Source organism: Cryptomeria japonica, chromosome 3 (genome assembly GCF_030272615.1).
Source record: "Cryptomeria japonica chromosome 3, Sugi_1.0, whole genome shotgun sequence".
Lineage (NCBI taxonomy): Eukaryota > Viridiplantae > Streptophyta > Pinopsida > Cupressales > Cupressaceae > Cryptomeria > Cryptomeria japonica.
Window position 1 is genome coordinate 186,989,493 of NC_081407.1, and position 72,089 is coordinate 187,061,581.

Consider the following 72,089-nt stretch of genomic DNA (forward strand, 5'->3'; position numbering starts at 1 on the left):
TAATACATGCACCAGCTCAAGAACTGCAACCAATCACAACACCATGGCCTTTCTATCAATGGGGCCTTGACCTTGTGGGTAAAATCCATCCATCTTCATCCAATGGCCATAAATTCATTATTACCGCCACCGAATATTTCACCAAGTGGATCGAAGCTGTTCCACTTACCCAAGTCACCGGCAAGCAGATCGGCTCATTCATCCTCAATTACATCATCTGTCGGTATGGTGTGCCCATGTCCATTGTCACAGATAACGGTCTTCCTTTCAAAAATCAGGATGTTCGTGAGCTTTGTGAGAAATTTCATATCCAACACCGCTTTTCCACTCCCTATTACCCACAAGGCAATGGTCAGGCCGAAGCATCCAATAAAAACATATTGAGGATCCTAAAGAAGACAGTCAATGATGCCGGTCGTGATTGGCATGTTCAATTGAATCCAGCGCTATGGGCATATCAAACTAGCATTCGAACCCCTACAGGTGCAACTCCTTATTCATTGGTCTATGGTGCAGAAGCTATCTTGCCTATTGAGGTCGAGATACCATCATTAAGGGTTTCCTTGCACAATCTCATTGATGATGACGCATACAGAGTCTCATGCCTTCAGGACTTGGAGCTACTTGATGAGAAGCGACAAGCTGCATACAACCATCTCAAAGCCTATCAGCAGCGCATGAGTAGAAGCTACAATCACCGAGTTAGACCTCGTACATTTGAGGTAGGTGATCTTGTTCTTCGAGAGAATCCTCGCAACCAACCAAACAGAGAACATCAAGGCAAGTTTGAATCAAACTGGTTGGGCCCATATGTTGTCACTGCTGTATTCGGGTCCGGGGCATATCAGTTGGCCACATCAGATGGAGAACCACTCGCAGACCCAATCAATAGCATGCACCTCAAACGGTTTTATACCTAAGGTGTACAGAGCATCAGGCTCCCCTGCCTATCAGAAAATACCAAAAAACATTCAGAAAAATGTCCTGAAGAAAATATAAAAACATTCAAAAAAGTAAAGAAAAATCATGCATCCAAACGGTGAACAACCACTCCGGTGGCACCTTGGGTAAGAACGATGGTGAAAACCTGGCAAACAGGCGCCACTCGTAAAGGCTATGGCTCCAGTATCTTTCAGGCTCGTTGCGATCACATTCATGCACACACACATCCATCCATCCAAACTATGGCTTGTTATTTGATCTGCAATTAAAAAAGTACTCCACGCGTCTAGCATCCCACCTTTTCATAGTCAGGTCTACAAACTGGGGGCAATACCCTTACCCTCGTGATGGAAGTGGATTCTACATTGTCTTATGTATAATTACGCTCTTCATTTAGGCAATCATCAGAAAATATCAAAAACATTCAAAAATGACTCTCAAAAATATCAAAAACATTCAAAAATGACTCTCGAACATATCAAAAACATTCAAAAATGATTCACAAAATCCAAAAAACATCGGAAAACCCATCGAAAATCACCCAAAAACATGGCAACACCTTGTACATACTCATCCATGCAGATACCAAAACAAACATTGCGACAAACTACTCACACAATGACCATTTACCAAACAACCACACAATCCACATCAACAATCCAAAACTGTCTTTAAAACAAGGATGCATCCTTCCTTACCAAAACAAAGACAAGATGATGTTTTCTTTGACAAGAAAATTCTGTTAGGCTGTCAAATACTTGGTTGATTTGTGAGTAATTCATTTGTTTATCTGTATCGGGATCTTTTCAACATTGTTTTGTATCGTTTGTGCATTATTTCCGATGAAGTTCTGGGGCATGTACTAATGGTGTCTACATGGGAAGTTCACTAGGCTATGTGATCTTATGCCAAATGCAATCATAGATCACTACGGCTTGCTGACTACAGCGTATACCTCGACCATATGAGCATGAACCATTACCAAGGATCCATATTCTTTTATTCTTTATGTATATACTGTTTGTTTGCAGGTACAATGCTCATTCTTTGGTTCCTCCTCATCCAATTTGGATAAAGGTTTTTATTTCTTAGTACGGTATGCACTTGTCTCAGGATATGATCAGCCTAAGATCAAGGAGGACGTTCCAAGTCATGCATGAAAGGAGATAATCCTTATCTGTTCCGCAAGCAATACTCAGGTCAACTTGATCCATTATATCAAGTTGCTTGTATTAACTTGCTATATCAAAATCCATGTAAGAAAGACTCTGGTCATCTTGAATCTTTATGTCAAGTTGCTTGTATTTTCTTACAACATTTTAAAGCTCAATGATGAAAAATAATGCACCATGGATCATCATTCCATCTCATTTGTATATATTGCATTCCGTTGCATTCCATCCATCCATACATTCATAAATAGCTGCATATCATTCATACATAGTAATGACAATGGATACTCTATTTTCCTCTTCTTCCATAGGAATGTAATAGGTCCTCCATTTCTTCTATCTAACATTGCACCCCCCCCCCCACCCTCCCCATCTCAATAATCAACATCACATACCCTACATCGTGTCCCAATCAGCCTAATCAAGCCACGTTCATCACCATCCATCTCTAACTAGGAGGGATTGTGTTTCCTATCCTAAGTCATCCAATAAGTCAAGAAAGTTACTCTATCTGCACAGATACATCGTCTCACACACACCTAGACTATCAACAGATACTCTGATCAAGTATCTTCGGGTCTCAACAGGTAATCGATTATGGTAATCCTAGACTACATCAGGCATTTATCATAATGACCTAGTCTCAACGGGGCTGCTATGATTCCCCACAACCATCCATCACACGCACATACTATCAATTGATCAACCAATCAAACACAATCCAACAGACAATTACATCAATTGTCTATGTCTCAACGAGTATTTTGCTTCATATACCTTGACTTCATCGGGCAATTACATCAATTGTCTAAGTCACATCAGGTCACTTTGATTCACTTACTCAGACTTTATCATGTTCAAGCGACCAACTGACATCCACTGTCACGCTTTGACTTGACCGGGGCAATTAAACCGATTGCACCAGATTGTCCAAACAATTTTGATCAATTGTATAGCATCAATCCAAACCCCACACTACATCTGCTATGTATCTCTTGCATGACCTCAGGGTACTCGCTGGCTTGTTGTTTCTTCATATTCACTCCATTTTCTCCCATTATTTCATCATTAGTTCTAATTTCTTCTATTCTACATCCCCTCCACTTTTCATTCTTTTTCGAGAGATCACCCGATTTTTCAAAAAAATTCGGCCCATCCCTCGAGGGGGCATACCACCCATTAAATTTACATTTTATGGGGCATTTCTTCACACCTATTTTTCTTTCTTTGAAACGACGCGATAAACCGCACCGTCTCAAAGAGGGGCAAATGTAGTCACATAAATCTGTCCACTTAATTAAATGAATACTTAGTATTTATTTGATTATTTAACCATCAATTAATAATTAATTAAATTAATATATTTAATTAATTCATCTTAACCCTCTTCTCCTATTAATTAAATAAATTATTCAATTTATTTGATTTAATTCACTTAACCAAATTCAGACCATTAATTAAATAAATAAATCATATTTATTTAATTAAATATTCTCTCACATTTAAATAAATTAATATTTATTTAAATCCCCCAAAATCCCACCTCTCACATTTAAATAAATAAATCATTTATTTAAATCACCTTTATCCTCCACCCACTTGTATTTTCCTACAAAAGCAAGTTGCACAATTATTTTAAATAAATCATTTATTTAAATCACCTTTATCCTCCACCCACTTGTATTTTCCTACAAAAGCAAGTTGCACAACTATTTTAAATAAATTATTTATTTAAAATCCCATTTATCCTCACCCACTTGAAACCTTTAATGGTTTCCCTTAAAGTAGTCAAACTTGATGGCTTTAAAGTCTTCAAACTTGATGGCTTCCTTCTATAGTCTTCTTAAGACTTTAATGGTTTTCCATAAAGTCTTCAAGCCTTTAATGGTTTCCCTCAAAGTCTTCAAGCATTTTAAATGCTTTATCTTCTTTTTCTCATTTAAATAAATTAATATTTATTTGAATATTTATCCAAATGCAAATTACACCATTTAATTGAAATAAATGATTTTATTTTAATTGAAAATACCAAAATTTCTCCCACTTGCATTTTCCTACAAAATCCACTTGTATGCCTAAACCCCTTCTAGATTCTTCTAAACCCTTCCTAATTAGCCTAATCCATCCCCTAAATATTGTCACATTCCTAAGCAAATTGGAGTCACTTCTCAAAGACTCCAAAGTCTTTGAAAAGCAATTAATGCTTTGTGTGTTCAACAAATTAACCCTCAAAGTCTTTGATAACCATTGAAGGCTTTCAACCTTCAACCACTAAATGGCTCAAAGTCTTTGATAACCATTAAAGGCTTTCAACCTTCAACCACTAAATGGCTCAAAGTCTTTGATAACCATTGAAGGCTTTCAACCTTCAACCACTTAATCCCCAAAGTCTCCAATAACCATTAATGGTTACCTCAAACCCTCCCACATGGTTAAAACATTTGTTTTGACTCAACCTCTACCCAACCCAAAGGTCTCATCAAGCCTTTAATGCTTTGACCATGATTAGCTCTTAAACATTTGCACAAAGGTTTATCCTTGGATTAACTCTTAATCCAGTGGGTAATCTTAATTTAGACTTGACCCTTACCTTCTAGATAACCATGAGGTCTTCTCAGGCCTTTAATGCCTCCAACCTCTTCTCTCAACCCAATCCTATGTTGAAACTTGTCACCATTTTATTGGTGCCAATTGTGCACATGGATCCCCAACTTTCAATCCTAACCCTTGTTAAGATTGCTCAATCTTAACCCTTCATTTCCCTATTTCTTCTATAAATAGAACCCTTCTCCTCAAGCAAAAAAAAGAAGCATTTTAGAGTATTGTTGTTATACTGGCATTAGCATAGAGCTTTTTCATAGCATCACTATCTACTCTTGCATAGTATTTGCTTATCATATTCAACCATCTTGAATCTCCATATGGCATCCATGGCTAGTGCTAAAAGCTGAGAGCTACACTCATTTGGGACTTGGAGAGGAGAGGAACAAGGGAGGAGCAACTATGAGCATCTTGATTAGCTATTTCATTCTATGTTTATATGCTTTCTATTTCATGCTTAATATCTCTCTTGATATGCCTGTTTAGGATAATCTTTTGTTGCTAACACTAACGTTTGTTTCTTGTGCTCTTGTGTGTGTTTCCATCAAACAGATTTTCTAATCCTTTGTACAGAGCATCAATATCTAATGTAATTATTTATATTTTTAATAAGAAAATAAATTTGTTGTAGTAATCAAGTGGTTTTTTAATTTTATCTTTTGTCTAAGAGAAAGTATTGAAGATCATAACTCTAACATGGCATCAAAATTCTAGTTCTACAAATGTTTTGTTTAATTTTTTTGACTTTTACGTATAAGAGTATAATCAATGCATACTAGTGTAAAAAAAAGCTCACAATCATACTAAATAGATTTCAAACCCCATAATTCATATAGAGAAAAACAAATTTGGATTCAAGAGATTCTAGAATAATTTTTGAGGTTAAACAAATCTATGAACATTAGTTTAAACATGAATAGTGTTTATTTACACTATGAATATCATTTGATGTTGTGATTAATGTCTTAGGCATGGACAATGTTTTAGGTGTGAATAATGTTTTCAAGTATGAATAGGTTTTTTTGGTAATGAAGAGATTTTATAGGGGATATAAATAATGGTTTAAGCCTTGTGTAGTTTTTTCAGGCTTTTTTTGCTTGCCTAAAGGAATAGTTTCATGAAAATAGACATCAGTTGGGAATACAATATCCAAATTTTAAAAAATAAATAGACATTGGAATGTTGATTCTAAGATTTATATAGTGGCCTATTTGTTTTCAAAAAACTGATTGGGTAATTGATTGTTTTTCTTGAATTCAGATATATTCCTTAAGTATTTTCTTGCTCCTTTATGGTAAATATTTTATGTTAGCAGTTAATGTGGCACTAAAAGAAGTCATCATGAGTTCAAAAAATTAATATTATATGTTAGATGTGTTGTAATTTGCATGAAGATTGCATTAATGAACTATTATGTTGTCATTTATGTCAATTATAACTAGGAATGATGTTGTTATGATGTTGTTTAATTGCAACTGGTAGGTGAGCTAGTGAAGGGAATTGTAACTGGTAGGAGAGCTTGTGAAGGAAACCGGTATTATATTGAAGGTTTGGATGTGGTATGAGAAACATGGGAAGAATAGAGGATTTCTAAACAGGGTGAGAAGTAAGAGGGAATAGAATGGAATGGTAGTGGAAGGAAAAATCACACTAAAAATGAAGAGTTGTCATATGATGACAAGAGAAACGATATAAGAAATCATTATAAACATACTTAAATGAATAAAAATTATCTAACTTTAGAATGATAACTTTAGCTTGAACATAGATGATTACAATTTAATAACATGGCAAATCTCACACATAATAAACATTGACAAAATAAAAATTTCACAAATTTCAACCTAAGCATTTCATCATTTATGATAAACCTTTTTAATCTTAGATATTCTTCAATAGTTGGCACATTGAATTTTAACTGCAATTATCTATGATATAAAACATCTTTAAAATATGTACCCTAGCAATTGTAGCTATAACATATGACAAAATTCCTCTATTATTTATCCTATGATAGGCGTTCATACCTTGTTCCAAAACTTCCAATTTAGCACAGGCTAGGAGGATACTAGAAAAGCTTTATACCTAACAATCACATTTAATTGAAAGTCTTTAAATCCTTTCCCACAAACCCATTATGTTCATATCATGTAATCAGGTGTTCTATGGGAGTTATTTCTCTGAGGCATGGATGTCCACACCATATTCCAAAGCTCCCATTTTCACACAGGCTAGGGGATGTTGATAGAGCTTTACACCTGCTAATTTCACACCCTATTCCATGAGTTGACATTGCTCCCATTTTTGTAAAGCTCCCATTTTGGCAAACCCTATTACATGAGCCGACATTGCTTGGAGGTATTAATCGGTCAAATGGTTCACGTGCCTCATCAATGGTTCCTAGTGTTTCTCCTCTAACTATGGCCCCATAGAATTGTAGGGCTCTATTGCTAGATCCTAGAGAATTGTAGGTGCATAGATAATAAGCCCTTCTATTATGGTTTGATGGATGTCTACCTGTCCAAAAGCTCCCATATTGGCACAGGCAGGGAGTACGTTGGAAATAAACACAACTATGTTGATGGAAACCTATTTGTTCCATGGGGTTTGATTCTAGGTGGGACTGTATCTTTAAGCCAAACCTTCCCATTATTACACTGCTAGGGGTGACAATGTGAGAATGGGAAGAGGCGAGAATAATGTTTGAAATGTCCTGGTCTTTTGTTTGTTTTTTTAAGTAATGCCTCCAGTCATCAAAATTTCAACGAATGTAGACACTTTTTGTAAAAAGGCACAAATGTCATTGCCAATTCTTTCTCTGTCAAAACTAGATATTGAATTAACATTAGAATTTTGATGAATATGAACAATTTTTCAAAAAAAATTCAAATTTGGTCACAATATACCTTCTCTGTTGGAAACCTCCGTCATAATTTTAGGCCAAATGTATTAGTGAGAGGTCAGTTAGGGGTTGTACCCCTACATGAGGTCAATTAAGTTGATGTGGAAGACATCAATCCCAGATCTTATTGAAGATCTTGAAGCAAGATTGGTGTAGAGTGGAGCTATTCCATAGGGGGAGCAACAAGTTGCAGATCATTGTTGTAGATCGGTGAAGCATGGAATGGTTAGCCAGCAAATATTGATATTCACTTTGGCATTGTTGTCAAAGGGGGAGAAGAACTGTATATGGTTAATAGCCAATTACCAGTTGAAGACATGGAGACAAAGTTGAAGGAGAGTAAACCAAGATTTCTATACTTGTGTATGTGCATTACTCTCAATCATCACAATCAAAAGGGTATAGATATTTGTATTGCCATCAATGCCAAAGGAGTAGATTGTTGGCATTGCTTGAAGATTGCATTAATGAAGTATAAGTGTTGTCATTGATGTCAATTGTAACCGTTAATGGAGTTGTATTGCAAGTAGTACTGATATAGTAATGCAATCGGTAGTTGAGAAATGATGGAAAGCAGTATTGGTATTTGAAGAAGAGTGATCAATTGGTAACCCTAACCTGTTGATATGTCAAACCCTAAATGATGGAGCTTCATGAATCAGTTATGTTAATCTATGATCAAATGGTGAGGAGAGATGGACATCCCATGTATGCATGATGCATGTGATGAGTTTCAAAGTGCTTTTGGCATGTAGAGATAATTGTTTTATCTTGGTAATGAACAAATGTATACCATGAAGTTAATAATGCATGATAAGTTACACAATCCAATGTGTGGTGATCCAGGAGCAGTCAAAGTTGTCTTGAACAATGTGCAGCTAATTGCTATGTAATCCAATGGTCATGTTTGAACTGATATGTTTGTAATTTGTATGAGATATTAGGTTTTGTGATGTGTTACCAACCTATTGTATTTTCTTATAAGGTTGATGAGTTTTTTTGTAATGTTGTTGGCAATTTGGTTAAGTTGTTGGAATACAAGGAATCCAAGAACACTAAGAGGGGGGGTGAATCAGTGTTATGCTAGTAATATAAGATTTTACCTTATTACAATATACACATATAAATAGGTAAATGAAGAAACATATAACATGAAGTAAATAAACTAGCCACATGAATGAACACCATAACACACTGAATTTTATACATGGAAAACCTCAAAGATGAAAAAACAACAATGGGTTTTATGACCCACAATATTAATTCACTAGCCATATGAAAGATATTACATAGTATGGGGGCCTACACATGCAAGAAGGCACACTTCCTAGAGCACAATGTTCAACACAAATGATTCTCACTGACTACAAGCTTCTGCTAAGATAAAACAATAATGGTGAACTAGAAAATGCATCTACAATGCCAAAGAGAGTTCTAGTTATAGCTCTATTTTGTACCAGTTCATAAACCCTAAACCCTTTTACTGGTATCACCTTTCCTCAAGAAATGCTTTACAAACCATCTACTAATCATTGCATGATATTAATTTTGCATACAAATGATCTACATACATATCCTTCACAGCACATTGTTCTACTTCCTTGTCATATATCAAAATGACCTAATAAAATGACTTATATACCCTTTACAAATGATATGCCTTATGTCGGCTTACAACACTTTACAAAAGATATTCAATCTAGGCTCTATATAATAATTACAAAATGATTTTACAAATAAAAACTTTTAGATCCCAAACCGATGTCGGCTTCACTGAAGTGCTGGATGCCTGTTTTGATGATGACCTTGAATACTCCAATGTCAGTATCTATTGGTGTATGCCTCCAATGCTAGTATCTACCAGTATATGCCTTTAATAGAATCTTGTTTCCATCAATGACAACAGATGAATCCAATGAGTGTCAATTGCCAACACTCTCCCCCTTTGGCATTGCTAGCAATACTCATGTGAAAAATGGATTCCTTGCTAGTTCAACTGAAACTGAAACATGCTCCCTTTGAGTTGATTAACTATGTTTGTAATATACTCTCTATTTGATATCCTCCCCCTAGGATTATATACATATTTTTCACATACATATACTCCCCCTTTGGAATCAATGCAAAAGACTAGTGAAAGAATTGTTAGGAATCTGTGCAAAAGAATGAATGATTACAGATTACTTACTAGAACTTAACCAATTTCAAGATTTCTAGATAAGCTTTCTCTAGTAACTGTATATATGTATCCTAGCCAGTTTTGAATGTTTCAGATATGGATCTTGTTGGCATTCTACACTCTAGTGAGAAATGATGGTGTTGTCATTGATGGCAACTTACCGGCAACCTTGTGGACGTCTTCAGGCACTAGCACTAGTAAGCATCGACACAAATAGACACTTCACTGATACCGACAACAATGTATACCGACATCCCATGTTGGTATTTTGGATGTCCTGATATGGTGTTGTCATTGATGTCAACACCTGTCATCACTTGTCAACACTTACTAGCACTTGGAGATATTTGGTTATGTTCATTGGCAAGTCAAATACTTATGCACAGTCACCGGTATTTGGTTCACCAGTGATAGGGAGATTGCTAGGTAAATGCTCAAAAAGGACAATTTACTCAAGAGGTTCAATTTGTTGCCCAAAAACTTGTTTGAGGCTCATAATGAGTTTACAAAGTTAGTCTTGTGGTTATAGTGCCAAGAACTTCATGGTTCACTTACCTTACAAACTCCCCTTTAAGTAATGGCTCACACCCATGCTCAATCTACTCAAATTACTCACTCTCAACTACTCATTCTCAACCCCTGCCCTTGGCATTCAACTTGTTGTTTCCAGTGCACATTAGCAATTCCAACATCTTCATGTAGGGATAGCAAGTTCTTCTTCAATTTTTTGGTAATCAAACTTTGTTTATGGTTCATAACCCTTAGCTTACTCAAATTTGCCAACCAATGTCAAAAACCCCCAAATGAGGCTGCACACTATCCAAGGTCCCAAATAACACTTGTTTTTCTATTTTTTAATTTTCTCACAAAGTTTCATAAGCCCCAAACTTCTCCTTTCCATCGGGTTCATGAATTTGGACAAAAACTATCATTTGTGTGTTATGCAATCAATAGGGCTACTAGCTTGTGGAGGGCTAATTGGTCTTTTTTGGTTCACCCTGCCCAATGATGGGCTTCTTGACCATGAAACTTGTTTTGGATTATGTGAAATAGGTCATAGAAAGGATATTTTCATGGTTTTAGGTTCCCTCAACTTAGTTTGATGATTGTCCATAAAATTGGGCTAAAAAGTAGGGTTTTGGAGGGTTTTGAGATGTAGTCATTGGGTTTGCATTCTTATGCACCACTACAAGTGTCTAGATCTTCACAAGACCTTGAAAATGTCTTCAACATGTTTCTCCTACCTGTGCCTTACAATTATTTTTCCAAACACTTGGCAAACAAGTAAAAAATCAGTAAAATGCCACTGTGATAGTCAAAACTGTCCCTTTACCAGTCATATTTGCTGCTCCATTTTTGGGCCTACATCACAAGGTGTTTTAACTGAAATTATACCTCAAGGAGGTCTGAAAAACACTAATCAACTTCCCTATTACATTATCTTCTTCAATACAAGGCCTGGATTATGCCTTTAAAGCATTCCATGAGCATTTTACAAGTATAATTCACAAAAATAGTGAACTCACTATTTTGTTTACAAAATGAGAATGATTAAATGGAACAAGCTTATTATAACACTTCAAGATGATGCCAAACAACCTTGGTCACCTATCCAAACCTCTACCCCATTCATTTGTTCACTCCAAATTGCTTTTGAGTGCAAATCTTGAGTTTTTGTTCATGTTAGTAGCCAACAATCAACACTTGCCTAGTATTCGCTCAAGTTCTTCTTGCAACCACACTTTTGGCACAAAATAGAGCATATTTATAGTATATAAATGATATCCAACTTGTCTAAATCCATTATGTGGGATCCTAGACCTAAATTAGTCAAGTGGTGACATTTTAGAGCTTCAAACCCTTGACAAGGTAGCAAGCACACAGTTTGAAAATAATTTTTTACAATCCAATTCTGAAGAGAAATCAATACAACATTAAAATAGAGAGCATCATACAATTTTTATGCATATCTCACAAAGGTATAGTATGGACTAAGAAGGTATAGTACGGATTGTTACATACAAGATAGAAAAATCAGTCATAAAAGCCAAAATTTCATGATTTTATTCAAAACTCTTGCTTATACAATCACCAACCCTTTCCAAGGAGAATGGGGGCCTTATATAGTTTCTCTAGTTGGTTTTCAAGCCCCAGTATAGACATCAGGCTTCCATAACTTGATTTTGCAAGAAAATGACAATTTTGACAACTTTTCAAGCCAAATGACAATTTTTCTTGCTCAAAAAGGCATTTTTGCAATCTAGCCTTATCAACTTGTCTAAAAAACTTAGACATGCCTAAAAACACTTAAAAAACATGTTTCAATACTCTTGAAGGAATTAGAAGACCTTTTTGGCAATTTTGCTCATTTTTGCCAAAAATTGTCAGCTCAAAGCCTGAAGGGCAAAACTTGATCTCTAGAGCCCCCAAAAAGATCAAAACCACTAAGAATGACAAAAAATAGCTTAAAACAACATAATAAACCTAACACAAGACTTTACAAACATAAAAGAATTAAATACTCACAAATGGGAGTTTTACTTAACTAGGTGCTCGTGCACCATACTCCCCTAAAGACAAAGATGTCATGTGACTCCTTGAGGCAGCAAAGAAGAAGGTATGCTAGATTTATAAAAGTCAACTTTAGGTATCCATGTGGCCTCTAAGATATGTTGATCCTTCCAATTGATTAGATGCTCCATGTAGGTGTGATTCCTTGTCTTTTTGAGAATCCTAGACTCTAGAACCTGTTCTGCTTGAGGAAAAGAAAGAGAAGGGAGAGATAGATCAGAAAGGGATTTGGAAACATCTGAAACTCTTTGAATCTCCTCAGGTGGCTGCCCTTTGAAAGCAATTAGATCTGTAACATTAAAAATGGGGGACAAAGAAACATTAGTAGGCAAATCAACTTTGTAAGAATTAGACTCATACTTAGCCAAGATCTTGCAAGGGCCTATCCTCTACATTTGAAGTTTTCTTGGAACTCCCTTTTGTAGCCTTACCTTATTCAAATGAACCATTAGATAATCACCTATGGAAAACTAAACATCTCTCTTTGTAGCATCCACTCTTGCCTTGACTTTTTGAGAGGTATCTTGGAGAGCTTGTCTCACTTTCTCATGAACCTCCTTCATGGAGTGAGCCATGTCATCTTTTGTTCCACTCTTATGCTGCAATTTAGTGATAAGCCTCAACTCCATTATACCCCTTGGATGCATACCATAAACAAATTCAAATGGACTTTTACCTGTAGACTGGTTAACACTGTCATTGTAGGCATATTCTACTTGATGAATGAGCTGATCCCAACTCTACCCATATTTCTTTGTCAAGCACCTAAGCATGTTTCCAAGAGACCTGTTCACAACTTTGGTTTGGCCATTAGTTTGTGGATGATAAGTTGAACCAAAAGAGAGATTAGTACCCAATCTTTTCCACAATGTTTTCCATAAATGACCAAGAAACTTAACATCCCTATCTGAAACAATGCTAGTAGGCAAACCATGAATTCTAACAACTTCTTTGAAAAACAAATAGGCAATATGACTTGCATCATGTGTTGTCTTATAAGGAATGAAGTGAGAAATTTTTCTGAATCTGTCAACTACTACAAATATGCTATCAAATCTTGCTTGAGTTCTAGGTAATCCTACCACAAAATCCATACTAATGCAATCCCAAGGCCTATGTGGGATGGGAAGAGGCTGATATAAACCAACATTAGAGGAATTACCTTTGGCTTTCTGACATACCAAGCACTGCTCCACATACCTCCTAATGTCCCTCTTCATCTTAGGCCACTAATAGAACCTTTGAACTAGCTCTAAGGTCTTGTTGAGACTGAAATGGCCACTTAAGCACCCATTGTGCTTCTCTTGAATGAGGTTCTCTCTCATAGAACCTTTTGGAACACACAATTGTCCACCCCTGAATAAAAAACCATCCTACAAAGTGAAATCAACATATGCACCATGGAAGTTATTCTCAAAATCTTGACAAACTTTATAAGCTTTAGCAAAATCATCATCAATAGGATACATGTCTTTGAAACTATCAATACCAATGCTCTGAACTTGAATCTCATGAATAGTTAACAACCTTCTACTCAAAGCATCTGCTACTTTATTCAACTGACCCTTCTTATGCTTAAGAGTAAAAGTATAAGCTTGCAAGTATTCTACCCATTTAACATGCCTATGATTCAGTTTATCATGTGAGTTCAAGAAACTTAGTGCCTGATTGTCTGTGTATACAACAAACTCTTTAGGAAGAAGATGGTGTCTCCACTTCCTAAGTGCTTGTACTAATGCATAGAGTTCTAAATAATAGGAAGAGTACTTTTTCTTTGAATCATTCAACTTCTCACTAAAGAACGCAACTGGTCTATTTTCTTGACTTAAAACAACTCCTACAACAATATTACTAGCATCACATTCAATAGTAAATTTTTTATCAAAACTAGGTGAAATGAGCACTGGTTGAGTAGCTACTTTAGTTTTCAATAACTCAAATGCCTTATTATCTACACTTGTCCACTGAAATTTTACCTTTACACCCCCTTTGATGGTGTCTAACATTGGAGCACAAATCTCACTGAATCCCCTAATGAACTTTCTATAAAACTATGCTAAACCAGGGAAGCTTCTAACATCACTAGCTATCCTAGGAGTTGGCCAACTAGTTATTGCTACAACTTTAGACTGATCCATTTTTAGATTGCCTCCTAATACAACAAAACCAAGATAGAACAATTCTTGTTTCAAGAAATCACATTTTTCTAGATTGATGGTTAGTTGTTCCTCAGATAACTATCTCAAAACAATAGCTAAATGCTTCAAATGCTCTTCCTTAGTCTTACTGAAAATAAGAATATCATCTAAATGTACAACAACAAAATTGCTAATGAAATCATGTAAAACTTCATTCATGAGTCTCATGAATGTGCTGGGAGCATTAGAGAGTCCAAAAGGCATGACAAGCCACTCATAGAGACCCTCATTTGTTTTGAAAGTTGTCTTCCATTCATCCCCCTCTTTGATTCTTATCTGATGGTAACCACTTTTCAAGTCAATCTTATTGAAATATTGTGCACCTGCCAAACAATCCATCAAGTCCTCTATCCTGGGTATGGGAAATCTGCATCTGATGGTGATCTTGTTTATGGCCCTGGAATCTGTAAAAAGCCTCCATGTTCCACCCTTCTTAGGTGCCAACACTATAGGTACTACACAAGGACTAATACTTTTCCTAATCAGCCCTTGGTCTAAGAGTTCTTGTATTTGTCTTGCTACCTCTTTGTTTTGTTCAGGGGTCATCTTGTAGGCTGCCTTATTGGGAAAAGAGGCTCCAGGTATGAAGTCAATTTGATGGCTAATGGCTCTAGGAGGTGGTAAGGTTGTAGGTGTACCATCACTAATTATTTGTTTGATGTTATCAAGGATTTTCTACACCTCATATGGTATCTCAACTTTCTTTGCTACCTTTTCTTCCTTGGGTTTCACTATGAGTGCAAATCCCACTCCGTCACCCTCTTCTAGTGTTTTTATGAACTCTTTCTCATTCACTAACAAGATGTTAGGTAATTTTTTGTTGCTCTCTCCTTCTTCAATGAGGGATTGAATTTGATAGGTTACTCCATCTTTCTGAAATGAGTAGGAGTTTCTTTCCCCATCATGTTGTGCTTTTCGGTCAAACTGCCATGGTCTACCCAACAGTAGGTGGAAAGCATCCATAGGAAGGAAGTCACATAGGATCCTATCTATATATCCACCTATGTGGAAATCTACCCAAGCTTGCTCATTTACTAACACATGTTGTCCCTTATTCAACCATGTGACCTTGTTTGGCTCCTTGTGTTGTATCCTAGGTAGTTTCAATTTGCTTACTGCTTCTTATGATATGATGTTATTCGTGGATCCTGAATCTATGATCACCTTACACACCTTTCCCATGATTTTACACTTAATCTTAAACAATGATCTTCTTTGTGAGGCCTCTGTACTATGTGGCTTCTTCATTAACACTCTCTTGACCATTAAGCTCTCACCATCTTCTGAAGCTAGGTTGTTCAATACTGAAGTTCTGGTATTTCTTCCATCTTCCTGAACATAATTCACCATCTTTTTGCCACCATAGGATGAACTAGGCTTCTCTGGGCATCTATAGGTAGGGTGGCCCAACTTTTGGTAGTTATAGCACTTCATGGTTGAGAAGTAGGACCCTCTCCCTAGTCCATTAGATCTACCCCTACTCAGGTTGCTTGATCCCCTACCCCTATAGTTGGGTTTGCTCTAAGAATTCCCACGTTTCTCAATAAGTTTAGACTCTCCTTGGGATAGTTGATCTATTCTCCTTCCCCCAAAACTACCTCTATGGCCTCTACCATCTCTTCCCCTACCTCTTCCTCTATTGTTTTTCTCTTTCTTTCTCCTACCTTTCTCTTCCACCTTAAGTGCCAATTGATAGCACTTGTGTAAATTTTGTGGGCATAAAAAGCTCATCTCTTCCTAGATGTTCCATCTTAACCTCCACTACTCTAGATCTCATGCACAATTTTTGAAACTCTTCAGAGTAGCTACTGACATCTAGGTCTTTTTGTCTCAAATTTTGTCTTTTCTAGTGAAGTTGTATTTCATAGTCTTCAGGAAGGTAGGTTTCTTTGATTTTGGCTACCATTGCTTTCCAGGTGGCTAGTGGTTGCTTACCTTCTTTCACCCTTTCCTCTTGGATGAACTTCCACCAAGTTAAGGCTGCCCCTCTCAGCCTTGACTTTGCCACCTTAACCTTTTGTGCTTCAGTCACTCCATCACATTCAAAATAGTTTTCTAGCCCTTCAATCCACTCTATTAGAGCATCTGGATCCATCTTCCCACTGAAAAGAGACACTCCCTCCAAGGTTTTACCACTCATATCTCTCAAATCTTTCAAGAATGGTTCTTTCTCAATGACAGGGTCAGTAATGGGGACTTCATCCTCTATAGCCATCATTTTACCTTGATCTCCAACCTTATCATGGACTTCTTTAGTTTTGACTTCTACTTTAGCTAGTTTCATTGCTAGTTGATCTAATCTCTCTCTGAGTACCCTATTTTCCTCTTCTTGGTCTTCAACCTTCTTGGCCAATTCTACAATAGTCACCATGTTTGCCTAATGTTTCTTTCCTCCTGAATATTTTGTTGGCTCTGATACCACTATGATAGGGAGATCGCTAGGTAAGTGCTCAAAAAGGCCAATTTACTCAAGAGGTTCAATTTGTTGCCCAAAAAATTGTTTGAGGCTCAAAATGATTTTACAAAATCAGTCTTGTGGTTATAGTGCCAAGCACTTCATGGTTCACTTGCCTAATAAACTCCGCTTTAGGTGATGGCTCACACCCATGCTCAATCTACTAAAATTACTCACTCTCAACTACTCCTTCTCAACCACTACCCTTGGCATTCAACTTGTTTTTTCCAGTGCACATTAGCAATTCCAACATGTTCATGTAGGGATAACAAGGTCTTCTTCAAGGTTTTGGCAATCAAACTTTGTTTATGGTTCATAACCCTTAGCTTACTCACATTCACCAACCAAGGTCAAAAACCCCCGAATGAGGTTGCACACTACCCAAGGTCCCAAATAAAATTTGTTTGTCTATTTTTTAATATTCTCATAGAGGTTCATAAGCCCCAAACTTCTCATTACCATTGGGTTCATGCATTTAGACAAAAACTATCATTTGTGTGTTATGCAATCAATAGGGCTACTAGCCTGTGGAGCGCGAATTGGTCTTTTTTTGTTCACCCTGCCCAACGATGGGCTTATTGACCATGAAAATTGTTTTGGATGATGTGAAATAGGTCATAGAAAGGATATTTTCATGGTTTTAGGTTCCCTCAACTTAGTTTAATGACTGTCCACAAAATTGTGCTAAAAAGTAGGGTTTTGGAGGGTTTTGAGATGTAGTCACTGGGTTTGCATTCTTATGCACTACTACAAGTGTCTAGATCTTCTCAAGAACTTGAAAATGTCTTCAACATGTTTCCCCTACCTGTGCCTTACAATTATTTTTCCAAACACTTGGCAAACAAGTGAAAAATCAGTAAAATGCCACTGTGACAGTCAAAACTGTCCCTTTACTAGCCATATCTGCTGCTCCATTTTTGGGCCCACATCACAAGGTGTTTGAACTAAAATTATACCTCAAGGAGGTCTTAAAAACACTAATAAACTTCCCTATTACACTGTCTTCTTCAATACAAGGCCTGGATTATGCCTTTAAAGCATTCCATGAGCATTTTACACGTATAATTCACAAAAATAGTGAACTCACTATTTTGTTTACAAAATGAGAAAGATTAAATGGAACAAGCTTATTATAACACTTCAAGATGATGCCAAACAACCTTGGTCACATATCCAGACCTCTGCTTCATTCATTTGTTCACTCCAAATTGCTTTTGGGTGCAAATCTTGAGTTTTCGTTCATGTTACTAGCCAAGCAATCAACACTTGCCTCGTATTCGCTCAAGTTCTTCTTCCAACGACATTTTTGGCACAAAATAGAGTATATGTAAAGTATATACATGATATCCAACTTGATTAAATCCATTATGTGGCATCCCAGACCTAGATGAGTCAAGTGGTGACATTTTAGAGCTTCAAACCCTTGACAGGGCAGCAAGCACACAAGTTGAAAATAATTTTGTACAATCCAATTCCCAAGAGAAACCAATACAAAAATCAACTAGAGAGAATCATACAATTGTTATGCACACCTCCCAAAGGTATAGTACAGACTAAGTGTTAGGCTAAATATAGAAAGCTAATGTACTGAGAGGGGAGGGGTGAATCAGTACTCCAAAACTTTTCTCTTGTAATAACCTTACTGTTATGCATAAATAGAATAGTGCAGTAACATGAAACAAAACTATAATCAACAGATAACATTCATACATGATTCACTCCATAACACATATATTTTGGTCACGCAGAAACTCTTGGTTAGAGAGAAAAACTGTGCTGGGGATGGCACCCACAACTTCACTACTACAATAATAAAGAATGCTCGGTTAGAGCTACATTTAGCTATTTTTGATAGCTTACCCTGTTAGGAGTATTAAGATTAGTTAGATCTACCTTACTAAAGGATTTATACAACACTATATAAGTGTAGCACCTGGTTAAAGGATTTACAATTTATAGACTTGGTTAGAGTCTTTTACCCTGTTAAAGGTTTCTCTTACAACTTCAAAATATTACAATATAATCATTACAAATATCTACAACTTTACATCTGAAACACTACAGCAGATTCGATGTACTCTTAATAAGATTACCTAGCTTGTAGCATACCTCGGTAACCCATAATGAAACTTGGTAAAACCTTCTTTTTACTTTGTTCTTCAACTGTTCACTGATAACCTTCTCAGTGACCTCTCTGTGTCTCTGTAACAGTCTTCCTTCATGCATACACAGTGCTATCTCATTGCATCTCTTATCACATCATATCGTGTCATTGTAGATACGAATCTGAAAATCATCAAAGCAAATATAAATATTAGCCTAGCTCAATCACGAAAACTAAAATGCAGTGATAACAATCCTAAAAACATTCACTAGAGAACATGAAAACAAGATATTCAAAATGAAATCTAAGAAAACCAAATGTAGATGTCTCCTTCATGTGGCTCCATTGTCAATAGATAGGAATCTAGAAATCATGAAAGCAAATATAAATATTAGCCTAGCTCAATCACGAAAACTAAAATGTAGTGATAACAATCCCAAAAACATTCAATAGAGAACATGAAAACAAGACATTCAAAATGAAATCTAAGCAAACCAAATGCAGATGTCTCCTTCATGTGGCTCCATTGTCCTTCTTTCTCCTTCAAATTGCTTTTGTTTGTGGATCTCACCTACAAGTGCATATGCATGAGATGAAAGCAAGATTGACAAGATAACATGACAGCATAAGGGTACTAGAAGCGTGATTGATTCAACCAGGGACTTTGATTGAAGAAATTCATCCAATTTATAGATAAATTGATGAAAAGACAAGATTAGCATGAAATTGATATTAGAGGCAATTGATTTCAAAAATGGCACAATTGAGTGGAAAGAAGAAGGTTATGACACCTTCTATGTCATGAATTATGACATATCGCCAATGCAAAGGTTAGAGGACTAGAAGCTTATGACATCTTGCTATGCCAAAAGTATGACGCATGAGAAATTCATGCTTCCACTGAAGCACAAAAATAGGGAGAGACTAGAGAGAAATTAATTAGGTGGAAACTGAAATGAGGAAATTAGAAATTAGGAGAAATTAGAAATTAAGGAAATTAGGAATTTAGAAAATGAGGAAATTAGGAATTAAATGAAATTAGAAATTAACGAAATTAGGAATTAGGAAAATTAGAAAATGAGGAAATTAGGAATTAAGTGAATTAATTAACAATTTTTCATTCATCAATTAATTCACACAAAGAGAGGGAATTAATTAGCCAATTAAATAAATATTTAATTGTGACAAGAAGACTTAGGATAAATAAATAAATTATTTAACCTAGAGGAAAAATGCCAAACAAGATTAAATGAATAAATCATAAAACCTTAGAAGATGAATTAGAAATGCAAGGATGACAATTAGGTCTTGACAAAAGATAATTAATGTCAATTCGATTTGATCATGATTTTGAATTGATAAATGATTTGATTGATAAATGCGCCAATTAACAAGGAACAATGATGATCGATGTCAAATCGATCGCAAAATGACAAAAATGACAACGATCGATGACAAAATAGATTGCAAAATGACAAGACTGAAAATGACCACGATCAATGACAAATCGATCGCAAGATGACAAGATTGAAAATGACAATGATCGATGAAAAATAGATCGCAAGATGACAAGATTGAAAATGACAACGATCAATGACAAAATAGATTGCAAGATGACAAGATTGATAAGAGGACAAAACCCTAATTCCATCATCGATTAGGATTGACAATGTCCAAAATATGACAAATGAGCATGCACATTGATGCGATAGGATAAGATTGACCAAAATCATGATTGAAGATTATTATCGACAAGACCAAATTCAAGAGCGAGATAAATAAAGAATGCAGAAGAAGGACTCGATGCTTGCAAATGATAAAAACCAAGTGCATGACATAGGAGAAATGTTAATGTGATGCAAAAACCCTAAAATAAGGCAATGCGCAAATTTTAAAGTACGACTCCGCAAGCGTTGACCACTTTTAGACGTCTACATTTTGCCCCTCTTTGAGACAATGCAATTCTAAGCATTGTTTCAAAGAACAATAATGAAAATTCCCCAAACAATGACAATGACATATGCATGCCCCCACGAGGAATTGGTTAGAAATGTCCAGAAAAGAGGCCAATTGATCGATAAGAATGATAGAAAATTATAGGAGCAAATAGACTAAAAATCGGAGATCGGATGCATGAATGACAAGCAAAGGAAGACGCAAAAGACCATGATGAACATAGGATGGAAAGAGCGCACGTCCATCTATGTACTGACAAATATCTATAAATGAGACAAAGAGAGTGAAAAGAGCTCATTTGCACTAGCCAAAGAGGAGAATTTGTTGCTTTGGAAAAGGACACTTGTAGAGAGATGGTGAACATTCTAATGGCAGACCACCTCAGGGAACATGTATGCACCTACAGATGACCGGACGGTGTGGGAGTAGCGGTATGTATCTCAAAAACCCATATTGTCAATTTTATGAATTTGGATAGCTTGCGAGACATTGTGAGGCCCATAGGGAATGCAGAAACTGACTTTTGTGCTTGTGTGAGTGCATCCTGCTCTTGTGTAGGGTACACAGATGCAAGTTGATGCAACACAGGCATAGGACACAACACAGGTGCAGTTGTGCTCTGAGAACTCAAATTTGGTCAAAAACAACATGTGAATGATCCAAAAAAGGGGGATAAGGGTAGGATAGGTCAAAAGAGATTAGAAACACCTTGATTTAGACATGAAACAAGGAAATGCAGCCCGTAGGAGCAAACACTAAAACTAACAAAATGTGCCCCAATTGTGATGCAGAGTTGACAGTATCCATTGATCACGCAGGAGAATTGACCAGATTGCTCAATGTTACGACATAGACTCAGGAGCACAGATAGAGATACACTAGTAGGACTTGAAATATACTATATCACATTCATGCCTGAGATTAGGGAAAACATAGGACTACTTATTGCATTGGCAGAGCGATGGCATTCAGAGACCTCCTCATTCCATCTGGCAACTGGAGAGGCTACTGTGACACTAGAGGATGTATGGCATATCCTCTGCATTCTAATTCATGGGGAGATGATAGAGTATGACCCAATGATAGGGAGAGATGTGTTGTGTAGATTATTTGAGTGCGATGCAAATGATCTGGATATCGTAGAGAGGGAGATTGGTTGGGAGACCATGGCATCAGAGTATGATCGGTGATATGTGGTGATAGTAGTGGTGATAGCATGCCTACTAGCAGGAGACAGACGAGGACATGGATTCCCTATTGGATGGGGAAGAGTGCTAGAGTGGATGGTGATAGATGGTATAGTGTACACATGGGGATCATGTGTACTGGCTATGCTATATTTTCAGTTGCATCAGATAGCATATCAGGGAGTTCAGACTTTGAGTTGTGGAGTCACATTGTTATAGGTATGGGCATTTGAGCACATAGCCATATGTCAATCGATTGCAGAGAGACAGGTGTTACCACACCGACCATATGTGTACTGCTATGGGGGAGCACTGAGACAGGGTCCTTTTGGATACATATTGTATTGGTGACACGAGATAGACAGATTGAGAGAGTTCACATGGAGGCCATATCTTGATTGCCCTGGGTGGTCAGATGATAGTGATGAGCTATCATATTGTAGATAGGAGAGGTACCTAATTGGGTGACCAGTAAATCACCAGAGAGTGATTGAGATGTACCAGCTAGAGAGAGTCAGACGACAGTTTGGAGAGAGGTAGGATGTACTGAGAGGGACTGCACACTTTGTTTGATCTCACAGAGAGACGAGTCAGTGGAGGAGGATGATTCAGCCACACATAGCATATGATGACTTCACACAACTACAATGGAGATAGTGGGATTGGAGATCAGATATGGTGGACACCGAGATGACAGAGGAGTATGAGTGATGGTTTACACGACGATGACTAGTGCCATTGACAGATCCTGATATTCTAGTACCGAGGAGACAGGAGGACTTCCCACTCGCTGGAGAGGAGGAGGGAGATGATGAGAATGAGGAGGATGAGGGTGATGATGAGGATGAGGGGGATGACAAGGATAGAGATGATGAGGGGGATGACGATAATGAGCCAGACTCAGCCGATCAGGAGTCATTGCAGGATATACCCATAGAGCCGGAGACAACTAGCATAGACGAGATGGAGATGTGCAAGGCTACCATAGCGAGTTAGCATGATCACATTGTGACATTAGAGAGATAGAATTCTATCTTGAGGATAGAGCATGATCAGTTTAGAGTAGAGATAACTAGACTTACAGAGGCTTGAGATACAATAATAGCTCAGGCACAGCAAGAAGAATAGAGAGTCATCGAGTATATTGGGTCAATTAGGGATGCCAGTGCATGTGAGATGGCACAGATGTTGGTAGAGACCAGAGAGGAGATACACCATTGGAGGACACTATATGAGAGTGCAATTCCACTAGAGTAGAGAGCAGCATCATACCAGGCACGATCGAGGACAGAGAGCAGGGCACGCTCTCGGAGGTCAGTGAGTAGCATGGGGGTGAGTGGACCTATGAGACCACCACAGCTAGGACTAGGGACAGGAGGGACATCATCCTTGAGACATGGTAGGGATGAGGAGGACAGAGGGAGCACCCAATGATAGAGCCACGTACTCCCTATGACAGACAGTGGACATTATGTAGTGTGATATTATATAGTCAGCCTGCGGGCCATACTTAGGACAGACAGTCCAATTTTGTACTCTGATAATATTTTGATATATGATATGATATGCATCGATATGATAGGATGCAATGTGTTATGACTTATAGTTATTTTCCATGTATGGATGACTTATGCACTATTGATGTACCATTGTGGAACATGTATGGATATATTTTTTTTATGTGTTTTCGATGCATTTATAATATGAAATGGATAAAATACATGATATGATGCTTGATGTAATGCAAATGTACTAACCAATGAATGTAGGATGCAGCATATGTGTTTGCAAAAATTAAAGCACTAGACCGAACTAACTATCTGAACTGACAGAAGAAATGTTAGTAAGAAGAAAATGAGACAGAGGACAGTTAGAGACGAAAAAAAACTTGCTTTCAGTAATGCACTTTGTAGGTGAGAACCTTTATTTTAATGTAGCAAAATGGATGCATAGCATCATGGCATTGAAGGCCAAAGCTGAAACACAACCTTTTTTGCAAAAGATAGACACATCACACACAAGGAATGAGTGAGGCATCCTAGGGTGCATACATCAAGGGTTGAGGTATGTGTGGCATTCACAAAGCGAACGTACTTATCACAGACACCCAATGATATAGTTGCCCCAGTTTGTAACAAACATTCTACAAACAGCAATCACAACAAAAAAGAAAGGGACCATGAACCATCCCGGTCACTCTAAATCACTTAGTGACATCATCGAGCAACATAGGAACATGATCGAAGATAAATTAGTAAATGATAAGACTCACTAATTCCAACAAGTCAAACAAACATCTTGATCTTCATTGTCAAAAGTTGAAAGTGCTGATAGGACAATCATGTTGTTTGGTTTTAGAGAATGTGGTACCCCATCTAAGACAAGACATAGTCTAGTTTCGAGTATACCACACCCTGTATAAGACCCATGATAGTGTGCCAAGGACGAGTGATATTGATATTGATATTGATGTTGATGTTCGATTGATAAGACAATTTTAATCAGTTTGAATGTCTGGTTTGATTGAAAAAGTTCATCTGTTTATGCATGATTTCATTAAAGCACAATGTTTTGATTAATTTTTGTTGGATGCATGCTCAGCGATTTGTCTATGCACAAAGGGGATATATTGTGTTTTGCTTGTTGAGTGTTTACAGTTTTTTTTTTTTTCCATTCTTTTCAGTACTTTTTTTTTTTAGGACATTTTTCAATTTTTATTTATTTTTTATTATTTCAGGACATTTTTCAATTTTTTTGGATTATTTCAAGACATTTTTCAATTTTTTTGGATTATTTCAGGACATTTTTCAATTTTTTTTGGATTATTTCAGTGATTGATCATGACAAGGGGGACACACCCAATGCACATCTGAAAGACATATATAGAAACCAGGACCGAAACATATACACAAGAAATGGAGCATGCAAGACACTGATGTTGACCAATCACAGGCTTGAAACAGAACATTGGGTCAGGACAAGGATAGGCACGATAAACCTTTAGAGAAAAAGCATAGCTAGAGATCATGATAGATGACAGAGCAATGATCCTTTTACACATGGCGCCTATTTGCTAGGTTTTCACCATGGTACTTGCCCAAAGCGCCTATTTGCCAGGTTTTCACTAGAGGGCGAATCATTTTTCTTGAATTTTTTATTCCTTTTTTCTTTTTCTTTGTTTTTCACTTTTTTTTTTTTTGTATTTTTTTGGAGCTTTTTGATTTTTTTTTTTGTATTTTTTTTTTTTTTTTGTATTTTTTTTTGGAGCTTTTCGATTTTTTTTTTGTATTTTTTTTCAGGATCATATTTGAAAAGGTACTGATAGAAAATTATGCCTAGTACTTGCAAAGGTGCATGCTATTTACAAGATCGGACAAAGGTTCACCTTCTGGGGTGGTAAGCTGATATGCCCCCGAGCCATAGGTTGCAGTCACTATGAAAGGCCCAACCCACTTAGGTTCAAATTTGCCTTTGATGACGTCAGTAGATTGTGCATTCTTAGGGTTTGCCTTTAAAACCAGATCTCCCACTTTGAAGTGTTGCCCTTTGACCTTCTTATTATAAGAGCGACGGAGACAGTTTTGATATGCTTGCAAATGTGTCAAGGCTATCTGACGTTTCTCATCTAACATCTCAAGCTGATGCAACCAAGAGACTCTATGCATCTCACCATCAATCAGATGTTGCAAGGAAACACGCAAAGAAGGAATCTCCACCTCCAAGGGTAAAATGGCTTCCACACCATACACCAAGGAATAAGGTGTTGCACCAGTAGGTGTGCAGATAGAAGTGCGATAAGCCCATAGTGTTCGATTCAACTGTACATGCCAATCTCGACCAATGTCATTGACAACCTTTTTTCAGGGTCTTGATAATGGTTTTATTTGATGCTTCGACTTGACCATTACCCTGCGGATAGTATGGACTGGAGAAATGGTGTTGGATATGAAACTTTTCATAGAGTTCCTTGACATCTTTATTCTTAAAGGTACGGCCATTATCTGTGACTATGGCAAGGGGAACCCCATATTGGCATATGATATAATTCAAGAGGAATTTTGAAATTTGCACACTAGTGATATAGGTCATGGGGATAGCCTCAATCCATTTTGTAAAATACTCTGTGGCTATAATGATGAACTTGTGTCCATTTGCAGATGTCAGGTGAATCTTGCCAATAAGATCCAATCTCCATTGAGAAAAGGGCCATGGAGATATGACAGAATGAAGCTCTTGGGCTAGCACATGAATGTAATTTCCATGGATCTGGCATTTGTAGCACTTCTTAACAAAATCATGAATATCCTTTTCCAGAGTGGGCCAATAATGCCTAGCATGAATCAACTTTTTGGCGAAGCTCAGACCATTGAAATGGCCCCCACACATACCATTGTGAACCTTGTGTAAAGTCGTTTGTGCTTCGTTAGAATCCAAACACCTGAGGAGGGTATGGTCAAAGGAATGATGGTAAAGGGTGTCGGCGATGATGACATATTTGGCTGTCTGTCAGATGAAGGCTTGACGTTGGTTAGCAGAAAGGTTAGGTGGTAAGGTTTGGGATTTCAAATATCGATAGACATCATTGTACCACGGGGAGTTAGGGCCAACAAGAACGCACATCACATCTACTGTCAGAATGTCAAAAGAAGGGACAAGCAACTGTTTGACCAAAAATTCACATTTGTCCATATTGTGGGGCATATTTATTATGGAAGCAATCATAGCCATCACATCTACCGATCTGTTTTGAATTCTTGGAACGTGACTGAAATGGATAGCCATGAATTTTGTCCTGAAGAAATCTACCATGTGCTTGTAGGGAATAAGCTTTTCATCTTTTGTTTCGTAGTCATCATTCACTTGATGGATGACTAACTGAGAATCTCCATAAACTTTTAAATGTGTGATGTTCTAGTGGACTACTACTCGGAGCCCTATGACCAGTGCTTCCTACTCTGCAATGTTATTGGTACAATGGAAATTTATTCTATAGGACTTGGGAATAGCATCACCTTGAGGGGTGATAAATAATATGCTTGCTTCAGACCCGAACTTGGTATGGGATCCATCAAAGTATAACTTCCATTCATTAGAAGATGTGAGAGAAAAGAATGATTCATCCAGAAAATCAGTCAACATGGGATGATCATCATAAATAGGAGCCTCTGCAATTTTATCTGCTATGACTTGTCCTTTTATTGCCTTTCACTCCATATACTCAACATCAAATTCACTGAGGATCATAACCCACTTTGCTAGGCGACCCATCAAAGCTGCTCTGCTAAGCAAGTATTTCAAGGGATCAATTTTTGCAACCAACAATGTCTGGTGATTTAACATATAGTGTCAAAGTTTCTATGTTGCAAAAACCACTACTAAGCATGCCTGTTCAATAGTTGAATAATTCAACTCATAGCCTGCTAGTGTTTGGCTGATATAATAAATAGCTCGCTCTTTGCCATTCTCATCCTATTGTGCCAAGAGAACTCCTAGTGCCATTTCAATTGCAGAAATATACAATATAAATGGCTTTCCTTCTATAGGAGGCATTAGAATAGGCGGTGATAGGAAATAGTCCTTAAGAGTTTGAAAGGCTGATTGACATTACTCAGTCCATTTAAAAGCAACTCCTTTATGCAATAGATGCTGGAATGGATGACATTTGTCTGCCAATTGAGCTATAAATCAGTGGATTGACTATAGCTTTCCTTGCAGACTTCTTAGTTGATGGAGATTAGAAGGAGGAGGCATATCCATTATTGCTTTAACCTTGGCAGGGTTGACTTTGATGCCTCTGTGAGAAACAATGTACCCTAGTAATTTGCCAGCTGTGACACTAAAGACACACTTCTTTGGATTGAGTCTGAGCTTGTAGGTCACCATTCGGTCAAAGATTGGGCCCAAGATGGCTAGATGACTATCTCTAGTGATAGATTTGCATAATAAGTCATCAACATAGTCCTCCATCAAAGTATGCATGAAATCATGGAAAATTGTCATCATAGCTCTTTGATATGTTGCGCCAGCATTTTTAAGACCAAAGGGCATCACATTCCAATAGTAGGTACCCCAAGCACAAGTGAATGTTGTCTTATGTTGATCTTTAGGAGCAATGTGAATTTGGTTATAGCCAAAGAAACCATCCATCAATGAGAGAATCTCATATCGAGCAGTCATGTCAACTATGATGTCAATATTTGGTAGTGGAAAGTCATCTTTAGGGCATGCTTTATTGAGATCCCTAAAATCTATATAGATTCTAATGCCCCCAGTTACTTTGCTAACTGATACCAAATTTGAAATCCAATCTGCATAATCAATTGGTCTGATAAAGCCCACATCTAATAATTTTTTGAGTTCTACTTTGACTAAGAGAGCCACTTGGGGATGCATCTTTCTGAGTTTTTGTTTGATGGGCTTGGCATCTGGTTTTAATGGCAAGTGATGAAGGACTAATTCTGGATCAAGGCCTAGCATATCTACATAAGACCATGCAAAACTGATCTTCTTCTTGAGAAAGAAATTGACAAAATCTAGCTTTTCTTGTTTTGATAGAGAAGCAGCAAAATGAATGACCTTAGGGTTGTCAGTGTACCCAAATTTATCTCTTCGGTCATTTCCACAAGCAATGTTGATTTATCCTAACTTGACGAGGGTATGTCCAATCTTCCACCTTTGAGCACCTCGAGAGGTTTTCACCCATAGGTACATCTTTTATTTTTACTTTTCCATGATCAGAGAGTGCCTTACGGTTTTCACTCAAAGACCCATTCTTTTGATTTTTTACTTTTTCTTTTTCTTTTTCATTTTTATGACTAGAAGATGGAGTTGACTCTCCAAGATATGTTGTGGAATCTAAATCAATAGCAAACCCTTCCTTATTATCACCTTGTGGTATGCCTTCTCGTAGTAAAAGGAATTCTGCAATTGCTTCGTCATTTTGAAAACAATCCAATTTGAGTGGTTCTTGTTGGTCATGTTGGATAATCTATGGATAGACAAGGGGCATGTCATCATTGGTTTCAAGGAGAGTTAGGGCCGAGATGGTAAGGATAAAAATGTCCATGGTATCACTATATGAACTACTCATATCTGATTCGGAGCTTGGGTCCCAGGATGACTCTATCCAAGCATTAGGACACATTTTGGGAGGGGGAGTTATTTCATATTTGCCTTCCATGGGCAAATCATCAGGGTCAATGAAAACATTTTCAAGGGCATAGGAGTTAGAAGAAAAGGAACTCCACTCCCATTCATTGGAGTCAATTTCAGGTTGGATATCCTTAGGTGTTGTTTCATCATTAGAGTCACGCCCCTTTATACACGTGGTCATTTTTGTAGATGAGGGTCCAATTCACAATGGTACAAAACCTAACCCTAAAGTTGGAGGTCACATCTTGGGTATAATAGGTTCTAACCTTCCTTTCTTGTCAGGGCCTAAGCCACTGCGGCCGTCATATCCTTTCTTCTGCAACATAGTAAATCCTTTTCCGTACCACTCCACTGGCAACCTGACAGGTGGGGTCTCAGTTGGATCCTTATAAAGCCAATCTATGACATCATCATCCAAAGTTTCTTTGTCAAGTTCACCCCATCTTGTAAATGTAGTGGGGGGCTGATATTGAATAACTACCTTAGGTTCCTTTTGCAACAAATGTGGTTTGCCATATGATTTTGGAGATATTGGTAAATTCTCGATGAGGAATGTTTGAGCCATTGAATACTCTCCACATCCTTGGTCCTGTATCTTCAATTTTCCTTTGACAGCATCTAACAATTCATTAAGATCCACATAACTATGTGAATGGGCCTCTCTATTGACTGGGACTTGCTGCTGTGGGGAATCCTTTAGAGTAGCACAAAATTGAAATGGATTAGGATCTCCTAGAATTATTATCTCAATTCCATTGTAAGGATATTTTAAACATTGATGATAAGTGGATGGAACTACTTTCATTGCGTGGATCCACGGGCGACCAAGAATCATATTGTAAGGGAGATCAAGGTCTAGGACCTACAGAAAAGTGTTTTCTGTCACTGGACCAACTCTAATAGGCAATGTAATTATCCCTTTAGATGAGCACTCAACATCATCATATGCTTTGATTGTTATTCTTTTGGAAGAATCAATGTCATTTTCTGTATAACCAAGACCAATAACTACTCTCAGGGTACAAATATTAAGACCCGCTTCGCCATCTATGAAGACTCATTGGATTTTGCAATTATGGACAAAGACTTCAAGATGTAAAGGATCATTATGAGGGAGCTTATCAGGTGAAATATCATTATCAGAAAATGCAATGTGTTGGGAAATATCTAGATGTCCAATTTGGGCTTGAAACTGGTCAACATCAATGTCTATCAGGATAGTGGACTCAATTAAAGCTTTATCTAGGAGTGTGCGATGCATGGGGGACATTTTCAATAGTTCAAGGATTGATATTTGTGCAGGTGTTTTTCCTAGATGATCTAAAAGATTATACTGACTTGCAGGGATTGATTTGGGAGGAACTGCAGGAGCTCCTTTTAGGACTATTTTGGATTGACAAGTGGTGACTATGTAAGAAGGATCTTGTCCCTTCAATCTTAGAGTGGAAACATACTCATTTGATGCTCAAAAACAATTGATGACATTGTTATAACCAGTATTTGCATAATTTTCTGTTTGGGTAGAATTCGAAGAAGATGCTTTACCCTTGTCATGATCAAGCAAAGGAGTTTTGAAAATTGTATGATCAGTGTTAGAAATCGCATTGGGCGGATCTACCTCAATTACTCCTTGCTCTAACAAGTCTTGAACCATATGTTTCAATTGAAAACATGATGCAGTTTTATGTCCTTTTGACTGATGGTATTCACAATAGGAATTATCATTCCACCAATGCGGCTTTACCAATGGTTCTGCCTTGATATCTGGTAACTTGATAAATTTTGCTTGTTTTAATTGTTTCATTATTGACTCAATAGGCTCTCCCAATGGTGTAAACTATCAAGGAGGTCCATCTCTGGATCAGAAAGGTTTGCGTTGTTGATTTTGTGGCTGACCTTGTTGCTGGTTATATTTTTGAGTGTATTGTTGATATGGCTACTGTTGAGTAACATTGCTCACTGGTGTTTGATTTTGTTCCATAGTTGACATATTAGGAACACTCAATTTCTTGATTGTGAATGGGGGTTGATTTGCATTCACCACTCTTGCATCAACAACTCCATCATTAGTGACATTCTTGTTTTTGTACCAAAATCTATTTCTATCCCCTAAATTGTTTGTGTTGTCACTATCTTTATTGAGCTTAATGATTCCCTTAGCTACAAGAGAAGTTTCAATGTTTATCCCTTTCTTAATGAGTTTCTCAATGGTACTAGGACTTTTCAATTTGAGTTCATACATCATTTCTGGGACCAAATTTTGGATAAACAAGTTCACTTGTTGTTCTTCAGGTATATCTAGGGAAGAACGACTATACAAGCTTCGCCATTGTTGCAAGAAAGTCACTAGTGGTTCACCTTGCTTTTTCTTGGTGTTGCATAAATCTGACATGGTCACGTCACTGTCGATGTTGAATGCGAAGTGAGATATAAACTTTTGAGCCAATTCTGACTAAGTCTTTATATTTCCTAGCAGATGCGAATACCAATCCATGGCTTGTCCCATAAGACTCCGTGCAAATAAGCACATTAAATATGCTTCCTCATAACTCACTTCAGTACACGCCATGAAAAATGCTCAAATGTGATCTTTTGGATTGCCATTCCTTTTATATTTCTCAAAATTAGGTGCCTCAAAATGCTTAGGGAAGGGAGGCATATATAAGCTCTTGTCAAATGGATTAGGACATAAATCTTGATCTATGTACAACTTCTTTGTTCCTTTGGTTTCTAATGCATCAACTTGTCATTGCAACTTCTCAAGCTGTTGTGCAATTGTATCAGATTTTGGAGGTCCATCATTAATCGTGGTGGGTACTCTTTGTCAACACATCGTGTTTCCTATCGATTGTTGATGCTCTGAAATTGCCATCTTTGGTGTCTTCGGCATATAATGTTCTTGGTACACCTCTTGTTGTTGTGGTTGTGCCATGCCTTGATATTGACCCTGTTGTTGTGCTTCTTGTGGTGGGATTATCATTTGTAGTCTAGGTTGATATGGCCAATGAGGGTGTTGTTGATACTGCATAGGCGTCAATTGTGGTTGTGAAGTGTGATAGCTTGTTTGTCTTATCACATATTGAGGCACATGTTGTTGATGCTGATGAATCAAAATTTGCTGACTTTGTACCAATTGTTGTTGTCGCGGTGTAAATCCCATCATTTACAAAAAACTTTGTTTGGGTGGTTTTTGTTGTTTCTCCTTAAGATGGGGTATGGCACTTGTGTTGACTTGTTGTGTTGTTTGTCCAATCCATTGTGGTGGTTGCAATTTTGCATTAAATTGTAATGGTGCAGAGGGCACTACAACTTGTTGTCAAATGTGGTATTGTTGTTGTTGTACATTGTTTGTTTGCACATTTGATTGTACCTTTTGTGTATTACTCAATTGTTGCAACATTTGCTATTGGTGCAAACCACTATCTGTAGCTCTTTGTGTCGCCATTATCAAAGGATCTATCACAATAGTTTGCATAACAGGTACTTGAGTGTTTGGCAAATATAGTGAAATTAATGGGACATAGGAACTTTGTTGCATTGTGGAATTATTTTGGACATTGGTGAGATCAGGCATTCTAGTCATGAAGCTTTCTTGCATCTTAGATTTTGATCCAATTTTATGCATGCAAGGGGCCACTTCTTGTTGAGGGACAGTTGTCAATATTTGCATGGTCCTCATTTGATCTTGTGTTACAGGTGTTGTGTTAAATAATGGATTATTTATTGTTTCAAATGGTGACTTTTGAGGAATAGTCACTGTCAATGCCTTTGAAGCACGTTTACTCATCAAGGTAGGTTGAATTTCTTGTTGCACATTTTCTTCATTTGGATGTGAAGCGAAACTTAACAGCTCACCGCCTTGTTGTTTTTGCACATTAATTTTCTCACTTGAGGAGGTCACATTACTCATCATGTCAAGGTATTTATGTGGGAACATCTTAAAGACTTTGTTCAAGAATTTATCCATCTTTTTCGTCAACTTTCGATCTTGAAAGAACATGTCAACATCATCAGAAGCATCAAAATCTGATGAAGAATCTGGTAAAGTGTTTGGATTTGTTTCTTGTTGAATGCCTTGATCTGAACCAAATCCTTGTGAAAGAGTTTGTTCCTCATATAATGTTTGAAATTGAATGTCATGTTGCAGGTTTGGTTGATTCCAATCGAAAGGTGTATTTCCTCTTGGTGTTGGTGGAACACTCCCATGTCCTAGTTTCATGGGTACAAACACTGGTTCATATAATGGAGGTGGTCCAAGTTGAACCATTCCATATGGTGGTAATGATGTGTTTGATGAACCTTCAATTTGTACTGTTTGACTAGTTTGAAACTATGAATTTGATATGTTGTCAATGGGTTGATACATTGGTTCGCCCATCTTCTTAGATTTTGACCTTGTTTCAACAAGCATGTCACTATGCAAATGCAATATTTTTGGAATTTTCAAGGATAATGTATGATATGCAACTAAATGCAAACTAAATAGATGAAAATGCAATCTATGGCAAGAATGCAATCTATGTTTTTGGTTGTTTTTTCAAGATTTTGACAAACTTTTTGGAATGCAAATCTAAAAAGAGACCCTTAGGAAATTGAAATGATGTCTAGACCTCAAAGGGCAAAGGGACCAAGTGACAAAAGAACAAAATGACAATGTCTCCCCTATATGATTGGATACTAAGCTAGGTTTGACCAAATGAAAATGATGACAAAAAGACAAAAGTTTGATAAGGTCTAGACTTCTTAACAATGACTTAGGGTTTATCAAAGATTTGCAATTACTCAAGTATGACAAAGCCTAGTTTTGACACTATATGCAAAGGGACAATTACTATTCAAATGATCCTAATATGATATGATAATGACTTAAGCTTAATGAAGAGACCTAGGGTATGCAAATATAAATGTATGACAATGGTATTACTCTAATGCAAGAGGACACATGCAAATGGATAACCCTTATTGATAGGCAAAGGAGTATGACCTAGGTGAAACCTAACCTTGGTAATTGACAATGAATTTACAAAATGCAAACCTAGGATGAACCTAAATCTAAGTGACATGAATGTTGAGACAAGATTTTGAAAAATGTTTGACAACCATGTTTGAAGGTGTTTTGAACTTTGTTGGATGAAATACTCTTGTGTTTAACCTTGTTTTGAATCAATTTGTCTTGTTTTTGAAATGAGACACAACTCAACTTTTGACAAGCAAAGAAGACAAGATATTTTAACTTAGACTCAAGACAATCATGCTCATTCACACATTTCTTATGGTAGGTAAAGACAGTAGGTACTTGAGAGGTAGACTCGTTATGAGATTCAAGGAGAATACATAGATGCTTGACACAATGGGCTCCCCTCCACAACACTCACTTCTCAGGGTAGCCAAGCATTATTCCCCATGGAAATCTCCCCATGGCGAACTTAGTATCTCTTCCAAGTATCTGAACTTGTCCTTCTTAAGCAACTAGAAGGATTTTTTGGCCTCTAAATACAAGGTGTTTAGTAAGGATTTCTGTTAAGCATTACTCCTTGGTGTCACGCAAGCATGATTGAGACATTAAGCCCACCAAGATACTAAACAAATGTAGTCACGCAAGCATGATCTAGACCTTGAGGCCCTACTTAGATGTTGATATGGGAAAGAGTCCAAGGGTCATCACTTCCCAAGTAACTACAATTCCCACGTAACCCTTCCTTCAAAGCTTTCACCCATCAAGTATTTATTTATAGTGAGTTAGAATGCCAAGGTATTCTAGTTGTACTCACTTTGGGTCATTCCCTTCTCACGATTGTCACTTGCTTGCAAAAGAAAGAAAATGGTCTGGAAGGCAGGCCCTCTAAAGGTAACAAACAATCTAAGCCAAGAGAATGGTATCGAAGATCTGGATTTTTGATCACCCTAAGAAGGATGAGAGTATACTCTCCTACTCCAATGTCAAACTCGACAATCAAAGAAAACACACATTCATTCCATCCTACTTAGCAATCATACTAGGTGCCTAATTATGAATTACAAACACAAAGTTTAGTTGGAGTACAAGGCAACCTGCAAAATCACCAAGTCAGAAGTTTGATTTGTTTGATCTTTGACTAGTGAACCTACATAAAATTTGTTAGTAGTTCCATTTTTGTCTTTGCCATGCGTAATGCCAAGGTATTGCACAAAGAATCAGTACCAAAGAAAAACCAAAATGCATAAACAGAATGCAAAACAAAGCAATTTGCAAGTAAAAACATGGCTTTTTACCTCTATTTCTGGCCTTACACAGGCGCAGAATGTCCTACACAAGTGCAAAATGTAGTAACAAAAGCACAAAATGAAGTAACACAAGCACAGATCCCTTTGACATAGGCACAAAAGTACTGGACACGGGTGCAGATCCCTTGACACAGGCACAAAATGCAGTGACACAGGCACAGAAGTGCCTAGAAAGCCTTGAATTACCCTATTTCTTGGGTTTTTCAGCTGCAAATCAACTCAAAAGCACTCAAAAGCATGATTAGGGGGTTAGTTCACATAGGGTTCACCAATTAATGTAGATAGGAATCTGGAAATCATCAAAGAAAATATAAATATTAGCCTAGCTCAATCATGAAAACTAAAATGCAGTGATAACAATCCTAAAAACATTCAATAGAGAACATGAAAACAAGACATTCAAAATGAAATCCAAGAAAACCAAATGCAGATGTCTCCTTCATGTGGCTCCATTGTCCTTCTTTTTCCTTCAAATTGCTTTTGTTTGTGGATCTCACCTACAAGTGCATACGCATGAGATGAAAGAAAGATTGACAAGATAGCATGATAGAATAAGGGTACTAGAAGCGTGATTGATTTGACCAAGGACTTTGATTGAAGAAATTCATCTAATTTATAGATAAAATGGAGAAAAGACAAGATTAGCATGAAATTGATATTAGAGGCAATTGATTTCAAAAATGGCACAACTGAGTGGAAAGAAGAAGGTTATGACACCTTCTATGTCATGAATTATGACATATTGCCAATGCAAAGGTTAGAGGACTAGAAGCTTATGACATCTTGCTATGCCAAAAGTATGATGCATGAGAAATTCATGCTTCCACCGAAGCACAAAAATAGGGAGAGACTAGAGAGAAATTAATTAGGTGGAAATTGAAATTAGGAAATTAGAAAATGAGGAAATTAGAAACTAGGAGGAATTAGAAATTAAGGAAATTAGGAATTTAGAAAATGAGGAAATTAGGAATTAAATGAAATTAGAAATTAAGGAAATTAGGAATTAGGAAAATTAGAAAATGAGGAAATTAGGAATTAAGTGAATTAATTAACAATTTTTCATTCATCAATTAATTCACACAAAGAGAGGGAATTAATTAGCCAATTAAATAAATATTTAATTGTGACAAGAAGACTTAGGATAAATAAATAAAGTATTTAACCTAGAGGAAAAATGCCAAACAAGATTAAATGAATAAATCACAAAATCTTAGAAGATGAATTAGAAATGCAAGGATGACAATTAGGTCTTGACAAAAGATAATTAATGTTGATTCGATTTGATCATGATTTTGAATTGATAAATGATTTGATTGATAAATATGCCAATTAATGAGGAACAATGACGATCAATGTCAAATCAATCACAAAATGACAAAAATGACAACGATCAATGACAAAATAGATTGCAAAATGACAAGATTGAAAATGACCACGATTGATGACAAACCGATCGCAAGATGACAAGATTGAAAACGACAACGATCGATGACAAAATAGATCACAAAATGACAAGATTGAAAATGACAATGATAGATGACAGAATAGATCGCAAGATGACAAGATTGATAAGAGGACAAAACCCTAATTCCATCATCGATTAGGATTGATGATGTCCAAAATATGACAAATGAGCATGCACATTGATGCGATAGGATAAGATTGACCAAAATCATGATTGAAGATTATTATCGACAAGACCAAATTCAAGAGCGAGATAAATAAAGAATGCAGAAGAAGGACTCAATGCTCACAAATGATAAAAACCAAGTGCATGTCATAGGAGAAATGTTAATGTGATGGAAAAACCCTAATGTAAGGCAATGCGCAAATGTTAAAGTACGACTCCGCAAGCATTGACCATTTTTAGACGTCTACAGTCATATATCTAACCCTAGAATCATGTTGTATATATAGATCTCTTATAGTGTTGATCTGATTTATTACTTTGATCTTACAAAAAGATTCTTAGATTAAACAAAATATCTCATAGGTTAGATTGATCTTGTAATCATACATAATCTCCAAGTGCAATTTCCAACACAAAAATGGTTAGATGTGCCTCGATCTTGTAACACATTTTCATGTGCATGTCTAGGTTCAATGTATCTATTAAGATGTTTTACTTAGTGAATATCAACTCGGTGAGTTAATTATACCACTCAGTAGCCATGAACCTTTACTTGATAAACAACTCGGTGAATACTGTGTTTTGTGACTACTTTCTTTAGTAACCGACTAGACTGTCCATACCGACTTCTCTGTGTGTACCAACTGCATGATTCAGTAATACTAACCGACTAGAATAAAGTATGACTTTGGATATGAAACTAATGGCAATTTGATAAGTAGTAACAATCTCCCCTTTTGACATTAGTTGAGATGTTTGACAAAAACTACTTACAAAGTCATAACTAAAAAAAATATACTTGACAAAATGACTATACTTGACAATATGTACAATAGTCAATAGTATATGCAAATATACTCCCCTTATCATTATCCTATACATAACTCTAAATTTGCATGTTCGGTTTGGTTCTCTACTATACTTGTGTACTCTGAATGCTCTATATATTATTCTCGGTAGACTCCCCTTGTATATAATACTCAAAATTGTGTTATCAAAACTGTACTAGTCTCCAAGTGTAGAATTACTCCTCCTTGGCTGGGCTTTCCTCTCCTATGTAGTAACATAAAAGTACTCCCCCTTTTTGACAAACATTAAAAACTTAATTTGCATCCGGAGGTGGTAACTAATCAAAAATAGTTTTATACTTGGTCCAGGCATTAGTGAGGGCGACTGAGAGTGAGTCCTTGAGAGTTTCCATTAATTAGTTCTGTGCTTGAATATCAGATAAGAGTGATATCAAGCCATCAAGAGTGCTTCCGTCTTGGGTAGTTGATAAGCTTTTAGCTCAGTTAAGCTGCTCTTGGACTAATGAGAGATGAGGAAGGAATAATGTTTGAAGGGTCATTATATCCATCTGAATTTTATGCTCTTCATTCCTCAGTTCTAACTGTTGAGCCATGAGTTGTTGTAGCTTTGTGAAAAAGGTCTGAACTGAATAAGGCTCAGTGGTCAACTTGGAGGAGAGATCAGTGATCTCTTTCTCAATTGCATCAGTTTTATTTTTGATGTCTTTAATAAATAAAGAAAATGTACACAATTTTTGGAATAAATAAAGAATGTGCTTGAGTTGAGGGGTCAACTCAGCAATGAATTTGACAAGTTTTACCTTGCCAACAGCAATTGAATTTTGGACTTCCACTATCATTTTTGCTATGAGCTCTTTATCCTTGAGCTTTCTTAGGTATTCAGATGCATCAACTCCAAATGTTTCAATCTGATTAAGGAGTTCATCCAACTAAATATGTATGGCTGTATCGGTTGACACTGTTGCTGATGGTAGCATTTCTGTGAGCAGTGTTCTAACCTTTTGAAGTACCTTGTTCTTTTTCTATATTGCCAGTTGTTTCTCCTATTTGGCCTTTGCTTTGCATAGTTCACTGAATTCAGTGAGTGCTTGCCCTTTTAATTTGGAGATGCTGACATTGGGCAGCATGATCGTATTAGATAAGTGAAATTTAAAACCATGCTTTCTCACCTTTTTCTCTTTTCCTTTTAACTAGGGCACTAAGACAAGTGCTTGTGAGGCTTGCTGTCCCTTAGTAGGTTGCTCGATAGATGCAACACTTTGCACTATTCCTATAGCAGTTGTAGTGTCTTTGGATGGCTCAGTGCTAGGGGTCTCTGCTGTAATATTTGTTGTGCTTGTCTATCCCTAAGACGATTGATCTTTTGTTGTGTCTATTGCAGCTTCAGACTTGTTACCTATATCTTCTGCAGCTTCAAATTTGTTACCTTTGGTAACTTGTTTGGTGTCCTTGGGGGCTACAGTTGGTAACGTTGGCTTCACTGGCAGATAAGGCTAAACTTGTTCTATGACTGATTCACTAGACACAAGTTTTGCATAAGTGGTGCCTTCAATCATTTCTTTCTTCGGTGCGGCTTCATCCATTACATCTTCATCAATTTGAATTGTGTCAACTAGGTCTGGACCTTGCTCGGTGACATCTGGATCTTGCTCAGTGACATCAACAATTGCAATTTGAGATTGTTCACCTACATCCTTTTGTTTGAAGATATCTTGCCACTTGGCCTTAGTCTCATTCTCCACGTCAATATATAGCCCATTCATCAATTTTAAGTCTCATTGTTTCACAAGAATTTTTGAATTGTATGTGGACAAATGCTCCTTGATTTCAGCTACGGACATGTCAGGAAATAAGTGGAAATATTTGTCTCTCTGAATCCATTGCATATTTCCATTTGTTATCAATATGTGAGTAGAGTTCACTTGTAAGTGACTTTGCTAGTTCCAATGGCGCTAACTGAAACTTCAGAAGTGTACATATGATAGCTTCTTCAATCTGTCATTTCTCATCATTGTTCCTAAGCTCATACTTAACATATCTGAATCCTACAAATCCACTGTATTCCTTGAGATTGGCACAAAACTTTTTAACATTGTGAATGTTTGCCTTTTTGCTCTTCACAATTTGGAATTTGTTAGCATCATTAGACTCTATATCACTCGACTCTTTTGCCAAAATGAGTCTCTGACTAGATTTCTTGTAAGTCTTTGTTACCTTAGTTGTGGCAACAGTCTTTTGTTTCTTGCTTGGTGATGCAACCGATGCTCAGGTGTTTGGTCTCTTTGTTGGTGGAGTCAGTAGTGCCTTTGTAATGTCTTGTTTCTTTCTTTTTAGAACTTTTCTCTTTGGCAACTTTGTGCTCAATGTTATTGTAGCCTCTTGTGCTTTTGATTCTTCCTTGGTAATGGCAAGATTGCCTTTGACAGGTGTAGATGAAGATTCTTCTCCAAATTTCTTAGACAAAGCTTTTATCATCTTTGTTGCTTTCCTTGTAACCTTAGGAACTACAATGCTCATTTTTACTTTCTCCTTTACTTCTTCATAGGTTCCATACCTTAGTTCAGTTGCATGCCTTGGCAATGATAGGTAGGCATCAATTTGTTATTGTGTGATGTCATAATCAATTTCATAACCCATTGGTTGCAATGACTGAATCCTTGGTTCAACAACATTTACATAGCAGTAATCAGTGTCGACTACAAAACAAATATTGTCCTTGTATTTTTCAACCAATTGTGGTGGGATCCTATACCTATTGTGCATTTTCTCTTGGAATTTGCTAAATTAATCATCCGTGACATCATTAAATTTATCTCCTAACATCTTGATGTAATCATTGATTTGATGGGTGATAGGTCGATGTAGCTCCCATACTACTTTACCGACTGAGGGAAAGAACTTTTCAAAATAGAAAAACATACAGACAAGTAGTGAACCGAACTTGAGTGTGTTTGCCGAGTTGTTCTTCTTTGACTTCCTTATGGTGTTTAGGTTCTCAAATAAGTTATTTAGTAGTACTTCACACAAGTCTACTTTCATTCCCTTCTTTACTATTTTGTAGGCCAAGTCCACTGCAGCACATGGTAAACTGTTTTCCCTTGCAAATTGGAAGAAACAGTAACCAATGACTCTAATTGCAAATTTTAGTTTAGCATCAGTGACATTATTCAATTTCAGTCCTCGGTAATTAGATTCTACTCTGGTTAGACTGATTAGCTCCTTTTGTGATATCATTTTCTGTGCACGAGCATGATCGTAGATAGGATATCCGGTGATCAGATGAATGACTTCCTTCGTGATCTTGAATGGTTGCTCTTGTAGCCACATGAAATCATCATATACTCTTCTTAGTACAAACTTAACCCATTGGGGTTTGAACACATGAGGATAGACTACGGATTCAGTTAATCCCTTGATTCTGATATGTTCAAATTTACTATCTTTTTTGCCATCAGTGCATAGTTCATCATATGTGTTACTAATCTCTACGTGACCGAGTTCCTCAACACGGCACTTGGTAAATAATCTGGCATCTTCTACCAATAAGATTCGATCCAAGATGAGTGAAAATGTCATTTTATCATCTAGTTCTTAGGTGACTTTAGGAGTTAGGGAATACTTCAGAGATGGCTTCTCCACATTTTGGACAACTACAGGGTCTTGGATCTTGGGCACCATGGTAGATCTCGAGTAAAAATTCGACAAGTTATCCTTAGGGTTTACAAGTAGCTTACTCTTCACACTCGATAGACACTAGCAATTTGACTAGATTAGAAACTAGCTAAATAGTGTGAATAGATTGATGTAAATACCTTGAAAATTCGCTTTGAATGAAATTTGGTCACTTTGATTTGCTTTGCTCTGCTTCTCAAAAATTGGGTGAATGAAAATGACTGTGAAAATACTTTTAAGTACTCAAAAATACCTTATCGGGCTCTGTGCAGGTTAGGTCATGGTATTAAATGCACTCGGTTCACCTTTTACTGATTTACTTCATTTTCTATTTTCACCAAGTATTCAACTTTGCTTTGATAGCCGACTTGACAGGTTTCCTGTATAGTATACTAACTGACTAATTGTATCTTAACTATGCAGATTTTTAATTCTTGTTCATAATAAAATAGGAGCTATTATGATTTATCTTTTAAAGAATGCAGTCCTTTCATACCTTTTCTTGGCTAGTGTGAAATAGGTGCACCTAACTCGGTAGGTAAGGTGCTTTCTTCATCAGACATAATTTCTTTCTTTTTCCAAATCATCTTGAATTTTTCTTTTATCTCCTCAATGTCTCTTCTCGGTTGATGTCTGTAATCTCCAGCTAAATGTCCAGTTTTGTGACAATGAAAACATGCCATACTGAGATTTCTCCATGATCTCCAGTTGTTCATTCCAAACCTTATAAAACAGTTGGCACTTATATGTCCATATCTTCCACAACATTCGCACCATATCCTCGTACTATAATACCATGGTACTGTTGCATATTGTCAATGAGAATCTATGTAAATTCGATAACCTCTAGTGTTTGCTCCGTGTGGATACTTCATGTTGTTCTTTTGCTTAAACCAACATCTCTCAGTACTATGTCCATATCTATTGCAGTTTTTACAAAACCCTTTGGATTTTGCCTTCTGATGTTTGTTAACAGACTTTGTTCTACATTGATTAGGTATGTGACCATATTTATTGCAATTATAACAATATCCATTAGACTTAGAGATATTTGGTTTCCTACCTTTTCTAATCTGGCATATGTTGGTAGTATTACCTTGATTTCCACAGTAGTAGCAAATAGGCTTCTTCCTTTTGATGTTATTTCTTTTTTCAACTTGTTTTGATGATTCTCCTTTCTCGGTAGTATTATTTCCTTTATAACCAAGTCCTTCATCTTTGTAGAGTCTTCTTGTATTCAGTTGCTCATCCAACATCTTTGATTCTTCATAACTCTTCTCCAATGATTCTTTGCATTTCTTTTCTATTTCAAGTTCACTAGTCAACCTTGATACTTCAAGTTTCAATGATTGATTTTCATCATTCTTCAGAATTGGTTCATGATGTGCATAAACTAGTTGATTTGTCATATTTTGTTGAATACCAATTAACCTTATGATTTTATCATCCTTATCAGATACTAGTACTTCAAGTTGTTGTTTCTCTCTTTGTAGATCTATTGCTTTATCCTCAACTCTCCTTAATGCATCTAGATTTTCAGTCATTTGTGTACTGAAATGTTCATGTTCTCTTTTCATTGCTTTTAGTTGATCAGCCAATGCTCTATTCTTTTCTTTCAACATTCCAATCATTTCTTCAGTTTCTTTAGATACACTGTTCTTAGATGATGTCTTGATTTGTTCCACTAGCTCTTGAGAATCCTCCAAGTCATCAGATAATCTTCTCCTTACTTTCAGATATTTTTGCATTTGCTTCTGCATGTCTACAATCACTTGATTTGCATTATTAAGATCTTCTTGAAGATTCACAATCCTCCAAGATTGTTTGTAGCCTTCCATTGCTAAGATCTTTCTCTTCGGGTGGTTAAACCCTTTTCCAAGATTCATGCTCTGATACCAATTGTTAGGCCCAATATAGAAAGCTAATGTATTAAGAGGGGAGGGGTGAATCAGTACTCCAAAACTTTTCTTTTGTAATAACCTTACTGTTATGCATAAATAGAATAGTGCAGTAACATAAACCAAAACTATAATCAATAGATAACATTCATACATGATTCACTCCATAACACATATATTTTGGTCACGCAGAAACTCTTGGTTAGAGTGAAAAACTATGGTGGGGATGGCACCCACAACTTCACTACTGCAATAATAAAGAATGCTCGGTTAGAGCTACATTTAGCTATTTCTGATAGCTTACCCTATTAGGAGTATTAAGATTAGTTAGATCTACCTTACTAAAGGATTTATACAACACTATATAAGTGTAGCACCTGGTTAAAGCATTTACAATTTATAGACTTGGTTAGAGTCTTTTACCCTATTAAAGGTTTCTCTTACAACTTCAAAATATTACAATATAATCATTACAAATATCTGTAACTTTACATATGAAATGCTAAAGAAAATTCTATGTGCTCTTAATAAGATTACCTAACTTGTAGCATACCTCAGTAACCCATAATGAAACTCGGTAAACCCTTCTATTTACTTTGTTCTTCAATTGTTCACTGATAACCTTCTCGGTGACCTCTGTGTGTCTCTGTAATAGTCTTCCTTCATGCATACACACTACTATCTCATTGCATCACTTATCACATCATATCATGTCATATATCTAACCCTAGAATCATGTTGTATATATAGATCTCTTACAGCGGTGATCTGATTTATTGCTTCGATCTTACAAAAATATTCTTCGATTAAACAAAATATTTCATAGGTTAGATTGATCTTGTAATCATACACAATCTCCTAGTGCAATTTCCAACACAAAAATGGTTAGATGTACCTCGATCTTGTAACACGTTTTCATGTGCATGTCCAGGTTCAATGTATCTAGTAAGATGTTTTACTCGGTGAATATCAACTCGGTGAGTTAATTATACCACTCGGTAGGCATGAACCTTTACTCGATAAACAACTCGATGAATACTGTGTTCTGTGACTGCTTTCTTCAGTAACCGACTAGACTATCCATACAAACTTCTCTATGTGTACCGACTGCATGATTCGGTAATACTAACCGACTAGAATATAGTATGAGTTTGGATATGAAACTAATGGCAATTTGATAAGTAGTAACAATCTCCCCTTTTGACATTAGTTGAGATGTTTGACAAAAACTACTTACAAAGTCATAACTAAAAAAAATATACTTGACAAAATGACTATACTTGACAATATGTACAATAGTCAATAGTATATGCAGATATACTCCCCTTATCATTATCCTATACATAACTCTGAATTTGCATGTTTGGTTCGGTTCTGTACTATGCTTGTGTACTTTGAATGCTCTGTATATTTTGCTCGGTAGACTCCCCTTATATATAATACTCAAAATTGTGTTATCAAAACTGTACTAGTCTCCAAGTGTAGAATTACTCCTCCTTGGCTCAGCTTTCCTCTCCTGTGTAGTAACATAAAAGTACTCCCCCTTTTTGACAAACATTAAAAACTTAATTTGCATCTGGAGGTGGTAACTGATCAAAAACAGTTTTATAATTGGTCCAGGCATCAGTGAGGGTGACTGAGAGTGAGTCCTTGAGACTTTCCATTAATGAGTTTTGTGCTTGAATATTAGATAAGAGTGATATCAAGCCATCAAGAGTGCTTCTCTCTTGGGTAGTTGATAAGCTTGTTTCTTGGTTAAGCTGCTCATGGACTGATGAGAGATGAGGAAAGAATAATGTTTGAATGGTCATTATATCCATCTGAATTTTATGTTCTTCATTCCTCAGTTCTAACTATTGAGCCATGAGCTGTTGTAGCTTTTTGAAAAAGGTCTGAACTGAATTAGGCTCAGATATCAACTTGGAGGAGAGATCGGTGATCTCTTTCTCAATTGCATCAATTTTATTTTTGATGTCTTTAATAAATAAAGAAAATGTACACAATTTCTGGAATAAATAATGAATGTGCTTGAGTTGAGGGGTCAACTCAGCAATGAATTTGATAAGTTTTACCTTGCCAACGACAATTGATATTTGGACTTCCTCTATCATTTTTATTGTGAGCTCTTTATTCTTGAGCTTGCTTAGGTATTTAGATGCATCAACTCCAGATGTTTCAATCTGATTAAGGAGTTCATCCAACTAACTATGGATGGCTGCATCAGTTGACACTGTTGTTGATGGTAGCATTTTTGTGAGCAGTGTTCTAACCTTTTGAAGTACCTTGTTCTTTTTCTGTATTGCCAGTTGTTTCTCCTATTCGGCCTTTGCTTTGCATAGTTCACTGAATTTAGTGAGTGCTTGCCCTTTTAATTTGGAGATGTCAACATTGAGCAACATGATTAGTTTAGATAAGTGAAATTTAAAACCATGCTTTCTCACCTTTTTCTCTTTTCCTTTTGACTGTGGCACTAAGACAAGTGCTTGTGAGGCTTGTTGTCCCTCGATAGGTTGCTCGGTAGATGCAACACTTTGCACTATTCCTATAGCAGTTGTAGTGTCTTTGGTTGGCTCAATGCTAAGGGTCTTTGCTGTAATATTTGTTGTGCTTGTCTGTCCTTAAGACGATTGATCTTTTGTTGTGTCTGTTGTAGCTTTAGACTTGTTACCTGTATCTTCTGCAACTTTAGATTTGTTACCTTTGGTAACTTGTTCGGTGTCCTTTGGGGCTTCAGTTGGTACTGTTGGCTTCACCAATGGATAAGGTTGAACTTGTTCTAAGACTAATTCACTAGACACAAGTTTTGCATAAGTGGTGCCTTCAATCATTTCTTTCTCTAGTGCGGCTTCATCCATTACATCTTCATCAATTTGTATTGTGTCAACCAGGTCTGGACCTTGCTCGGTGACATATGGATCTTTCTCAGTGACATCAACAATTTCAATTTGAGATTGTTCACTGACATCCTTTTTTTTGAAGATCTCCTCCCACTTGGCCTTAGTCTCATTCTCCACATCAATATATAGCCCATTCATCAATTTTAAGTCTCTTTGTTTCACAAGAAATTTTGAATTGTATGTGGACAAATGCTCCTTGATTTTAGCTATGGATATCTCAGGAAATAAGTGGACAACACTTCTTTCTCTTATTTGTCTCTCTGAATCCATTGCATATTTCCATCTGTTATCAATATGTGAGTAGAGTTCACTTGGAAGTGACTTTGCTAGTTCCAATGGTGCTAACCAAAACTTCAAAAGTGTACATATGACAGCTTCTTCAATCTGTCATTTCTCATCATTGCTCCTAGACTCATACTTAACATATCTGAATCCTACAAATCCACCGTATTCCTTGAGATTGGCACAAAAGTTTTCAACACTGTGAATGTTTGCCTTTTTGCTCTTCACAACCTGGAATTTGTTAGCATCATTAGACTCTATATCACTCGATTCTTTTGCCAAAATGAGTCTCCAAGTAGATTTCTTCTAAGTATTTGTTAAATTAGGAGCAGCAACAATCTTTTGTTTCTTGCTCGGTGATGCAACCGATGCTCTGGTGTTTGGTCTCTTTGTTGGTGGAGTTGGTAGGGCCTTTATAATGTCTTGTTTCTTTCTTTTTAGAACTTTTCTCTTTGGCAACTCTGTGCTCAATGTTATTGCAGCCTCCTGCGCTTTTGATTCTTCCTCAGTAATGGCAAGATTGCCTTTGATAGGTATAGATGAAGATTCTTCTCCGAATTTCTCAGACAAAGCTTTTATCATCTTTGTTGCTTTCCTTGTAGCCTTAGGAACTACAATGCTCATTTTTACTTTCTCCTTTACCTCTTCATAGGTTCCATACCTTAGTATAGTTGCATGCCTTAGCAATGATAGGTAGGCATCAATTTGTTGTTGTGTGATGTCATAATCAATTTCATAAACCATTGGTTGCAATGACTAAACCCTTGGTTCAACAACATTTACATAGCAGTAATCAGTGTTGACTTCAAAACAAATATTGTCCTTGTATTTTTCAACCAATTATGGTGGGATCCTATACCTGTTGTGCATTTTCTCTTGGAATTTGCTAAAGCAATCATCCATGACATCATTAAAGTTATCTCCTAACTTATTGATGTAATCATTGATCTGATGGGTGATAGGTCGGTGTAGCTCCCATACTAGTTTACCGACTGAGGGAAAGAACTTTTCAAAATAGAAAAACATACAGACAAGTAGTGAACCGAACTTGAGTGTGTTTTCCAAGTTGTTCTTCTTCAGCTTCCTTATGGTGTTCAGGTTCTCAAATAAGTTCTTTAGTAGTACTTCACGCAAGTCTACTTTCATTCCCTTCTTTACTATTTTATGGGCCAGGTCCACTGTAGCACATGGTACACTGTTTTCCCTTGCAGATTGGAAGAAACAGTAACCAATGACTCTGATTGCAAATTTCAGTTCAGCATCAGTGACATTATTCAATTTTAGTCCTTGGTAATCAGATTCTACTCTGGTTAGACTAATTAGCTCCTTTTGTGATATCATTTTCTATTCACGAGCATGATTGTAGATAGGATATCCAGTGATTAGGTGAATGACTTCCTTCGTGATCTTGAATGGTTGCTCTTGTAGCCACATGAAATCATCATGTACTCTGCTTAGTACAAACTTAACCCATTGGGGTTTGAACACATGAGGATAGACTAGGGCTTTAGTTAATCCCTTGATTCTGATATGTTCAAATTTACTATCTAGTTTGTTGTCAGTGCATAGTTCATCATATGTGTTACTAATCTCTACATGACCGAGTTCCTCAACATGGCACTTGGTAAAGAATCTGACATCTTCTACCAATAAGACTCGATCCGAGATGAGTGAAAATGCCATTTTATCATCCAGTTCTGAGGCGACTTTAGGAGTTAGGGAATACTTTAGAGATGGCTTCTCCACATTTTGGACAACTACAGTGTCTTGGATCTTGGGCGCCATGGTAGATCTCAAGTAAAAATTTGGTAGGTTATCCTTAGGGTTTACAAGTAGCTTACTCTTCACACTCGGTAGACACTAGCAATTTGACAAGATTAGAAACCAGCTAAACAGTGTGAATAGATTGATGTAAATACCTTGAAAATTCTCTCTGAATGAAATTTGGTCGCTTTGATTCACTCTGCTTTGCTTCTCAAAAACTTGGTTGAATGAAAATGACTATGAAAATACTTTTAAGTACTCAAAAATACCTTATCGGGCTCCGTGTAGGTTAGGTCATGGTATTAAATGCACTCGGTTTACCTTTTATCGATTTACTTCATTTTCTATTTTCACCGAGTATTCAAATTTGCTTTGATAGCTGACTTGATAGGTTTCCTATATACACTGACTTGATAGGTTTCCTATATAGTATACTAACTGACTAATTGTATCTTAACTATGCAGATTTTGAATTCTTGTTCATAATAAAATAGGAGTTGTTATGATTTATCTTTAAAAGAATGCAGTCCCTTCATACCTTTTCTTGGCTAATTTGAAATAGGTGCACCTAACTCGGTAGGTAAGGTGCTTTCTTCATCAGGCATAATTTCTTTCTTTTTCCAAATCATCTTGAATTTTTCTTTTATCTTCTCAATGTCTCTTCTCAGTTGATCTCTGCAATCTCCAGCTAAATGTCCAATTTTGTGACAATGAAAACATGCCATACCAGGATTTCTCCATCATCTCTGGTTGTTTATTCCAAACCTTATAAAACAATTGGCACCTATATGTCCATATCTTCTGCAACATTCGCACCATATCCTCATATTGTAATCCCATGGTACTACTGCATATTGTCGATGACAATCTGTGTAAATTCGGTAACCTCCAGTGTTTGCTTTGTGTGGATACTTCATGTTGTTCTTTTGCTTAAACCAGCATCTCTCGCTACTATGTCCATATCTATTGCAGTTTTTACAAAACCCTTTGAATTTTGCCTTTTGATGTTTGTTAACATACTTTGTTCTACATTGATTAGGTATGTGACCATATTTATTGCAATTATAAGAATATACATTGGACTTAGAGATATTCGGTTGCTTACCTTTTCTGATTTGGCTTATGTTGGCAGTATGACCTTGATTTCCACAGTAGTAGCAAATAGGCTTCTTCCTTTTGATGTTATCTCTTTTTTTAGCTTGTTTTGATGATTCTCCTTTCTCAGTAGTATTATTTCCTTTACAACCGAGTCCTCCATCTTTGTAGAGTCTTCTTGTATTCAGTTGGTCATCCAACATCTTTGATGCTTCATAACTCTTCTCCAATGATTCTTTGGATTTCTTTTCTGTTTCAAGTTCACCAGTCAACCTTGATACTTCAAGTTTCAATGATTGATTTTCATCATTCTTCAGAATTGGTTCATGATGTGCATAACCTAGTTGATCTGTCATATTTTGTTGAATACTAATTAACCTTATGATTTCATCATCCTTATCAGATACTAGTGCTTCAAGTTGTTGTTTCTCTCTTTGTAGATCTCTTGCTTTATCCTCAGCTCTCCTTAATGCATCTAGATTTTCATTCATTTGTGTACTGAAATGTTCATATTCTCTTTTCATTGCTTTTAGTTGATCAGCCAATGCTTTGTTCTTTTCTTTCAACATTCCAATCATTTCTTTAGTTTCTTTAGATATGCTATTCTTAGATGATGTCTTGATTTGTTCCAGTAGCTCTTGAGAATCCTACAAGTCATCAGATAATCTTCTCCTTACTTTCAGAGATTTTAGCATTTTCCTCTACATGTCTACAATCACTTGATTTGCATTATCCAGCTCTTCTTGAAGATTCACAATCCTCCAAGATTTGTTTGTAGCCTTCCATTGCTAAGATCTTTCTCTTCGGGTGGTTAAACCCTTTTCCAAGATTCACACTTTGATACCAATTGTTAGGCCCAATATAGAAAGCTAATGTACTAAGAGGGGAGGGGTGAATCTATACTCCAAAACTTTTCTTTTGTAATAACCTTACTGTTATGCATAAACAGAATAGTGCAGTAACATAAAACAAAACTATAATAAACAGATAAAATTCATACATGATTCACTCCATAACACATATATTTTGGTCATGCAAAAACTCTTGGTTAGAGAGAAAAATTGTGGTGGGGATGGCACCCATGACTTCACTACTGCAATAATAAAGAATGCTCAATTAGAGCTACATTTAGCTATTTCTGATAGCTTACCTTGTTAGGAGTATTAAGATTAGTTAGATCTACCTTACTAAAGGATTTATACAACACTATATAAGTGTAGCACCTGGTTAAAGGATTTACAATTTATAGACTTGGTTAGAGTCTTTTACCCTGTTAAAGGTTTCTCTTACAACTTCAAAATATTACAATATAATCATTACAAATATCTATAACTTTACATCTGAAATGCTAAAGCAGATTCTATGTGCTCTTAATAAGATTACGTAGCTTTTAGCATACCTCGGTAACCCATAATGAAACTCGATAAACCCTTCTGTTTACTCTGTTCTTCGACTGTTCACTGATAACCTTCTTGGTGACCTCTCTGTGTCTCTATAACAGTCTTCCTTCATGCATACACATTGCTATCTCATTGCATCTCTTATCACATGATATTGTGTCATATATCTAACCCTAGAATCATGTTGTATATATAGATCTCTTATATTGGTGATCTAATTTATTGCTTCAATCTTACAAAAATATTCTTCGATTAAACAAAATATCTCATAGGTTAGATTGATCTTGTAACTATACACAATCTCCTTGTGCAATTTCCAACACAAAAACGGTTAGATGTGCCTCGGTCTTGTAACACATTTTCATGTGCATGTCTAGGTTCAATGTATCTAGTAAGACGTTTTACTCGGTGAATATCAACTTGGTGAGCTAATTATACCACTCGGTAGCCATGAACCTTTACTCGATAAACAACTCGTGTCATGCCCAAAATTTAGAGCAAAAACAAGATGATTTTTTTTTTAAGTACTAACTAATTAACAAAGTTTGCTAACTCGACATGCACTATCATGTTTGCCAAATCTATATTTGAGCTAACTTTGATACTAACCAAGTAACGAAATTAATTAAAATTTATTTGCGGAAAACTAAATGATTTAATTTATTTTCTCATCTAACATAGATAATAGATTAATTAAATCATCTCATTTAAAATAGTAGATGAAGATGAAATTAATTTCCAATAACCCATACTTATATTTTTTTTTTTAAATAGCATACTAAATTCACTAATACGAAATGCACTAGTAAGTTTTTGTCTTAACTATGTTAGGAGTTGACTATTATCTACTAACTCGGGATTATCAAAGTGGGTAGCAATTAGATGCGGAATTTTATTTGATTAGTTACATCGTCTCATCGATTTTATTAAACAAACCAATTCAGTCAATTAATTAACGCATGTAAAATTTAATCTCCAATAGCAAATTGACTTATCTTAAGAACTAATTAAATTAGTTCTGACACTTAGTTATATAGCAGTCCATAATTATATTTTAACAATAATTAACTTATGAACAACCTACATAGATAAAAGGCTCAATCTTAATTATAGTGAAAAATTCGTTCTATAAAGATTATCTCATCTAACACCTATATTTAGGTGGACCTACTATAAAGCATTTTACTATAGAATTTCTACAAGGTTAAACCTCATAAGAATTTTAAATTTAAACATTTCAATTTCTATCTTAATTAAAACCATATGTCAAAATAAGACATATAAACTATATCTCATAAATAAATATTAATTCTAAATCTATTTTATCTTCTTATAATGTCCAACTCCATTTACAAATATTACATATATATATATATATAACTACAAATATATATATATATATATATATATATATATATATATATATATATATATATATATATATATATATATATATATTGTAGACGTATAAAAATGACCATATTCCTAAATGAATATTTTATGTTCATTTCCCTATTTAATTAAATCCAATTTAATTAAATTATTCACATTCTTCTATTTAATTAAGTAAATCACTTGATTAAATTCACTATACCATTTAATGAATAAATCATTTTATTCAATTAAATCCCCCTAGCCATTTTTAATTAAATTCAAATTTAATTAAATAGTTATCCTAAATTGAATAAATCAAATTTATTTAATTACAACCAAATTGAATGAAAATCAATTAATTCAATTAAATCCTATTATCCTCCATCCACTTGCAAAATCCCAAACCCCTTCCTAATCCCTTCTAGAATTTTCTAATCGATTCTAATTAACCTAACCCTCCTCTAAACTTTGTCACATCCCTAAGCAAAGGGAGGTCACTTCTCAAATGGCCCAAAGTCTTGGATAACCATTGAAGGTTTTCAACCTTCAACCACCAAAACCCTTAAAGTCTTTGAAAACCATTGAAGGCTTCCAACCTTCAACCACTTAATCCACAAAGTCTCCAATAACCATTAATGGTTATTTCAAACCCTCCCACATGGTTAAAACATTTGTTTTGACTCAACCTCTACCCAACCCAAGGGTCTCATCAGGTCATTAATGCTTTGACCATGATTATCTCTTAATCATTTGCACAAAGGTTTATCCTTGGATTAACTCTTAATCCAATGGATAATTTTAACTTAGACTTGACCCTTAGCCTTTAGATAACCATGAGGTCTCCTCAGGCCTTTAATGCCTCCAACCTCTTCTTTCAACCCAATCCTATGTTGACATTTGTCATCATTTCATTGGTGCAAATTGTGCACATGGATTCCCAACTTTCAAACTTGGCCCTTGATTAAACCTTTCAATCCTGACCATCCATTGCCCTGTTTGTGCTATAAATAGAGCTCTCATTCCTCCATTTTAAACAATCATCTTTCAAATTTGAAGCATCACACTTATGCTCAAATTGTTTCAAGCTTTTATATCATTTTATGCTCATCATTTAGCCTCTCTTTAGATCAGAATTAATCATGAATATGCATGCTACAGTAATTTATTTATCATTTAGTTCAATCATAAACTAAATATAGTATGTTAGGATAGTATTCATACTAACCCTGTCATCTTATCATTTAGTTTATTGCATTTCTAGCATCATACCTAGCTTATAACACATCTCATACTAAAATCAGTTAAAAATCTCTCTCGTTCTCATATTTGCCATCCCTAAACCATTTTGCTCAGTAATCTGAGAGCAAAACATTGGTTTGAGGGACATTGTGAGATAGAGAACCATGGGACCCTCCTTGGGAAGCTGAGTAACACTGCGTTACTCCATAGCTTGCATCAAGAAGTCTTGTGTGTGTGTGTGGATTGATATTTATCGTATTTTTCACATTTTTAAGTTTTATTAATCCATTTTTCCCACATACATTTCTGGCGCCCATCCATGTCTTATACAGGAGGTGTCATACCTAAAACAAGACTTGCTCTCATTCCAATCAATCTAATCAATCTTATCAAACCCATGCATGCCATCACTATCTACTCTTCTATGTTTCAAACAACATTCTTCTTCTTTCGAGAGATCATTCATGCTTTGTGTGCACGAACGATCTCCTGAGGGGGCATTATCATATCAAATCTCAAAACAAATCCAATATCAGTTTCCACATCAAAACAAAGATATCAAAATCAAACTTACATCAACAACATGAAACAAATTTGCTCATCTACAATCAAAGTTCAAAAACCTATCATTTCATATCAACTTGTAACACAACTCAAGTTCTCAAAAACCATATCAAAACTTGTAAAACAACTCAAGTACCAAAATCACATAAACTTGTAAAACAACTCAAGTTTCCCACCCATATCAGCTTGTAACACAACTCAAGTTTCCAACCCATATCAGCTTGTAATACACATCAAGCTTCCCACATCGAACTTGAAATAGAACACGCAAATAAATCATATTTTGATCAAAACAACACATTGATATCTACATAACTTGAAATATCTCACATCAAAACAAGTTATACCGACACTCATATTGGACAACTACATAAAATCATGACAGCACGACACAAATATCGAATCTGGTGCATCACACATCAAATATCGAATCTGGGGCATCACACATCAAATCTCGAATCTGGGGCATCACATCAAATCTGGGGCACGACTGGCAAATTAAAAGAGCGACACAACAAAAATTGCATTTGATCATAAAAACACAAAAACACATCATTTTCTTTGAAATAACATGTGCACACACGTCACTTCAAAGAGGGGCAAAATGTAGACATATAAAAATGACCATATTCCTAAATGAATATTTTATGTTCATTTCCCTATTTAATTAAATCCAATTTAATTAAATTATTCACATTCTTCTATTTAATTAAGTAAATCACTTGATTAAATTCACTATACCATTTAATGAATAAATCATTTTATTCAATTAAATCCCCCTAGCCATTTTTAATTAAATTCAAATTTAATTAAATAGTTATCCTAAATTGAATAAATCAAATTTATTTAATTACAACCAAATTGAATGAAAATCAATTAATTCAATTAAATCCTATTATCCTCCATCCACTTGCAAAATCCCAAACCCCTTCCTAATCCCTTCTAGAATCTTCTAATCGATTCTAATTAACCTAACCCTCCTCTAAACTTTGTCACATCCCTAAGCAAAGGGAGGTCACTTCTCAAATGGCCCAAAGTCTTGGATAACCATTGAAGGTTTTCAACCTTCAACCACCAAAACCCTTAAAGTCTTTGAAAACCATTGAAGGCTTCCAACCTTCAACCACTTAATCCACAAAGTCTCCAATAACCATTAATGGTTATTTCAAACCCTCCCACATGGTTAAAACATTTGTTTTGACTCAACCTCTACCCAACCCAAGGGTCTCATCAGGTCATTAATGCTTTGACCATGATTATCTCTTAATCATTTGCACAAAGGTTTATCCTTGGATTAACTCTTAATCCAATGGATAATCTTAACTTAGACTTGACCCTTAGCCTTTAGATAACCATGAGGTCTCCTCAGGCCTTTAATGCCTCCAACCTCTTCTTTCAACCCAATCCTATGTTGACATTTGTCATCATTTCATTGGTGCAAATTGTGCACATGGATTCCCAACTTTCAAACTTGGCCCTTGATTAAACCTTTCAATCCTGACCATCCATTGCCCTGTTTGTGCTATAAATAGAGCTCTCATTCCTCCATTTTAAACAATCATCTTTCAAATTTGAAGCATCACACTTATGCTCAAATTGTTTCAAGCTTTTATATCATTTTATGCTCATCATTTAGCCTCTCTTTAGATCAGAATTAATCATGAATATGCATGCTACAGTAATTTATTTATCATTTAGTTCAATCATAAACTAAATATAGTATGTTAGGATAGTATTCATACTAACCCTGTCATCTTATCATTTAGTTTATTGCATTTCTAGCATCATACCTAGCTTATAACACATCTCATACTAAAATCAGTTAAAAATCTCTCTCGTTCTCATATTTGCCATCCCTAAACCATTTTGCTCAGTAATCTAAGAGCAAAACATTAGTTTGAGGGACATTGTGAGATAGAGAACCATGGGACCCTCCTTGGGAAGCTGAGTAACACTGCGTTACTCCATAGCTTGCATCAAGAAGTCTTGTGTGTGTGTGTGGATTGATATTTATCGTATTTTTCACATTTTTAAGTTTTATTAATCCATTTTTCCCACATATATATATATATATAGCTATATGTTTTATTACTTGTATTATTACCTCATATTTCTATCTCTTCCAGCAACCCTAACCTAGAATGAATACATCTAGACGAGGCGAAGGTTAAACACACAGCGGTGGCAACCCCTGGGTGCCACTCACTATGGACTACCACAGTGGCAGCTTCACTATGGACACCCATAGTGGCGGCCCTTGGGTCATCCGCTGTGGTCGCCCACAGTGGCGCCGCCCACTGTGGTTGCCCACAGTGGCATCGCCCACTATGGTCACCCATAGTGGCGGCTCCTAGCTGCATCGTCCACTGTGCTATGCACAGTGGTTCAGCTCTTCCGCCATCCACTGTGCTTAGCACAATGGCCGATAACCCATAAAAACCCTTTTTTGTATTTATTTTTTTTCTTTTTAATAATTTGTTTATTAAAATAAAAAAAATTACAAAAGAACGAATATATATATATATATATATATTAAACATTGAGTTTATTTTTGCTTATTTTTAAGGATGATTTCTCTTACTCCTAATATATAGGCATGCAAATTTATTTATGTATAATTACATGTATATATATATATATATATATATATATATATATATATATATATAATTATGTATTGTAACTAGGACATAAATTTTCTATGCAATAAATATATAGGTGTATTTATTTTGAAACATAATTAATAGAGTAGATGCTTTCTTCAGATAAATAACATTATATTTATTTCCTTTGATTAAAAATCTTCGTTACTAAAAGAATCTAGATGAGTCATTTAAAGGTTGATTTACTTTCGACAAAAATAATAAGGTAAAAGGTAGAATTAATTCACTTAAAAAAAAAAAAATAGCAACTCCAATATTTTAATTAATTCATATAATCTGTTTAACCATCAGTTTTATTTTCTGTACATTTACTAATGACAGTGTTAATAAAATTACACAACAACTATAGGTACATGAAATTATATTAAATCAATAGTCTATTTATCTCTAGATTTTTATTTTCTGCAAATGAGCAAACTGACAGAATTTAATAAATTTAAAACAACAACTTTATTTATCTAGAAACCTTAAATTTAACCATGCAATTAGGAAATTAACTGAAATATTTGTATGCATGCAATCCTTACATCATTTCCTTATCTCCTTGATTTTCTCTCTCTTTTTCTATATTTATTCGTTTATTTTCTGTAGTATAGCATAAAACAATATTTTATCTCTTTAAAGTACATTAAAATACGAAATAACCTTCAATACTAATGGTTCTCTTTTTTTTTTCTATTAAATGAGGCTCTTAAAAACATTTGATACATTTCTTTTGAAAAATAAATATGACATAATTTCCTATTACAATGTTGCCACTTAAAACACAAATATTCCATTCCCAAATCTTTTCTATAATAGATGAAACCAGCAATCTCTACTTGCCCTTTTTCCTTTCTTCCAACAACCTGCAAATTAAACATAGGCTATGACCATGGAGTGCTCACCTCCCAGCCTAGGCTAACTAGTAGCCACCCCTAAGCTCGGAGAACCAAGCCCTAGACAGGTAACAAACATGCAAATGCAGAAGACCGATTACACACAAACTCAAAACACACTCCCAAACCCCAGGCTACACTGCACCACCCATTGGTGATGTCTTTTCAAGGGTGGTAGTGGACCAAGTACCCTGAAGAGACTGCAAGTATGGTAAAACAAATAGCCACCTCATGGCAAACCAAAACATATAGCCACCTCATGGAAAACCAAATACATCAAGTATAACATATTCAACCCCTTATTCCTTATGCCCCCCCAAGGCATTCATGCCTTATTTCCCTCCTGATGACCCCCAATTCATAAACAAGCCATGCAGCAAGGGTGACAGAAATTCCCTTGTGATTGCTCTCATAACGAGAGTCTTTCACTCGAGGGTTGTCACTTCTACCACCCACAAGATCCTCCTCTCTCCCAAGAGTAGGAGATCTTGATTACTCCCAAACACACATACAAAGTATAAAACAAATTACCAAATAAATTTCCAAGAGAACATGCACGAAAACAAATCCTTTTCACAAACATTACTTACAACACATGCAATAAGAAATCTATTATATGATGAATACGACCAACCTTAATCTGCCCAAAGGTAGGTTAGTTTTGTTGAGGATGAGCAGCCCAATTCCATGGTTCTTCTCTTTCTACCCTTAGCTAAAATTCTCAAACCAAAATTCCATCTTTTTCTTTACAAAATTCTTTTGTCTCCAAAAATGGAGAGTGGGTGATTACCCTCAAATTTTCAAATTCTTGCTTAAGAAGCTCATTCTCTTAGTTCTCACAAGTTTCTAAAAACTAAAGAGGAAGGTAAGACAGAATGGGAAAGAGAACTCTCATTCGAAAAGGAAAGTTTACAACAAGGTTCAAACTTCTAATTTCAATTTTTGCACAACTCAGAAAAGTCAAATTTTAGAGTGTCTAAAAGGTCACTTAGGAGTAGAAACTTGCCTAAAATTACCCCTAACCCTTAGGTATACCTTATGGGCTTTAGGAAACCATATTAAACTACCCCTAGGTGTTCATTTAACCCATTTTAAACCCCTTTGAAGTTTATTTTCGGGTCAAACCTATGTTGACCACCCCAAAGATTCTTTACCCAAGGTATTTATGACATCATGTTACATTAATTGAAAAAATTATAGTTGAACACTTTCCCACCAAGAGACAAAAATAAAATTTAAACTTAAATCCACACATGTGTCAAGTGACACAAATAAAACACGTTTACAATTTAAAACATGAAATCGTCTCTTGTGGATTTTACACAAGTAAATTAAATACACTTAACACACATGCAACATATACTGTTATGAATAAAATACAACACAAACGGGGTGTCGTCTCTCCAAATAGACAACCCCTGGCTTATGAACATACATAAGTCTAGGTTTGGTTCTCCATAATATTTCCATGGTCACATGGATAATTTCTGCACAACTCAATTTACACATTAGTACCTCCAAATAATCTCATATAATATAAAACGCATGAATAATAATGCACTACAAACACTCTGCATACAATATACATTTACCAATCAATACATCTTTCATCCAAATAACTCCACATAACAATCATCATCATTCACATAATTTTGATCCATACATTAAAACATGCATTCCTATTTCTATCATCATAGTAAAGTCCTGCAAATCCAATAATGACATACCTCCTCTCAAATTTATCCTATTTTAGGATCATATAGAGTTCTTTATCATAAAGCATATAAATGAAGCATCAACATTCATCAATGTTATCAAATCACAAAATCATATACGTTCTACATCCAAACATAGCTGACATATGTTAACTCAAGATTATCTAGTCATTAGATCTTTTAGGGTTTCAAATTCATAACATATCAAAATGTACACCACAAGGTGCAATAACTCTATAACTTGGTTCAATTACCTTTCTCACTAATCTATCTATCTAACTTAGTCCATTCTATTGAATTATAAAGCATTTATTAATAGGTCAAACATGGTCAACTAAGTAAATCAAAGCTTGGTTTGGGGAAGGCCTTACAGCTCGGTGAATACTGTGTTATGTGACTGCTTTCTTTAGTAACCGACTAGACTGTCCATACTGACTTCTCTGTGTGTACCGACTGCATGATTCAGTAATACTAACTGAATAGAATATAGGATGACTTTGGATATGAAACTAATGGCAATTTGATAAGTAGTAACACTAAGAAGGTACAGTACAGACTATTACATAAAGGAGAGAAAAATCAGTCATAAAAGCCAAAATTTCATGATTTTATACAAAAGCTCTTGCTTATACAATCATTGACCCTTTCCAAGGCAAAGGGAGGCCTTATATAGTTTCTCCAGTTGGTTTTCAAGCCCCAATATGGACATGAGGCTTCCCTAACTTTATTTTGCAAGAAAATGACAATTTTGACAACTTTTCAAGCAAAATGACAACTTTTCTTGCTCAAAAAGACAATTTTGACAATCTAGCCTTTTCAACTTATCTAAAAAACTTAGACATTCCTAAAACCACTTTAAAAACATGTTTCAATGTTCTTGAATGCATTAGAAGACCTTTTTGGCAATTTTGCACATTTTTGCCAAAAATTGTCAACTCAAACCTTAAAGGGCAAAACTTGATCTCTTGAGCCCAAAGAGATCAAAACCACTAAACATGACACAAAACAACCTAAAACAATATAATCAACCTAACACAAGACTTTACAAACATAAAAGCATTAAATACTCAAAAATGGGAGTTTTACTCAACTAGGTGCTCCTGCACCAACCGACATATTATAGCGTTCATCGGCACTTGGAATGACTTGGAAATTACTTGGCTATGTTGAAGACATAATTTGATCACTTGGTTTCTACTATTTGGTTTTTTTTTAATTTGGCTTTGCATATTTGTTGTTGCCAACAAATAGGTCCGAGTTATTCACCAGAAGGCATATCTATTCCAGATCAGCACAACACGTTATGGAGATGATTTATTATTATTGTAAATGCATTTGAACCGACATCATGCATCGGATATTGATTTATTTGTAATTGATTTTATTTTAATATCTTTTAGTGAGTCGACCTATTCAATTGGTCTTAGGTTATGGTATAAATGTAAGATCTCATTTGTGAGATTGATATGCGATTGGAAAAAGGAATTGTAATAAGGTATATGCAGAAATTGTAATACCCTAAAAATGGTCATCTAAACCATGAGCCCCTAATCTCAACAACATCACCAAGGTCCTAACCAAAGGCAATTAAATCAATCTTGAGCACACAATTAATTCTTTAATCATCCAATGTCACATGGCAAAATCAATCACTCAATATTAATTAAATATATATTTAATTAATTAAATCATTCCAAGTAAATGATTTGAAACAATTATCTTATTTATTTTATTAAATATCCTAGCATATTTAATTAAATAAATCAATTTGCTATTAAATCATCAAAAAGAAGAATTAATTTGAAAAAAAAATAAAAATTGCCACAAATCTTCAAAAAAGGAAACAAATCAAGAAAGAGGAATTGGAAATTATGAGCACAAATCTTCAAAAAATGAAATAAATCAAAAAAGAAATTAATTGACAAAAAATAATTAAAAATTGAGAAAAGAAATCAATTGGAGATAATCTTGAAAAAAACAAATTAAAAATTGATAGATAATCTCAAAGAAAGCAATTAAAACAATTAAATATTAAAATTGAATGAAATAGAGAATAAATCTGTTTTTTCCTGATTTTAATCTTAAATTTAGTTCAACTTCCTTTAAAATTGATAAAAGCATCCAATCATATCAATTCACTTGGATTGTGCTTCCTCTTGGAAAATCTTGACCGCTCATTATCAGTTGATCTTAGCCGTTGGTTTCTTTTTGAATTTTCTATAAATTCAGGTTCATCTCTCATTCAAAAAGAGGCTAGAGAATATATCATTATTATACTATTTTTGCTCTAGATTCATTGATATATATTGCATATTAATTGTTTCATATTGATTAAATCATTTACTTTAATATTGCAAAAATATTGTTAGATTAATATTGCATCCATCTAGCATTCATCATGTTCATATAGATAAAATCCTTCATCTTGATGTTGTCTAGTCACTGGTATTGCTTATAATCAAAGAGCAATCTTATACTCGCATCTTTTAGAAGGCAATGGATTGATTTGTTATGGTTTATTATTCATTGATTATATCTGATTAATCATGCATGTAATGACTTAATTGAAATGTTGTGCTTACAGATACAAGTTCACTTTTCACACACACATTTCTGGTGCCCACCATGGGGCTCGAACCCACAACTACAAGATTTCTAATAGTTCTTGAACAGATTTAATGTTTGGTTTTTATAACTAATAAACATGTGTTCAATTTGCAAATAAAAATCTTTTTTTTGTTTGTTCTTCTATGACAATAAAAAATGGTCTCAGTTGGAAGAAATAAATTTTTATTGAACTGTTAGATCTACACCAATTTTGTATATGTTATTGAAACCCAAGTGTTCTATAGGTTCACCAAATGGATTTTCCTAAATATTTTGCATGTGAAAGTTATGATTGACATAGTGCAGGACTATCATTTTACTTATTCTTTTCTGACAGTCAAAAATGGTCTCAGTTTGGAGAGCATAACTATTTATTGCACCGTTGGATCTAAACCAATTTTTTATATGTTGTGTGGTACAAGGTGTTTTATAGGTTAACCAAAGGGATTTTGCTAAATATTTTGGATTTGAAAGTTATGATTGACAGAGTACAGGACTATGGTTTTACTTATCCTTCTGTGACAGTCAAAAATGGTCTCAGTTTGGTGGAAATAACTTTTTATTGAACCATTGGATCTAACCCAAATTTTAATATGTTTTTTAAATCCAAGTTTTCCACATTTCCATTGAAGAGATTTGCAAAATTATTTTTGGTTCAAAAGGTATAAATGATAGAGTGCAGTACTATCAAAACTGTCATAACTAGGATAGTCATAAAAAATGGAAATTCTTGTTAGATTAGTTTAATTTATAGTTTGCATGCTAGAATTTTCTTTTGATATTTATTTTTTATGTTATTTTAGAAACTAATTTTGGGATTTTAATGTTTTCAGGATTCTTGTCAAAGAATCTATCAATCAAACATATGCCTGCCAAAGAATCAAGAAGAAAATGACTACTGACATATTGGTTTTGCAGGTTGCCTAAGGAGAATCGACTAAACATTGTGTATTCATTTAGTATTTTCTTAGGTTCTTAAATTTCTATCTGGTTAAAGAACAAATCTGTCTTTTGTGTTTTCAAAAAAATCTAAGAGGTAGGAGAGTATGCTCTTGTCTTTTATAGACAATAAAAATCTAGAACCTCGAAGCTTTTTTCTATGTTTTGAGATTTGTGTACCTTAAGCGGGCATGTCATAGTAAGAAAAAGTAATCACCCTGTGAGAATGACCCAAGTGAGTACAACTGGACCTGAGCATTCCAACTCACTATAATAAATAGGCCTCTAGTGATTAAAGTCTCAGAGGATGGGATTATTTGAGTTTTCTCTTTGAGGTATCTCATATTGAGCATTTTGTAGGGCCTCGCGGTCTCAATCACATTTATGTGACTACATCTTGTTTCGGTACCTTGTTTGGCTATAGGCCTCAATCATGCTTGCATGACTTCAAGGGGTAATTTTTAAAAAAATTCTTGACTAAGAACTATAAGATAGAAGCTACCTGATTCACCTCCAAAAGGTTGATAATCTTTGTGCAAGAGAGATAGTAACTCTCCTAAGATACTTGCCATATCGTGCCCCCATTAGCATTTGGAATCGGCTAATACAGTACTAAGAATCCATTGTGTGAGACTCAACGACTGTATTCTAATTAGCTATTGGGTGTGTACATAAGTCGGCAAGCAAAGGTTTTCTTCTTGAAGACAACTTCCATAGGGTTAGCGTGTTGTGATTGAATTATTATATATCTTGCGTGTTTTCTATGTTTTCATCCCTAAAACTAAAATTGGAGAAAACAACAAACAAAATCAATGATAAACTCTATTTGTGTCCAAACTACTCTCTGTCAGTCAAAACAGTCAAAGTTTCCCAGATCAGTCTACAACAAGCCTAAAACTGGTTATCATCCTCCTAAGCATAAACAACCTTGATAGTGTACCTCTGCAATTGCATTGCACGATTTTGTCAGTCATCTCTATGCTAGTTCAAACAAACATCTTATCAAACCTAAGTTAACTTAGATAATGTCTTACACAAGATAGATCATTCCTGAAACTAGACGAGATCTTTACTTACTTCTCTCAATCAGTACGCTAAATGAACTACTAGCTACAATTTGATCTTGACTTTTGCAACACATCTCACTCTCGGTCCTGTCAGTTAAAAATGCCTATTCAAACCAAAAGCTCATCTAATTTTTTTAACAAAAGTAATAATCTCCTGGATACCTTAGCTCCAATTCCCATGGCTACCTATGCTCAAATGCTTCAAGATATAAAGGAAGAAATATATGACATGGAAATCCAACAAAATAAATCAATGACTCCATTTGAAAAACAAATGTATGATACTAAGTGTGAGAAACTTTAAGAAGTGCTAAGACGATTATGTGATTTGACAAGCAAATACCAACAAATGATTGACAATCAAAAGCCAAATCTCAAACAAGCTCATGAGACACCTTCACCAAGACAAAAAGACATCTATTCCCTAGATAGATAGTCTACACCTTTGCGACAATCTATCGAGTCAGCTTTGGAAGAGCTTATTAAGAACAATCTTATCATATTGCCTAAAAAGACCACATGGGGATGTACAGACTTGAGTAGTTATTGTGTATATCATAGGCATAACAAACATAGGACTTCAATGTGTATGGAATTAAAACATAAGATTCAAGATCTCCTTGATGATGGTGTCATTGAAATTAAAGATCCTAATGACTCACCTAAAGAAAAAGAAGAAACTACTTGTAAGCATAATCAAAATCATGAACCTATATCTAGCAAGGCTCCATATGTAGCCTCCATCCCTTCCATGATGCCTTCATCTCCTAAAACTTCTTAACAACAATCCATACCATCTCCTTCAAATAATGAAACTTCTCATGTTTACCTTCAAGGGCTATCTCCTATGGAAATCCAAGTTAATGGAAATAGTGATACAAGTTCCTCTAAAGATTTAAAAATCCCAGATCCTATGCCATCATACACTTCAATTCCAAATGTACCCACTCCAGAAGCCCATTTCCAAAATGCTTCCCCATCATCTCAAAATATGGAGACCTTCCAAGGATCCCCTATGCCTATGAAAAATCCTATCCCTTCCTTAGAAGTGACTCCATGTCAAGAGGATAATCTGGAAAATGGAAGAATAAGTCCTACCATAAATCAAGATCAAGACACCAAAACTCCTCAATCCCATCTAATGATTGAAACATATCCTATTTCACTAGAATCCCATGATGATCCCATTATACCTTTTCACTTCTTCTGAGATGATCCCTTTCCATCTCAAGAACAAAGCATCCTTCAAAATCCCATTCCTATTCCACTTCCTAAGAAAGATCATGATGCCTCTTACACCTTTTCAAACAATCCTATTCAAAATGAAGAGTCAAACACCTTATCCAATGGTCCTCTTCCATCTCAAGATCAAAGTATCCCTTCATCTCCTTGTCATAATCCTACATGTTCACTTCATGATCCTATCATACCTTGCAAGCCACCTCCACCTCAAAATGGACTTGCCTCTAGCATCAAAAGTAAGAAGAAACCCTTTGTTAAAAAGATCTTTCAAAGCATGTATTATCAAAGAAAAGGGTTAGACATTCGTGGACAAGGTATATTAGAACCCCCTACTATAAAAGAAAATCTTGATTATAATGGCTACATTTCTCACTCTCAAGATGTTGATATCCCTCATAAATCCTACAATTCTCCAATTAAATCCAAATATACACTTTCCCCATCATCACTTCCATCCATTCTAGGTCCCTATATCCCTCCATCCCTTATGAAGGATAAAAAAAGGCACACGTCTTCATGTACCTTCCATCCATCTAAAAGACCTCCATATCATTCCTATCTATCCACGCATCTCCCTCCAAGCAATTTGGATGCCAAGCATAAAATTCATAAGTCAAGTAATCCACATGTATTCAAAGATCAACATGTCCCATCTAATTGACATGTCAAAACAAAGAAAAATATGATCCAAAAAGAAAAAGAAAAATACAAAATGCCACAAAGGCCCACAAAGAAGGAAGAAAAGTCAAAAGTTATATGGGTTCCTAAGGCACTTGTACAAGAAATGCACTCTAAGGAACTACAAAAGCATAAAAAATAAAAAACAATGTGGATCCCTAAGTGGATTCTTGAAGCACAACAGTCTAAAGAAAAATCAAAATTGGCATCCAAAATTGTTGTTCCTCCATCCAAACCTTCTGAGTCTATTCCTCCATTACCTCCTTCATCCATTTTGGGTTCTTATGCAACAAAATTTGTAACATTTCCTCCATCCAAATCTCAAAATTTGAGATTCACTTCTCCTCCATATGTCCACCATCCCTCAAGGCCTGTGCCAATGTTGATCTTTCTAGCATTTCCATCTATCGATACACAATTCTTCCAACATCCCATCCATTATCCAACACCTCTTTTTCACCCTTCCATCCCCCTTGTCCAATCCTTTGCATAATTCCTTGCCCTAGTTTCATTTCATTATCCTACCAACATCTTTGAGCATACCTTCATACCCATGGTCTATTGCAACTCATATTCTAAAGGTACCATCCAAAGTAGCAAGACATTGGGGTCCTTCTTCCATCTCCTCTCATGCCTCCATTATCTTCCAAAAGAAAAAAATGATGAAAAAAGTGAAAAAAAAAGAAGTAAAGAGAAATAAATTTGTCCTTGTATGAAAACCACTTCTTGTGGCACCTTGGGCAAGTACCATGATGAAAACCTGGTAAACAAGCATCATGCGTAATCCATTATCCTTTTGCACTCTACACTAGGGGCAAGTTCCCTCCATGTACATCCATCTATTGTCCATCTTCCTCCATTATCCTTCATCCTCCATTATCCCTCATTCACTCTATCTACATTTATATCTATTTTCCACCTTTGATCTTGACAAGGTGAAGGATCTTTATAAGTTTTGTATGTCCTATATATTGCAATTGATCCAAACCCTTTAGCTCCTATCCATTGCTCGCTTACATCCTTCCTTACCACCTTTGATCTTGGTTATCCTATCTACCTCCTATCCAGATCTATTCCTTGATCTTGATCAACACTATGGACAAAATGCAAAACCATGCTTTCCACAAACATCTTGAAATGGCCACTTCTTTGGACCATATGGATTAGTTACACTATATCATTTCTTTACATTGCTAAAATCCTTGCTTTACATCGCTAAAATCCTTGGTTTATATTGCTATATCTGGAACATGTGCTTGGATTAATGTTGTGAGATAGTCCTTGAAAGCATCCACCATCATTCACTTATCCATTCATGTACTCAAAATCCCTTTTACCTTGCTAGACACTAGGGAAAAACATTAAAAAATCAAAAAAATCAAAAAAATCATAAAATGTCCTGAAACAAAATCCTAAAAATTAGAAAAAGTCCTAAAAAAATCCTAAAAAATAGAAAAAGTCTCAAAGAAATTCAAAGAAAAAAAAAATAAGTAAAGAAAAAAAGAAAAATAGAAAAAAAAAAGGAAAAAAGAGAGAAAATGCCCTGGTGAAAACCTGGTAAACAGGCACCTTGGTAAAAGAAAATATATGAATTTCTACCAAGTAGGTGAAAACCTAGTAAACAGGCACCTCTTGTACTCAAGCGCTCCATCTATCAATGCAACGTTGGCATTCCCGCTTTCACACATCTTTGCTTTCACTTGTACATATTTCAACCACTTTTGTGACACCCTAGTTCATTGGAACCCTCATGACTTGAAGCCGATCATTGTCCTAGTCTTAGGTAATCAACAAGAGCACATTATATATCCTAAGAAGTATCAACCAAGTCAACCTTACGTCAATGAAACCTGGTCGTCCACTCTGAGTCAGTTACCTGTCTCTTGACTACTGAAGAGTTTTATCACTGAGTTAACAAACAAAACAACAAAACTAAAAACAATCACTAAATAGTTTGAGCTATGCATGAAAATTTTCTTTGTGTGCTATCTTTTATATTGGTTTTTGATTATTATCCCTCTGAGTAACTCGAGGAAGTCTATCTTGACTAAGAGGAGCAAGGATTGGGGGCATAATATTTTCTTGTTTTCTTCTTGTAGGAATGATCCTAATGATCTGGAAACATCTAAATTAGCTGGGTGTCTATGATGAGAGCCTTTACATCCAAGTGGAATTGCCTCACATACCTTGACTCCGCTTATTTGAATGCTACAGGGAGGTTCCCATCATTTCTTTGCTTGTTTTGAGGGAATTTCTTCATTGTGCAATCCATGTCCATGCATAATCTGTCCAAGGATATGAACGAGAAAAAAGGGTCATTGTGGACAAGATCATTAATATTGCACATGAAATGCAAGGAACTCTACTCTGCCTGCTATTAGCAAATGAATTTGTCACTGTGCTTTCTTTACCAATTTTCCCAAAGGACAACAACAAAACATTGCAACATTGGACAAACCATCATGGAGAAGGATGATTTTCCTCTACTTTCAAAGAGGAGCAACTCCCTCAAATGTTAATTTAATATTTCAAAATAATCCCTCCTTTCCAAGAAATAAATAATTGTGACCAAAATAAAATATGAACATTTATTAATAGCACAAAGTCTATTAATAATTTTGGTATAATTAATATGGAAAATAAAATAAATGAATATTAAGAGCACACAATCTTTCAATATCCATAAAATCCTCCAATGAATAATTGCAAATATTGATAAAACATAGTTTATCAATATTTCTCCAAATCGGTGATACAAAGGCCACTCTCTTTGATCAGTACAAAGACATTCAAAGATAAATTCATGAGAGAAAGCAATTATTCTTTTATCAAGCCTGTATTTCAACTATGAGTAAAAACAATAAACTCTGGTTACAAATCTTTTTTTTTTTTTTTCTAGAGGAGAAAATCCCTCAACAATAAAAATAATCCCCTTTTAAAGAATTCATCCATAACTAAAGTAGTTGGGTAACTACCCGTAACTTCCCTTTTACCCAACTTTCTTTTTCAACAATTTTTCCTCCCAATTTTGATTTACCCACTTACATTTCTTTTTCACTTTCATTAAGATTTCTACATATTTGTGTACAATAATTCTGCACATTACAATAAAAATTAATTCTTGAAAGAATTAATTTACATGAAAGGTAAAAAACTTTGATTGAATTTCACCTAGTTTTCACTTGACATAATTTGATATTTAACTATTTTGCACAATATGATAATATTTAATTCTTAAAGAATTAAATATTAGTACAAAATAATTTATTAAGCCCTTATTAAATGAAAGTATTAAAAATTTATGTCCATTTTTCATAATTAGCCAATGAAAGGGTTACCTAAGATTTTTTAAAAAAATCATAAGGTAGCATTGGCTCTACCTAGGGACTGAATTATGTGACACAGAATGAAGAGAACTCCATAATCTCTAGTTGCCATTGATGAGTGCCTTTTCCTTTGGGTTACAGAGTCATTATTTCATGCATTTTCATGTTGGTTTCATAGATGTGACAAGAAACTTTGTTGCAGCTGTGGCATTCCGTGAGACAACATTTGCAGAAAACTGTTGCCAAGATTTTCCTCCAGCACCGATGAACATTGCAGAGAACTCTAGTCCCCAATCTCTTGAAGGCTCTTGAAAAATGGGAAATGTATGGAAAGTTAAAAAAATAAAAATAAAAATAAAATATTAAAATTATAACTCAAATATTTCCCATTGAACTTTAATGCTATGGATGCTAAAACCGCTTAAGCATAAGATGTCATAGTCCATTTGGGGAAGGCCTTCATTTCAAGGAAATTTTCAGATTGTGGGTTGATTCATGATAAAGGGCAAATTCCAAAACTGTTGTAGCCTTATTGAAGACAAAAAAACACACCCAACAAAAAAAAATCAAGCCAAAATTGGAAAGCAAAATAGGTTATTTACAATGGAAGGAGAGAAGAGAAAAGGCTAAATATGACCATTTACAAGATGAACAAAGTATGAGCCTCTTCCAGTAATTTTTTTGTAAGATGGAGGAAGAAAAGAAATGAGCAACAACATCAGTATAATATGTATCCCATCTATGAGAGAGGTACAAGGCATGTGTGGGAAAATAAATATGGATTCAAGATATTCTTGATTGTTTACATCCATATCATCTTTCATAAAGAGAGTCCCAATGTCAATGATTTTTGTCCTACCTTGAATATCTTGATCTTGTAACTGCATATATGAAAATTGTTGTGCTGATTCTCTCAAAGGTGCATTTGAGATGAGAACTTTAGAAGTCTAAAAATTACTGAAATTTTTTTCTTCTTCTTGTTGACTATGACTTGATTTTGCTTCAAGATCATTGCCTTGTTCATGCCTGATGTAAGCAACTTCTTCTTCTTTTCTCAAGTCTTGAGGTGGAGATTTATTTCTTTTCTGGATTGGCACAACACCATAAAAATCTTTCAAGAATTGTACTTCTTTTATTAAATCTCCTACAACTTCAATGATTAGGTTCTCTTTAAATGATAGTATAAAGAGTGAGATATTTGTTTCATTCTCCTTTCTTGCTGGAATCCAATCTTTAAGTACTTCTAGATATCTCACAAAGGCCTTCTGGTATTCATCTTCAACAGAGCCACCAACCTCCATCCTAGGGGAGGTACCTTAAAAATTTTGAAAATCGAATGCACAAGGAACTTTGATCCCCAACAGAGTCGCCAAAAACTATTAGCAAATGAATTTTTCATTGTGCTTTCTTTACCAATTTTCCCAATGGACAGCAACCAAACATTGCAACATTGGACAAACCATCATGGAGAAGGATGATTTTCCTCTACTTTCAAAGAGGAGCAGCTCCCTCAAATGTTAATTTTATATTTTAAAATAGTCCCTCCTTTCCAAGAAATAAATAATTGTGACCAGAATAAAATATGAACATTTATTAATAGCACAAAGTCTATTAATAATTTTGGTATAACTAATATAGAAAATGAAATAAATGCTTGTGCAAATAAACATATAAATGAATATTAAGAGCACACAGTCTTTCAATATCCATAAAATCCTCCAATGAATAATTGCAAATATTGATAAAACATAGTTTATCAATATTTCTCCAAATTTTTGATACAAAGGCCACTCTCTTTGATTAGAACAAAGACTTTCAAAGATAAATTCATAAGAGAAAGCAATTATTCTTTTATCAAGCCTATATTTCAACTATGAGTAAAAACAATAAACTCTGGTTACAAATTTCTTTTTTTTTTCTAGAGGAGAGAATCCCTCAACAATAAAAATAATCCCCTTTTAAAGAATTCATCCATAACTAAAGTAGTTGGGTAACTACCCGTAACTTCCCTTTTACCCAACTTTCTTTTTCAACAATTTTTCCTCCCAATTTTGATTTACCCATTTACATTTCTATTTCACTTTCATTAAGATTTCTACATATTTGTGTACAATAATTCTGCACATTACAATAAAAATTAATTCTTGAAAGAATTAATTTACATGAAAGGTAAAAATCTTTGACTAAATTTCACCTAATTTTCACTTGACATAATTTGATATTTAACTGTTTTGCACAATATGATAATATTTAATTCTTAAAGAATTAAATAGTAGTACAAAATAATTTATTAAGCCCTTATTAAATGAAAGTATTAAAAATTTATGTCCATTTTTCATAATTAGCCAGTGAAAGGGTTACCTAAGATTTAAAAAAAAAATCATAAGGTAACACCTGCTATAATTGTAAAACTCTCAATGATGAAAATTAAGCTTTTCAAAGTCTAGTGACTAGGTTTAGGGTTGCATCTCATTTTGCATATCATTCTTGCATTTCATTCTGCATCTCATGCATTTCGAATGATTTTGGTATAGTAACAATGCTTCCTCTTTGTCTGTTGAATGAGAGTTGGAGCGTCATCATTTCTTCGCTAAGTGGTCTCTTTTCATCATTTCTCTGATCGAGTACTTGTGTTTTGAGATGTTTAGCTACATACATAAGCATATT